A 71,502-nucleotide genomic window follows, 5' to 3' on the forward strand; every position below is an offset into this window, starting at 1 on the left:
CCTTATCTCAGCACAGGATGTCTCTCATATTCTGAATTTTATGCTCCTCTACAGCCCCTCTGCTTGGACCCTGCAAATTTCTGCAGATCTTGTACTCTCTGCTACTGAGTCATGCCTCTGTGCTGCCACTTTCGCTATTCTCATGACCTGGAATTTCCCTAAGACGCAACTCTAGCACCACCTGCTATGGGGAGCCCTCTCTGATCTCCCCACATGGGGCTCTGTGCATGATTTCTCTGCTAGGTTATGAGGTGGTCTTGTCTCATTCATCTCTATAAACCCAACCATTCCCTTAAGGCTTGCATGTGCCAGATCCTTGTCTAAGCACCAGGCATACAAATATGAATAAGCAGTTATTGCCTTCTGTCTCAAAAGTTGCTGGTCTCCTGAAAGATCATTTCAATAAATGTGGCAAATGTGATGGATAGGTTAGGAAAGGCATTTTTTAGGGTCTGATATCTTGAGTGACAATCAGAAGTTATCCAGGTTCAGAGAGATGAAAGAGGGGGAAGAGCACAAGGCTGAGCTCAGGGAGACAGGGTGTGCTTGGATGATGTGCAGCTAGTGTAGGGTGATGGTGCAGAGAGGTGGGGTGAGATGAAGACAGGGAGGCTGAGGACTTGAATTTACCTTGAAGGAAATGAGGAGCCACTAAAGGGCTTTCCATGAGCATGCAATAGGTGCTCAATAAATGTTTCCTTATCAACACACAATCCCTCTCCCCATTAGACTGAGAGCTCTTCCTGGGCAGGACTATTCCTTCTCTGTTTTCCATTGTTCTTTCCTGGAACATAGTGGGACCACGTATGATTCTGATCAATGAATAAATGAATGAACGAATGAGTGCAACCAAGATATGATAGTAACAAAACAAAATGGATCTTTTCATTCATTCAGAACTGCTTTTCACTCTCCTGGTTCCAGAGAGTGTTGAGGATTCAGACAGGCTCTGAGAAGGGTCTGGGTTCAGCCTCTGCTTAGCAGCAGAAGTGTGTGTTGGTGCCACCTGGTGGTCATAGTGCTCATATTATCAATTAGAAATCTCCCTCCGTTGTTGCTAACGCACCTGTCAGGCCAGGGAAGGGGAGAGGGAACCTAGAATGGGCAGAAATACTCTGCTCAATGGACATATCTACCTGCCAGCTCAGTGGTGCCTCTGTGAATGCCAACCCCAGGTCTGTCTGTCTTCCTCCTGCAAGACCTGAGTCCTGAGTCCCAACAACTTGAGCCCAAGGGAGTAACTAATATCAGACCATAGAACATAGATGCCCTTATCTGTGGCCTTTCTGTCCAGGGTGCTTTCCACAGGGACCCTCTTGTTCTCAGCAGATGAGGGAACCTGGGGTGAGGAAGCTGCAGAGAGGCAGGCAGTGATCAGCATCTCCTCAATGTCCTTCCCATCCTCTCCCTAAGAGAACCATGATTCTGTTCAGGGCAGCAACGTACCCAGCAAAAGTTCTTACTTCTCCAGACTTTCTTATAGTCACGGGTCCTGTGTTGCACAGATTTGGCCAATGGGGTGTAGGCAGACTGTGGAGGGGTTCCAGGGAAGCCACGCTCCTCCAGCATGACAAGAGATGACTCAACTGTCTTCTGCCTTTACCTTTTCTCTCCCTCCGCCTTCCTCCTGCCTGAAAGGTGGGCAAGGCATCTGCAGGTGGCTCCACCATCTTTTCTCCATGAGGATGAGCACCACATGCTATGGATAGTGGAACAAGAAGCTGGAAGGCATCCAATTTTTTTATTACTTTTTAAAGCAGCGCCAGAGCCATCTGGGGCTTCTGGACACATCCAGGCAGGGGCCCCTGTTGAAGTCCTTCTCTAGGGCCAAAGTTACTTCTCCATCTTCTTCCTGCTCATCTTCTCCCTGACCTATTGCTTGTTTGTTACAAGAGGATAAGAAAACCCCACTTATGAAGAAATTATATTTACATTTCTGTTAGATGCAGTCACTTGCATCCTAACATATATGTGCCTAATCTTTTTGCTTTTGGCTAGTGAGCCCAGACTAAACCTGTATTTGGCATAAAGAACCAGAGAGTACAGGATTGGGGGGTTTCTGGAGAAAGCCAGGATAGGTACTTTTCCTAGGAGACAGGGAGCCTCTGTCCAAACTGAATTCCTTCTTACTATGTGATCTAGAGCAAGTTGTTTGCTTCCTATCACATTGTAGGCACTTAAATATCTATATCTATGGATATAGATATAGATATAGATATACACACACACATATATATTTACATTTACATATTTTTGTTAAAAATAGGTATATATGTGTATAACACATACATGTGTGTTAAATTACATATATATGTACAACTTATATATGTATACACATAAGTTATTTATTTAGTATTATGCATTTGCAATTGAAGAAGGGATGGAAGTAGAGGGAGACTCATGTCCACACCAGCCTGACCGTGTTATGCCCATGTGGCCGGGAACCAGGGAAGAGGGCAGATCAATGGTTAAGACACAGACTGGAGCCAGGCTTACCGGGTTCAAATCCCAGTTCCAACAACTAGTTATTTCATCTCTTTGTGTCTCAGTTTCCCCCATTTATAAATGCGAATAATCATGCTATCTCATGGAATCATTAGGAGGGTTCAGTGACTGATATTTGTAAAGCGCTCAGAATAGTAACTGACACAAGGTAAACCAACCTGTTTGCTAATTAAAGGCAGATCAGCCAATTGGCCTTGTCCAAGGTGCTGATGCTCCTAAAGCCTTGGTCTTCCTGGAACTCCAGGGCTTGTGTGGCCGGGATGTGGCCTCATACTCTCAGCTGTTTCAATGAAGCCACACACTCTTTGTGCTGTGTTGTCCTTCCAATTCCAAAACTCAATGGCAAGGGCTCCACAATGTAACTGTGGAGCCCAGATCCCCTAATCTTTTCTCTGACACTCCCTGGTTTGGCTCTGCAGTCCATTTGACAGGCCAGAGCTGCAATGCTCTCCTTATGTGAGTGGGTATGCCTCGAATGCCAGCCCTACCCTGTCCCTTCTCCCCATGATAGGGGATTGTTACCACCAAGTGACTGCAGATGTGGGTCAGGGGTCAAAGGCGACTACAGGGAGGCAGTTTGGTTGCCGTGGTGCAAGAAAAGAGGTTTAGCAGGGTCCTGGGAATGGCTCGAGGTGGGCGGCAGGCAGGTGCCCTGTTGCTGGGCTGACTGTGACCAGGCACTACTGCTGTGTTAGGCCTCTCTTCTTCTGACTCCTTGTCTTCCCCTCCTGGGCTGGGGTCTGGATTGCAGCCTAGAGCTGCAGGGGTGTGTGGAGTGCTCCCCACCTAACAACTATCCTCTGCTGCAGAGGTGGTGGCTTTGTGGCTCCTGGGCATTCCAGGCTGTAACCCTTGCTGGGCCTTCTCTGGGGACAGGGTGGTCCTCCTTGATGTACTGCAGCCCAACCCTTACCCTCATGCCCTGCCAGTCTGACCCGGCCCAGCTTTCCCCAGGCCTGAGGCTGGCAGAGCCGGTAGCTGATAAGCAGGACACCAGGACCCAGACAATTGTCAGCTCTTTGAGGAGTCTGCCTCTTGTCTCTTCCCTTTCCAGGTCATAGCCAAGACTAGGGCCAGCCTAGAGTAATATCTCCCATGCCAGTGGTCTATTGGGGGCTGACAGCTGATGGCTTACAGGGAAGCTGGGTCCTGCAGGAGGCAAGGTCTGTGGAGCCTGGGATTTCCAGAAGCTTGAACTTCCTGCCCAGGTGGTTGCATGCATTCAGGCCCAGGGAAACTTGGATTTGGCTACCCAGACCCAAATTCAAGGACATCATCCTAAGGAAGGCACCATCCTAAGAAGGGGATCCAAGAGGATGATGAAACAGACACTGATTTGGCTTCATGAAAACACAGTGGTAGCTGGGATGCCTTTGAAATGGGCAGAGGTGATGAGAGGAGGAAATATACATTCATCCTATAGCTGACATGAACCAAATATACAAAACAATGAACTGCATAGGTGGTACTATTCAGAATACATTATTAACATTTAATTCTCCCCATGACCCTAGCAGGGGTCACTACTGTCTTTCCCATTTATCGATGATAAACAGAGGCAAAGGGAAGTTATGTGGCTTGCCCAGGGATTCACACTGTGAAGTGATGGAACCAGGGCTTGAATCCAGATACTGCAGCCCCAGAGAGTTGCTCTAAGTGTACATCACCTTGTTTCACCTTCCTGAAAACTCACCTGTGGGAATCTTATTCTCACTCTTCAGAAACAAGAAAGCCTTCGGAAGTTTTACATAACTTGTACAAGATTTCACAGCAGTCAGTGGTAAAGCTGAAACTCAAACCCAGGTCTAGTCCAACTCCAGACCCTTCACTCTTTCCACCTAACCAGAGGTCTGCAAACCAGAGACCTCAGGCCAAATCCAACCCACCACCTGATACTTATAAATAAGGTTACTTTCATGCTACAACAGCAGCTGAGAAGTAGCGACAGAGACCTTTACAGAAATAGTTTACCAAACCCTGCACTAAACTTATAGGATGAACAAAAGGCAGCAACTCCCAGCTTTATCTGTCACTGTCTGCCTGACAAAGTAGCCATTTACATCTTCATATGAATTAGCCCATCAACTTCATGCCAGCTCCCTGAGCGTATCTCATAGAGTCAGAAACAGAAAGGACTTTAGAGAATCACCCGATCCAACATTCTCATTTCACAGCTGGGAGAGCCAAGGCTTAGCAATGACTTTTCCAACATGACTCAATCATCACGTCAGAGGAGTTGGTCTCAAGTGGACACTGGGGGGCCAAACTTTTCCAGAGCATTGATCCCTAACAGCATTGATCCCTCCAGTCCTGTTTGAGACTGTGTGATGAAGCAGTGTTCCCAGTCCCCTGCAACAAGCTCCCGTTAGGTGACCAAGTCCTTATAGCCCTGCAGTCTCTTCCCACAGTTCTGTGGTACCCATCAGGACTTGTCTGGTCCCCACTCTACCTTATTTCCATAGGGCAGTGAATATAATGTGAAGAGCATTGACCCAGGCATGAGGGGACCTGACTTTGCCCTTCGGTAGCTGCGTGACCTTAGGCGGGTCACTTCTTAGCTCCAGCCTCAGTTGTCTCATCTGTCCAGTGGACACGGTGTTCCTGTTGCTGCCTATCTTGCAGGCTCATTGTCAGGGGATAAAATGAGGTATTTGCTGTGGGATGATTGATATGAAAAGTCAAGCCAGGCCCAGTGGCCCACACCTGTAATCCCAGCTACTCAGGAAGCTAAGGCAGGAGGTTTGCTTGAGGTCAGGAGTTTGAGACCAGCCTGGGCAATCTAGCGAATCACTGTTTCTACCAAAAATAAAATTTGCCAACTGTGGTGGCATGCACTTGTAATCCCATCTACTCAGGAGGCTGAGGTGGGAGGATCACTCTGAGCCCAGGAGGAGCTGTCATCTCACCACTGCACTCCAGCCTGGGTGACAGAGTGAGACCCTGTCTCAGAAACAAACAGACAAAAAAACAAAGTCAACATAATGCAGGGTGACTGAGATTCAGAAATAAGATCTATTGTCTTCCTTATTTAGTTTGGGCTGAAGGGCAGAGACCGATTCCATGTATCATCAGAAGAGAGAGGCCCCCAAAAGTAATATATACTTGTGGGTTTTAAATATTTGAAAATTTGATGAATGTATGGATCCTCTTTCCCCAAAATTGAGCACAAATTCATTCAAACGAAAGCTTGAATTTAATCTCAGAAGATTCTGAAAAATTTTGAAACCCATTCATGAACACTTAGTTCTGACCACTCCCGATCCACTGTACAGAGGAACAAATTGAGCCCCAGATAGAGACTACGTGTATCAGTGCCTTTGGGGAGGAGATAAAAATGAAGTTATCCAATCTCCAGAAGTCGGATGGGGTGCAATTAAATTAGGGAAAATTCAGAAGCCCACCAAGTGCCTAAGGTGAGGCTTATCTGTGCTCCTCCGACTTCTCCTACTGTGTTGCCAGCCTAGGGGACAGGGTGGAAGCCTGGACCACCAGATTCTCCATCACCCCCACAAAACAGCTGCCCTTTCCCTCTCTGGACCAGCCTCCCTCCCCTCCTCCCACAGGACCACTGCTTACCAGATCTCGTCAGGCACAAGGGAATGCCAGAAGTGCAGCTGCCTTCTGTTTGATTCACTATAATAAAGCCCAACTCCAATTCTGGGTTGAAACAAAATGATCAGAATGATAATAGCCTCTCTGGGATATCTGCCCAACTCTAATTTGTGAGGCCAAACCACTCCTACCCCAGGGTCCATGACATGAATGTATTTGCATCTCCCAGTGCTGCTGTACAAGGCTGGCTTATGACTGTCAAAAAAAAAGAAAAAAGAAAAAAAACAACCCTAGGAACTCCAAATGGAAGGAATCTTAGAAGTTGTTCAACCTCCCTCCCCCCAATTCCACCTGACATTGCATCCCCAGGAGACACTGCCTGCTATCTGCTTGCATATCTCCAGAGCTGGAGTTAACACTTCCAGCAACAGCCCATTCTCTGTTCTGGTCGAATCTTGCAAGCTGTCTTCCTGGACTTCCTACCATTGGCACCATTTCAGCACTTGGGCCCACCACACACTCTCTGACAGCCTTTAGATATTTGAAGACATTGACTGAACAGTTATTTGACAACACCTCTTTTATATTGGTATCACTATCTGCTTGCTGGCTGGCATTAAAAATAATTACCTATAAGTTCACATCTTCTCCAAACAATGACAATACTCAGTTTACATCTTCCCCAAACAAAGACTTAGATCTTCTAAGGGTCTAAATATGAATGTATCCCTCTCCCCAGAAAAATTCACACACGCACCAAATTGTGTATTTAATTCAATCCAACAGGAGGTTCTGAGCTCCTTGAAGCTCAGCCTTAGAAATGAAAACTAAACTAAACTAAACCTGGTATCACTTGGTGCCCTCTTTTTATTTAAAAATATATGTTAATCTCAAAGCTAAGATTACAGATTTAACTCCTTCCAATCTCCTTTTCCATAGGTTATAAAAAGAGTTATTTGATTAAAAGGTGGGTCACTATGACCAGATGCTCTTCTTTACCAGTTGGAAGCTGATCATAGACACACCCACCTCCCTTACATAATTTGTAGCATTCCACCTTCATGGAAGAAAGCATTCAGAACTCTACTACCAGATACACAGCCCAGGAAACATTCTTTATTATTCTGTACACTTACATTCCACGAGGAGAACAACTTTTAAAATAAATCCAAATCATACACAGAAATCTGCATGACATTGGAACAGTCCATGACACAGAGAGGACACAACTGAAACAGTCTTTATTTACACGGAAGTAGAGAGACAGAGGGATGAGGGCAGGCACCCCAAAAGTGACGTCACATTCACCAATGTTTCAGTGGCTTCTGAGACCACAGCAGAGCTGTGGATCCTGGGACTCACAGGGTATGACAACGTGTTACCCTCCAAAGCCTCAAAACAAACGGGTTGGATTAAAAACAAATACCAAGTGTTTCTGGCATCAGTTGAAAAATATCTGAGAAAGAGGAACTATTGAATGTTCAGAAAAATCAAAGTTCTGGAGGCTAGAAATCTGACATTTCTCTGATAGAGAGATCACTGGTCATCAGTTCATTTTGGAAAATTCTTACAGTTAAGTAATGTGTTTCCTTCATTGTAAATTTAACAGGAGAGCATCATTATGGATATATGCAGGGTTTTCTTTAATGGAATGGGAACTTTGATGATCTGATATAACCCCTGATTTTAAAGACAAAGAATCTTGAAGCCCCAAAAGATGAAGCCACTATCCCCAGGCCACCCAGCTAGTCAGCTGCAGACCCAAGTCTGTAAAACTATATGCTGTGCTCTTTCCACCACACTACACACCTTCTCTGTTTTTCTCTCTTCTGTGGCTTTCGAAGGAAATAAACAAATAAAGTGAGTTCAATGGGCTTCTTTACTAAGAAATGATTTCTTTGGTAAGAATGCTTCAGTCTCACATTAGCGAGGCTGGAAAACAGATCATATAGCAGGAGCTGGCTCCCATCTGAGTGGTAACTCCCTTTGAGAATTAAGGCAGCTTCGGGGATTTCTGTTCAGCAGGATATCTGGCAAGAGTTGGTAGCTCTCCTTCTCCCTTGTCTCGTTTTCATCTAGAATGAAGGCTAAAAGGTGGGTGCTAAATAACTAGACATTGAGTAGATGTAAATGTGATGTTCTCAAACTGATATTTTACATTTCATGAAAAATAATAATTCTTTAAAAACCTGACAAAATATCAAAAGTGTCAAGTGTCATATACAGTACACAGCACCCTTGTCCCGGGTGACCTCTGCTATTAAGAACAAGCTACAAAAAGGAAGTCAAAGATGACTTAACATAAAGACTATACTCTCTCTCCATTACATGTGGGTGGAAAGGTAAACCCAAATGGTCTCCAAGCACCTCCCCGAGAACTCCCAAGGGCTTTCTGGTACCCCCCACCCTCCCAGGGGACCCAGGCTTGGAGCCAGGTTCCCACTCCAGATTCAGGAGCCAACTTCCGCTGCAAGGCAGCACCATTGCGTTGGTTTGGTGTTGGTTCAGCTAGCACCACATCTCCGATTCACCCCAGGACAAATGTCTGGAGGCAGAAGGGGCCACATGTAGATGGCAAAGAGGAAATGGCAGGCTCTCTCGGAAGCATGCCCCTGCTCTAATGCACAAGGCTTTGCTGACTGTTTGCTCTCATTTCAACCAAGTAGACTCAGCTTTTCACATCCAACTGTTCCAAAGAGTGATTATTTCCATCAAAAGAGAGCAGCTAAATAATTTCCTCTCTGGAAACCAGCTAGAGGAAAATAAATTGCATTCTCTAGCCCCTTCCCATCCTCCAACACATTGTTCTTTTGCTAAGAAATTTTCCTTTGTTGTTTGAATGAGTCTTTTAAAAATGACAGCCCTGGGTGGGGTGAACCATATTGTGCAGGGAATTTCAAAATAATCTGGGCTGAGAGACAGGGGATGTGAATTGAAGGTCCAACTCAATCTCTTAGTTGCTAAAAAACCTTGAGCAAGAGTGACTAAAATGCTAGGCCTTGGTTTTCTCACCTGGGAAATGGGGAGATAGAAGCTATAGCCCTGCAGTCCTCACCGGGCAGATGGCAGGTAATGTGCATAAAAGTGCTTTATTACAAAAAAAAAAAAAAAAAAGAAAGAAAAGAAAAGAAAAATGGTAACACCTAGGAAGAAGTTACCTTTTATGGGAGGATTCAAAGTTACTAATGGGGCCCAGACCCCGACCTGATTTTTCTCCTTCATTCTTAAGCCTCACTGTTCACAGGGCTCCAAGACACCTGCCACCTGGGCTGTCTCAGGCATTCAGCTGATGTTTTTATACGGAAAGATTCAAAGTCTTCCGATTTTCCCTCTTTTCTCTATAGAATGACCTGAGGACCCCGACTCAGCAAGGAAACCTCAGGACCCTGGGAGACAAAACCATCTCCCTGCCCCACCCTGGTCCCCTCATAATCCTCTTCGTGCAGGAACCACCAGGCTCAATGACACCCCAATTTGTGGCAAAGCACCTTCTTGAAGTTCGAGTGCAGCGGCTTCTTTATTTTTTCCCAAGATCCTGCAACAGGAGCTCCCACAGTCAGAATAAGAATCCCTCCAACAAGGGTGTAAGAGACTCTAACCATAAACAGAAACCCCTCGCAAAGATGCCAACAATTTAGCAAACTAGGAATCATTTCTCTCACGGAACTAAAACTAACCACCACCAGAGGGCACCAAGTGCAAGTTTGTATCAGAAGTCGATCCAAGTAGAAACCTAGACATTCTCTGAAACCACCAAACTGTCCCATCCACTCTCGAAATTCTCCCCTCCACTTGAGAGAGTATTTCTGGGCTGCTCGTCTCACTCTGCCTCCAAGGTGCCACATCTAGTACATGAGAGTTTTTGCAGCCAACTCTGCATTTCTCAAGACCCCCGGTCCACTCCAGGTGAGATTCCCGGAGGGAGGCTGTGCAGGTGTCCAAGAACAATAAATTAACACAACAGCCTGTCAGGCTCCCTTTGGGCACCCACCTGGCCTTGTGAGGACAGCACGGTGAAGACACATATGCGGCCTCACTTGGTCCCTGCCCCCGTTTCCCCAGGCAGGTCTCAGGAAGTGCAGATGGGTTTCTGGGCTCCGTGTCTTTCAGAGCAAGAGCAGCATGAAGCCTCAGTAGATGTGGCTTGCCACGTGGCCTCCGCAGCTTGTCTGATGTAGGTACCTCCTAGAACCTGCTCACTATGGTTCATTTACCCTCTTCCTTCTGGCCCCCATAGCTCTGGGCCATCTGACCACCAAAAGCTGGAGGAATGTTCCAGAACACACACATCAAGCTCAGATTGGCCAGAGTGAAAATTAACTATGAATGTTTCTACTCAAAATCCCTTAAAGCATCTATCCACTGACTTCATTTTAGGGACAAATAAATCTAACTCCCAGGCTGAGGCTCAGACATGAGAGGGCTGTCTAGGGTGGGCAAGAGGAGGGTCTATGTACCTTCCCCAACCACCCCACTAAACTCAGCCGGATTTTGTTTGATTTTTGCTTTTGTTTTTGTTTTTGTTTTGGGGGGGGGTATCTGATCAAAAGCCCATCCTCTCTCTGATTTGGTGGACTAAGAACTTCTGTGTCCAAAGTCTAGGCAAATGTGGTGGGGGTTTCCAACCTCATGAACCTAGCTTCGGCAGGATCCTAAAGTGGGAGAGACTTCCCCCAAAACAACGGGGACGGAACAGAAGTCATTTTCCTCTTTGCTCCTCTCCTCTGAGCTAACAGCCCCCAGGCCAGATGCACAGAAGGTGAACCAAAACTACAGTCACGAAATCATTTGTAATTGGGAAAAGAAGAGAGGATCAGAAAGGACAACTTCCAGGGGAGGAATCCCAAGATGGTGTCCGGGGTGGGAACGAAGCGGAAGCTTGTGACCTGGACATTGGCATGGGGGTTCCTCCTCCTCCTCCAGGCAGGCTCAGATGGCCAGCCAATGTTGCAACTGCAGAGAAAGATGGCGAGGACTTGATGACATGGTGGGGAGCGAAAGGAGCAAGGGCCAGCTGGCGGGGGCAGCAGGAGGTAGAGAGGAGGCAGAAAAACACCCCCTTCCTTCACGGACCTCAGGGAACATGTAAGTTGATTCCCTAATTGTCACAGAGGCCCAGAAAGGGCAGCAGAACCTCCCCAAAGTCACACGGCAAGCCTGAGGCCATGGGCTCGCGGGGAGCCTCCCTGTCCCCCATCCCGATGTTTCCAAGGGGAAAAGGCAGCTCACACTGGGTTTCTGGGTTTTCTGGCTGTGAGGTCCAGCCTTGGGCAGTGCACAGCAGGGAACAGCCAGGGCCTGCCCTTGTGATCTCCACCCCAGGGGTCTAGGCTGCACCCACCTGGAATTGTCTGACGTCCCTCTGAGCCACCAGGTGGTGCTCGTTCTCTGGCGTGATGCCATAGGCCAGTCTCTGAAAGGAAGAGAAGGGGAGGAGGGAGGCCTCAGCTTGGCCCAGGGACACCCTTCTGGCAGCCTGGCTGCACCCCCAGATGAGGGCCACCTGCTTTTGATCCTGCAGCCCCACATGGATAGCATTCGGGGTCTGTACAAGACACCTCCAGCCTTGTTTGTGGAGCTGGTCCATTGAGTCATTCATCCAGCCACTGTTTCTTGAGCTGCCTACTGTGGTCAGACATGGGTCTAGGCCTGTGGATCCAGACTTGAAGGAGACCCACGCAGTCTCTACTTCGAGGGAGCTTACCGCCCATGTAAGGGACTGGCAATGAACAAACACACACATCGTCTTAGACCCAGAATGGAGAAAGTGCAGCAGGGAGAGTGTGGAAGGAAGCCTCTGGCCCTGCAGGGAATCAAGGAAGCCCTTCTGCAGTGGAGGCACTTGTGGGGTCTCAAGCCATGTGTTCTGAACCAACCCTTGATCACTGATAGCGGGAAGCCTCTCCACTCCCAAAGTGTGGAGAATAGAAGGCTCAGGTCCCAGTTGCCATGTCTAGAATGAGGTCACTGAACACTGATCCTCCCAGTGACCCGGAACAAGAGGTCCCCAGACTTAGGGATCTCACAGACAGGAAACATATCACAAAGAATGAGGGTGGGGACTGTCTGTCTGGCACTCCCTTCCTTGAGTTTCCGCGTGGCTCCCAAGGATGCCTTCCATCCTCATTTTGTTTTCCTGCCCTTCATTAGAATGTGAACTCCATAAGGGCAGGAATTTTTGTCTAGTGCCTCGAATACTGCCCAGCAAATATCTGCGTCCCAATAAATACCTTCCAAGTGAGTGGATAAAGGAATGAAGGAATGAAATCATCTTTGTTTTGTAAGGTAAGGATATGAGGAAAAGATGATCACTATTAGTTTATGAAAGAAAGGGTATTTTAATCAAATAGGAATGACAATTTCAGAACAAAGGGCAGTTTCCTAAATATTTATATAAATGTGTGTGTGTGTATATATATATGCATATACATACACATGTACATATATACATATGTATAAATATTGACATATATGCAGAATGCATAGAAAGAAAATATAGTTCAGAAATCTCTGGTTTAGGCTGACCAGATTATTAGGTTCTGGAAAGAGGCAGGTGAAAACCAGAAGGAGCAGATCACAGTGGCTTTGATGGGGAGAGCTGGGACATCTTGGGAAATGACAAAGCTTAGACAGAGGCATGAGAGTGAGCTGGGTTCAGGCAGTCTGTCTAATCAATCCTTAGTGAACTCCAGGGCTGAGCTCGCCCCCAAGTAACATGTACTGAACACCTCCTGCATGCCAGACACTGTGCTAACTACTTCCTTTTTGTTTTGGGGTGTGTAATATTATCCTCAAGATACAGATGTGGAAACTGAGACTCATGGGGGAAAATAACCTGGCCAATGAGGTGGGTCCGTTTGACACTAGTGTCTGTGTCCTTCTGTCTCCCTTCCCCCACCCCAACAGGAATGAGAGTCCTCCCGTCTTCCCCCTCAGCCCCCTCCCACCCTGCTCCCCTGGGGAGGACCAGAGCTTACCTCCCAAAGAGAGCCCTGCGTGCTGAGGAACTTATAGATGACGTAGATGGGCACCAGGACCATGGAGGACAGGGCGATGCCCCACCCCACCCAGTTGGCCCAGGGCGGGAAGATGTAGTCGTCGTAGGTGAGTGGCTTGAAGTTGATGATGCTGACAACAACCACGAACTAGAGATGGGCAGGGGAGGGAGAGAAAGCAAGACAGGACAGAAGAGAGACAAGAAAGGAAAGAGAGAAGGAGGTGGAAGAAAGGTGGGAGAGAAATGAAGAGCAGTGAGCATCACAGCAAAGGGAGGAAATAAGGAAGGAGGGAAAAAGAGAAAGAGATGGAGAAATAAGAAAGGATTCAAGGAGCAAGTAATAATCAGAAGGAGGCAGATACGACAGGGAGCAAGAAAAGAGGAAGAACAGAAGGTGACTTTGGAGAAGGCATAACAGCCCCCGGGGACCTGGCCCCAGCTGGAGAACCCCCTAGTAAGGTGGATGTCTACCACGTTATCCACAGGACCAAGCATCCCAAGTGACCCCTCTGCATGACCAGGGCCTCTGGATCCCAGAGCCTCCTCCCCTAAGAAGCAAATGTCATCACCCAGCTCCATCCTGGACACAGCCCCCTCCCCACATGCAGGGCTTCCCTGCAGACACTACACACCAGGAGGAAGGCAGGACTGACGAACTTCCAGCACAGTCTCCAGTATAGACCCGGCCTGAATCCCATCATCTGCTGGATGTCGTTGCTGAACCTGTCCACTCCTGTGCACACACAGGGCAGGCCTGTTACCATGGCCCCCACGACAGCCAGGGCCAGGTCCTCCCATGAGGTTCTGGCCCCAGGTGGAGAGCAGGGCAGTGAGGCGAGATGCTGACATCCTGGAACTCGGGAGACTCAGGGATGGGCACTTTGTAATGCAGAATGAGGGAGAGGACAAACTCTAGGACAGTATCCCCTTTCATGTGCCACCCCAATTCACCTGTCAGAGGGAAACCTGGGCTCAAAGAGGTGAGGGGATTTGCCCCAAATTCCAGAGCCAGTTGGCCTGACTCCAAAGCCCAGCTCTTTCCTCTTGGTTGCTCTTGCTCTGAAAATAACAACAACTATGCATACAGCACATTCCCTGACTTCAGTCTGATAGGAGAGCCCAGACTCTTCCATTGAATCTCTTTCTGAGTGGCAGCAGAGTAAGAACAGGACTAACATGTTGGTGTGACACTTGGGGGGAAAAACAAACAATTAACACATTTAAGGGTTTGTAAAATATTATCTCAGTTCCGTTCCAGAATAAGTTTGCCAGAAAAAATACAAGATACCCAGTTAAGTTTGAATTTCACATAAATAATGAAAAAAATTAGTGTAAGTATGTCCGATGCAATATTTGAGCTATACGTATACTAAATAATTATTTGTTATTTATCTGAAATTCAGGTTTAACTAGGCAACCTGTGTTGTGTTTGCTAAATCTGGCAACCCCTGGTAGGATGAATTATATGACTTGGGGGTCAGCATTTTCCTAAGGGTTCCTCTTTTAGGAGTTGATGCTCAGGGACCTTTGCAGCCTCCTATTAAGGGCAGGTTCATCCAAAGATGAGCCGAGGATTGAGATTTGTTCCCAATAAGTGACTTGCTGGACTCTGGAATTTTAGGTGGCTGTCCTGGAAATGGAAGGCCTCTCTGCACCTCCAGGTGCAGGATTCTAGGAGGACTGGGAGCTGAGGCTTTTCCACACACTCACATACCATAAAACCAGGAAACTCCGATGGCTTCCATGAGGACAGCAAAAAGGATGGAGGTGCCCGCAGCAAAGGTGTCCAGGAGGGTCAGCACATAAATTCCACCCTGGTGCAGGGAGAGAAGAAGCCAAGAGGCCCTCTTTGGTCAAATGTGGGAACTGATTGTTGTGACTGTCAACTCTTACCTGCCCCCTGTCCCACTTGCTCGGAGCCCTATTTGAAAACCCAGGGCATAGGGTTGTGGTGCTGTTGTATTGACATTACAGTCACCTCAGTTTCAGCCAATAAAGAGTTAGATGGGTTCCAAAGGGACTTTTGCTGCCCCTCAAGTCAATAAGCAATTAACAGGGCTGAATGGAATCCTCAGCATCAGAGATGGAAGAAGACTACTGGGCCTAACCCTAGTGGGTCAGGCCGCTGAATTAAGGATGCTGGATCCTGCATTGTTCTCCCTGAGCTCAGCCCCAGTTCTAAGGCTAGGAATGTTTGACTTTATTGAAATGCAGCCTCAGAGGCCCCCAGGTGACCCAGAGCCCAGCCCCTACTCACCTTGGTTATGCAGAACAGGGCGAGAAGGAAGGTGCTGAAGGTGACGCCAAACGTGAACAGTTTCCGGTGTCGCTTCAGGACCTGGAAGTCGTCTGCCAGGCCCGTGATGATAGCCTCCATGCCTCCCATCTGGAGGGAACCAGGAGGGGTGGGGTGCAGGAATTAGGGTCTCCCTGGACCTCAGTCTCAGGCCCCAGGGTTCCTAGGGCCTCCTGCAGCCCAAGACTCATGTAGGCTACCTTGCCTGTCTCGAGAAATCAGCACGTCCTGTCTTCCCCATCCTCTCGTCCCATTTCTGTCCTGTTCTCAGGCAAACTCAGAACTCAGAAACTATGTGGGAGAGGGTGAGGGTTAAGTCAATGCCTGTCTCCCCTACTCAACAGCTACCTGTCTGCTGCCACCCACTCAGCCTGAGTGGGTACAGATAAGCTGATAGTGGAGTGAAAGCAGTAAAACACCAAAACCCATGTCATACGTTTACATGTCAATAAGTGTCTCTGGAAACAACTCCTGCAGAAACGCTTCTAGTGATGGGAACTTCAGGCAGCAGTTTTTGATAAGGATTTTTGGCTGCCTTTCTAATGATCAAGCAAAGTGGTCACTTCAAACTCCAGACTCTTAGAGTCTGAAAGGGTCTCATATCCCACTGCTATGGGCAGATTGCTTCCTTATGAGGACAATGTGAGGGCAGACAAGCAGCATGCAAGCTACCACTCTCCTCTCCTCTCCCCTCCTCTTGGCAGACACTGTTAATCAAAACCAGTATTCTTCATTATAAGCCCAGAAACAGCCTCAAAATCCTTCTCAACACCCTGCTCCTGGCACATCTGCTGATTGAAAGCAAAAGGCAGTGGGAGGGAAACCAAGTGCCAGCCCTTCCATAAGATTTTTTGCAAACGTCCAGGCATGAGGTACTAAGGGTAGACATAGATTTAAAAAGACATCAGTAAATCCAATCTTACATTTGGATAAAATAAAAAGGGTGTAAGAAACTACTGGGTTCAAAATGTTTTTGTTTGTTTGTTTGGGTTTTGAGGTGTTTTTTAGAAACCAGGTCTCACTCTACGCAGATTGAAGTGCAGTGGTATGATCATAGTTCACTGCAGCCTCCAACTTCTGGGCTCATGTGATCCTCCCACCTCAGCCTCCAGAGTAGCTAGGACTACAAGCATACAACACCATGCTCAGCTAATTTTTTTAATTTTTTATAGAGATGGGGGGTCTTTCTGTGTTGTCCAGTCTGGTCTTGACATCCTGGCCTCAAGCAATCCTCCCACCTCGGCCTTCCACAGCCCTGGGATCATAGGCTGGAGGCCACCATGCCTGGCCTGTTGATTATTGATAATAAAATATAATGAGAAAGTGCTTGTTTAGAGAACAAGATTCTATCTGTGTTGCCTCTGAATCATTTCCCCGCCTGCAAGAGGACAGTGTGGGGCTGGCTTATCTGAAGTCTCTTCTTATTTGGATTTCCAAGATGTCAGAGGGGTTCCTATGGTTCTTGGCTTTGGCCTAAGTCTTATCTTTTTGAGTGAGGGCTCACTTTTTTTGTCTGCATTTAAATAGGGCCTTCTGGAAACAAGTGTTAACCTGGTGTTTGAATAGTGGGAACTTCAGGCCCAGCACTGTGTGTTGGGGAAGGGGATCAGGCCCAGTGGGATGGGGGATAAGTATCCTGAGCAGGGTCACTCACTGAGCTGTCAAGGCCCAGGGCCAGGAGCATGACGAAAAACACAACAGCCCAGAATGTAGATCCAGACAGGGTAGAAATGGCCTCTGGATACAGGATGAACACTAAGCCAGCTCCTGTAAGAAACATCAAGGACCTCATCAATGGCTGAAACCATTGGTCTGAGCTGCACATGATAGGGGAGTACCTGGGGGCCCAATTGTTCGGTCATGTGTGGGCGGACAGAACACAGGTCTAGAGATAACAGATGAAGTCAGCATGAACTTACAGCTCACCTGTGCATTGGAGAAGTTGACCCCCAACAGTCAGTCTGGAGAGCAGTTCCCTGCCTGGACAGCTACAGGCTACATGCTGCAAACCCCACCTCCTATACTCTGTAAGGGATCCACTCTTACTCACAAAAGCTTAGGGTCCTCGGAGTGCATTAGAGGTAGCCCTTCCCCAGGTCTCAGCTTCTTTGTGGCCATAAGGATATGGGAAGCTGCAGGGAAGGACACAAGCTCCAGAGCTGGATTGATTGGGGTGTGAATACTATTGCACAATTGCTCACTAGCTGGGTGACGCCGGGCAATGTATTTAGCTTGCGTCTCAGTCTTCCCATTTGTAAAGTGAGTCTATTGACACTCGCCTGGCAGCCTTGTGAGAACTAAGTGGAGGTATGTCAAGTAGCTTAGCCAAGGGCTGGTACAGAGAGGACATTCCAAAATCCGTTCCTTCCACCCTGACTCAGAGGAAGGTTCTGCTACATGCATGGGGCCTGTGACTGCCTGAAATTCCCACTAATAACCTCAAGGGAAAGTCAATCACATGGGTGGTTTGGACACCTCCATGGACAGCCTAGTGGTCCTACAGCCACAGAAGAGCCATGCAGCCAAGAATAAGGTGAGCTTCTCAGCTCCCTCCTCAGTGGGCTGGGGCCCAGGTGGGCTGCCCACCCACCTTCTGTGGCCACATCCTCAATGTTGACCTTGTGTTCATGGGCCATGTAACCAAGGATGGAGAAGATGGCGAACCCAGAGACAAAGCTGGTGATGCAGTTGATGCTGCTGGTCAGCAGGGCATCCCTGGGGGAAGAAGCACAGTGAGGTCAAGTCCCTTGACATCCTCAACTCTGTGCTTTGACTGCTGGACTGGCTATAGACCTGCAGCCTGGCCCCCGCCTCAAAGGCCATCCCCCCTTCAGCTGCTCCTGCTGCCACATGGATACGGGGCCTCACCATCACTGGTGCAGGAAGTAGGCTAACTGCTTACAGATGCAACAGCCTGATACCAGAGTCTATTCCTGCCAGGGAATTGAGTCACCAGCCTCCTTCAACAAACCTTCCATGGCTGCTCCCCAGTGCCTCCCAACTCCTCATCCTGTCATTCAAGAGCTGTGCTAAGAAGACCCAACCTTCCTTATATATTTACCTTCCATGACTCCCAAGGTGTACTCTGAACAAACCATAAATTGGTCCATAGATAGACCACTTTCTTGCATTTGCCTGTGTTGTCCCCCTTCTCCCCCAGTGCAGGACAGCATGTCCACTCCACGTCTGCCTAGCATAATCCTAACTATCCTCCAAGGCTCATCTCAAATTCACCTCCATGCACTGGCTTGTCTTCTATTAGGGGGCTGATCACCCCATTTCCTTACCTCCCTATAGCCTGTACCGCTGGTATGAATTCATTGGACTCTGTCATGTACCAAAGACACTGTGATTCTGCCTTAAGCCTTGGATGGAGTGTAATGGAAGTGGACCCAAATTTGTGCCTGTGCCTGAAGTCCCCACAGCACTGAGCCAGCAGGAGGTAGCATTGAGTGCTTCCTGAACTGAGCTAGACCATGGTCTTCTGGGTCTCAGTCTCCCCTGTAGTCTCACCTCTGACCCTGCCAGGCCCTCAGCAGCTGGGATATTCCACCCCTGCCTGGGCATCTGATGGACAGAGTCCATACTGAAATCTTCACAGTTCTCCTCTGTCATGACTACCCATCTCTCAGTGCTGGTAACCTCAATTTTCCCAGTTCCACACCTCACATTTGTTTGAGAGGCATCCTGAAATGAAATGTGGTCATCAGGACCCTCAGAGGCCATGTCGCAGTTTATAGAATGCTCAAAATGTTCACAAGAAGAAAATTTGGCTTGCTCAGGGAGAGTTGGCTTTCAGACCAGAGCCCTCTCTGCCATCCCCACAAGAGTCAATCCCCAGGATTTAGAGCTTCTCGGAATTCTGAGAAGAATCTTACCTGTAACAGTTGTTGTCAAATTTGTTGTAACTGGCAAATGCAATCAACACTCCAAATCCAGCCCCCAAGGAAAAAAATATCTGAGTTGCGGCATCAATCCATACCTGAAACCAGCAGACAAAAGCCATCAGCCTCTGCTTCCTACACCACTGCAACACCTCACTGCTCTGGAAGGGCTGAGAAACCCTGGGGATGCTCTGAGACCAGAGGAAACATGATCTGAACCAGAGAAGGGCAGCCCTGGCAACTCCCTCCCCTGCATCCTGTACAAAACAACTGCAGAGAGAGGCTGGGCCTCTCTAGCATCCCCCAGCCTTGGGTAGTCGTGAGTGAGCTCACCCTGTAGGAACTCATTCACTCAATTTCATGCCCTGATTTTCAAAGAAAGTTAACAAAATGAAAAGCTCTAGGCTAGAGTGTGAATGGGGCAAGAACAGAGGGTTATGGCCATCTTAGGAGTTACGGAGATGGCACTTTCAGAAAGCGAGGACCATTCCTAGTAGGCTTCTACAAGCCATAGACAATGGTGACTCCTTGGGGGCCAATGGGGCTTACTTATTCCATCTGTTGGGTGATAAAAGCACATGGCTGGAGGCCTGAAGATCTGAATTCCTTTCCAACTTCTCTGCCTCATGTTCTAGCCCTGGTCAAGTTCACTTCTCTCTGTCTGTTTCCTCATCTGTATAATGGGGATAATTATACCTCACCCACTCAGACTAAGAGTTGCAATTCAGATTTTTTTTTTTTAAGCAGGGTCTCACTCTGTCACCCAGGCTGGAGTGCAGTGGCATGATCTTGGCTCACTGCAACCTCCACCCCCTGGGTTCAAGCATCCTGAGTAGCTGGGATTACAAGTGCATGCCACCATGCCCTGCTAATTTTTGTATTTTTAGTAGAGACGGGGTTTCCCCATGTTGGCCAGGCTGGTCTTGAACTCCTGACCTCAAGTGATCCACCCGCCTCAGCCTCCCAAAGTGCTGGGATTACAGGCGTGAGCCACCGCGCCCAGCCTTGCAACTCAGATTTCAGAGATGTCTGTCATCCCCCGACCGGTGTTAGTCCAGGCTTCCCCAGCTGTGCAAACAGAGGGCAGCATGATCTGATGGGGGAAGACAGATCTGCTCCTTGAGACTGCACTGAGGGCTTAGCTTCTACACATCTGAAAGGTTTGGCATAAACAGTCACAGAACAAATAGAAGTCTGACTTATTTTGCAATTTACAAGGCTGATTCATGTCTTATGCTCTGTTATCTTTCTGGCTGCTACTATGAAAATAGGTTTTCTCTTGGTTACCGGTCTATAACATTGCAGTGTGTTGGAGCATTACAACTATGGAGATGTACATTGGGATGCATCCCTCTTCATCCTGTGCTGCTGGGGCCTGCCAGGATTATTATGGGTTCAAATAAAGAAACCCTGGAGAATTGTAAGATAGCATGTTGAGGTGTTCTCACTGAGGGACCCTGCAAGAGGAGGCTGGAAGTAATCTCAGCAGTTATCTGAAGATGCTCAAGGTACTGAGTACCTCTGTGATTGTCTCTGCTCCCACCCTCACTCCTGTGCACTGGACTCCACTACCAAATTCACCCACTTTCACCAGAGTTTGGGCCTCTGGACAGGGGGAGTGGTTGGATGAGGGTGTTGGGGAAGAGAGTTGGCAGGGCCTCCCTGGTGGCTAAGACTATCCTTGTGCTGACATCACAGGATGGTGGCAAAGACCAAGTCTGGGGATCCGAGAGTAGAAAGAGGGCAGGGGATGGCTGGGGTGGGCTAGGGAGCTGTGGGCACAGGACAAGAGCAAGGTCCCAGGACATCATGTCCGCTTCACAGGGAATTTCTCTCCTCAAAAAGAGTAGTCTGTGAAGACCACCAGATGGAACCACAGAATCCCAGGCCTCCAGACATGGGTGGGCTTATGGAGACTGTCAGGTGCAAATCCGCATTGGTCAGATGGGGAAGCTGCACCTCAGACAGGGAAGGATCCTGTCCAAGGCTACACTGCACATTTGTGGCAGAGCTGGGACCAGATTCTCCATCATCACCTTCTCCTGAAAACCCTCCCACAAGCCTGGCCCAAGGCTTGGTGGTCACTGAGCACTGACCGTGGCCTCTTTCAAGCGGTAGAAGTCGATGTGCAGGTAGGCATTGATGCCGTTGGAGGCTCCGGGCAGCGTGACGCCATGGACCAGGAGCACGAACAGCACGAAGTAAGGCAGCGTGGCTGTGATCCACACCACCTGGGCAATGGATAAGTTCAGGTGAGAGCCTCGCTCTGGCCCCAGTCCTGTGGCGGGCTGGTGGGGCACAGAGCCCTTTCCCAGGGAGCCAGTCATGCTCTTTCCCACTTCCTTTACCCAAAGCACATGCTACAAGTTCCAGCTCTAGGCAAGGCCCTGAGCCAGAATCCAGGGCTAGACCAGCAAACGGACACAGGTCACACCCTAGAGAAGCTCAGAACCCAGGGTGAGAGTCAGCCGCAGTGGGGATAGCACTATGATGGAAGCCAAGGGCAAAGACTAGGTCCTCATAGCACCAGATGCCTCCTCATCTACAAAGCCACCTCTCCTGACTCCTTCAAGGAAAGACTCCTGACTCCATAAAATGAAGAACTTTCCCTTATATAGAGCTCTCTAAAGGAAAAGAGCCTAGAGAGGTGGTGAGGTACCTGTCATTGAAGTTGTGCGAGTGTTGCTAGGAATACAGGCATTGGCAAAGGATTGCTTAGGTCAAGGTGTGGTTCATGGACCAGGCAGAACTAAGTACACCCACCTTCGTGCTCTCCCCTTTCCCCATCAGTCCTGTGTCCATCACACCATTGCTACTGGTTGCTGCATGCACCTATCTGACTGGCAGGATATTTAGAAATTTCTCTCTCTCTCTCTCTCTGTATCTATCTATCTGTCTATCTATCTATCTGTCTATCTCTCTCTCTCTCTCTCTCTCTCTCTGTCTCTCTCTCTCTCTCCTCTCTTTCTCTCTCTCCCCATCCTCCCTCCCTCTTCTTGCTCTCCCCTCCCTCGTCTCCTTCTCCTCCACTCTCTGCCTTTTGTTTATCTCTTCCTCTTTTTCTTTACCCTGCTTTAAGCATATTTTCTTTCCTAAGCATATTGCCCAGGGAGGGATGTGGCTGGGCAGAAAGCAGAACCTCTGACCATTCTTTACCTTAGTGGGAACAGATGTGGGACACAGACAACGTACCTTATTCAGAAACACACAAAGGAAGAGATTACTCCAGACTAAAAAGAAACGCCCCATCCCCTTGTCCAGGTTGGAGGAACAGAAAAGAAAGGTAGAGACAGGGATGGGAGTGTTATATGTGTTTCCTTGCTATTCCTTCTCACCCTTGGCTACACATTCAAATACCATGGGGGAAGTTATAGGTAAAAATGTTAAAGCTTAGATCCTACTCTTGGAGTTTCTGACTTAGTTGGTCGGGGTGGGCCCAAAATGAGTATTTTTTTTAAAGCTCCGCAGATGATAAAATTGTGCAGCCAAGGTGAGAAATCACCACTTCAGGCAGAGGCATCTATGGGTAGCCTTGCTGAAAGAAGGCTGTGCCCCAGGTGAAAAATCAGGCTAAGGTCAAGGTAGTCAGACTCAAGGAGGACGCAGCTGAAACATGAGAAGGCCTATAACTTAAATGCCCAATGGTTCCACCCCCCAAATCCCTGGAACTACATAGCCCCAGGAACCTTCATGTATCCCTAAGGAGAAAGTGGAAACCTCAAAACATGAAAGTTCTTTGCCAGGCTAAAAAGATATGGGCTCTAAACAAAAAATGGAGATATAGAAAATAAAGCCATATGTTTTTCATACTTATGTTTAAGGATGGGGATTTATCCTCTTTCTTTACTTGTCTTTCCCACTAGATCATGAGCCCCTTAGAAATAAAATCCTATATTTTTCAAACCTGAATCCCCAGAACCTGGTGCATGTGAGTCCAAATAAATGTTTATTGTATGAATGATTGGACTGGCAGTGGTGTAGATGAATGATTGGATTGTTAGGTAAATGGATGGATGAATGGATGGCTGGATTATGATTGGGTAGCTGGTTAAAAGGATGGAAAGGTGATTAGGTGGGTGGAGGGTTGAGTAGATGGATGGACGGATGGACGAATGAGTGGGTAAGTGATAAATCAGAAAGTTAGTGGACGACTAAGTCAAAGAATAAATGCATGAACAAGTGAGTGAATGAGTAACTGGGTCAGCATGGGAGCGAAAAAATGCATAGTGGTAGTCACATCTTCGGGGCTCAGAAGGAATCAGGAAAGCCTCCTCTGTTTCATGTTATCCACTTGTTTCTCCATCACTCCCTTGTTCTAAGAAGGTCTTTGTGGAAATGGGATTTCCACTTGTTTTCTTTCATGGAGGCAAGAACAGGAAGGACAATTTGCATAACAAATAAGGAGGGAAACATGCCCTGGAAAGTGAAGCTGTTGCATCTGGGTGACCTCACGTTAATCAATCTTGTATTCAGTCTCCTGATCTGGGACAAATAGGTGTAAGCCCTTGGCAAAAGGCACAAGGAGCTCTCACATCTCTTTGAGACTGGTCCTAACTGCTCTGGTCTCCTAAAACTCATGTCAATAGCTGCAGCCCTGCTACAATGCCCAGCCCAGCAAACCAGGTGAGACTACATTCTTCCCATCAGAAAACAGTATCTTGACCTCTGACTCCAGGGAATCTCCCATGGGGCCTGGAGGTGGTCCTGCATTGGCCATGTTTGTTTGTCATGGATTCAGTTTCCCTAAGGAATACATCAGGCCATGACTGAGCTGAGACCCTGACTATAGTTCAAGCATCAAGAAAGCAGGGAACTTGTTTTGTCTGTGCCCATGTGTTCAAAGCTAAACCATCTGAGTCTTGTTGAAGATTCTCAGAATTGGCAGTGGATGTTACTTCAGCTGCCTAAGATCTTGTGTTGAAAGAAGGATTCCTGGATCTTTGGCCAACAGTTCACTCATGCTCAAATGTGCCCTGAATGCACAATGGGTAAACAGAAGAAAGGCTTGGGCTCTGTCATCTCCACCCCAGGCTTCTCAGCTCTCAGAATTTCAACTTGCAACACAGCTCTGGCCACGAGAGCCTAGACTTGGTCCAATTTTGAGCACAACATCAAGAAAGCAATGAGCAGCCCACCAAACACCGCATGTTCTCTCTCATAGGTGGGAATTGAACAATGAGAACTCATGGACACAGGAAGGGGAACATCACACTCCAGGGACTGTTGTGGGGTGGGGGGAGGGGGGAGGGACAGCATTAGGAGATACACCTAATGCTAAATGACGAGTTAATGGGTGCAGGAAATCAACATGGCACATGGATACATATGTAACAAACCTGCACATTGTGCACATGTACCCTAAAACCCTAAAGTATAATAAAAAAAAAAAAGAAAAGAAAAAAGCAAACAAACAAACAAAAATCTTACCATATGACCAAATGAAAAAAAAAAAAAAAGAAAGCAATGAGCAGCCCATTGGTCTTGGCAAATGTCCTTAGTCCCTAAAGGAGGTCACTGCTTTCTATAACTTTAAATCCATACCTACTGGTATTTCTATGGATAATTTGTGTGGTTCCAGGGTACCAAATCCAAGCCAATGGCTCACAATCAAAATGAGGACCTTGGCTCCATAAAAGAAAGAACTTTCAAATTGATAGAACTCTCTCAAGGGAAAGAGCTGCCCAGGAAGGTGGTGAGGTGCTTGTCACTGAAGTTGTGCAAGCCTTGCTATGAATCCAGGCATCGTGAAAAGGGCTGCCTCGATCAAGGTGAGGTCCATAGACCAGCAGCATCAGCATCACCTAGGTACTTGTCAGAAATGCAAATTCTCACCTCATCCCCACTGAATCAGACTCTCTCAAAGAGGGACCCAGGAATCTGAGTTTTAGCAAGCCATTTCGGTGATTCTTACACCCATGAGAGTTTGAAAAACACTGCCCATGACCTGCTCTAGGGTTGACTTGAAAACAGAGATGATAAATGTCCTCACTTTACCACTATAAATCTGCATTAATTTACCCTTGACTGATTTAGAATTTGTGATTTTAAAAAGGGAGATTTATGGGGTGTGGGGTATGCACTGATGTTACTGAAGAAAACACCAAGCTACAAATATTTTAGTCTATGCCGCACTCATGTGTGAATGATGCTGTTCATTATAATTGAGTCCAATCAAGTCACTAAAGCAAGCCAGGACCAGCACAACCTTCACTTGCCAAGACCGGAGGTATGAACATTTGCAATTCATTTGAGGCCAGCTCTGAGGCTATGGAAGCCTGCTAATAAAGGCTCAATGTCCTGTTCCAGGTACAGTCTAGAAAGAAATAAGCAACACTCTTGGTTTCTCATAAGCCAGTTTATAAAAACAATTAAAGACAGGGCACAGTAATGTCCTAAGTGAAGCTCCCCATTCTAAAAATCTCCTGTGGCATGCCTGTTTAGTGGTCAGAACACTGAGGGACTTATGCAAAATGTGGGCTGTGGTTTCGGATGACACATGCAGAGGGGACTCATATTCCTCTCTCATTGTGTTTCTACATGGGGGCTTTCCTAGTGTAACACTCTGGTTTGCCCCTCATTACCTTCTCTGAAGGTGCATTTTAGAAAGAACTGAGCATGCTCAGCCCCACTCCTCCCAGTCTCTTTCACATCAGCCTGCCTGCAGACAACATATACTCCACTCTAGTCAGAAGTTAAACTAGGTGGGGCAGGCTCTACCCTCTTTGGTGATGGCATGGGGGAACTCAATCTTGGGTGCAATATTAGAAGTTTGTGGTGGTCCTATGCCAAGGCCAGAAGTAGTATAAAGCTCATACATCTGCAGTTCACAGAGGTGAGCCCTGTCTCCCCTAAGGGTCTCTGTCTGTGCCTGCAGAGGCCAGGAGAACTCTGCTCCTGGTACCCAGGAAAGGCACAGAGAGTGCTAGACAAGGCTGGCCTGGGGCTTCCACATCTCTACAGCTTTGCTCATGTAGCTCCTTCTGCTAAGAATCCCTTCCCTCCACCCCACCTCTACCTGTGCCTGACCTTGTAGACTCAGCTTGAATGCTACCTTCTTTACGGTCTTTGGAGACACTTTCGGTTGAAAGAGCTTCCTTTCTCCACTAATGCAGCATCTCACACTTTTTGACCACGATTAATGCTAAGAAATACCTTCAATATCAAGACAAACTACATGTAAATTTAGAGATTGCTGTAACTGAAACAAAAATTCCAAGAGACAGCTCTTACTTTACTATGTGCAATGATCTCTTATTATCTAGACTTTTTCATTTTTAAAAAGTGTATGTGATGACCCATTAAGCTGATTTAATTACAGTTTTGAAACCCACAGTTTGTATTTCTATTGAAATGTAATTCGACTACTGGATGTGAAATTATCTTCAAGGTAAAGTTAAACTTAAAAAATAGCAAGATATATAATAGTGCACATAGTTTGTGACCACTGGTTTTTATTAAATGGGGACACACACATATGTCTCTGGATAGAGACCCAAGAAGCTAGTGACCACTGGTTGATCCATAACCTGCCTGTAATACACATAGACTAAAGCAATTGAAGAAGGAAACTGTCTTATTCTTGCATCACTAGTACTAGCATCAAGCCTGGTACATATTAGGTCTCCTATGTTGGTATTTTGAACTAAATTCAAAAGAATACTTAATGAAGTTCCCCAAACTTATATACCCACCCATCCTTCAATCACCCAATAAATATTTACTGAAGACCTACTAGGTGCCAGGCATCAGAATGGGTGTGGTCCTATCATGGTTTTACTCAACCCTAGACTTTCTCCAAGCCCTGGTCTGCATTTTATTTGAGTGCTTTCTTAGGGTAGATACTGTGTCCCCAACATGCTGATAGAAAGTTCTCTCTCCACTTATTGACGGATTTCATCTCTACTGGCTGCTGCTCCCCTGCTACTTTCTTTGCTCTCAATGGCATGAGCAAGAACTCTAAGAGTATCAGAGATAACTCTGGTGCACCCCCCCTTTCCAAAATCAGTTGCCTAATGAGGATTCTCCCAAATTGACACCCACCTGATTAAGGTAGACTGTTGCACTGTGGCCCCCAATGAACTCACACCTGTGTGTAATCCCCTCCCTTATGGACATTGAGTTTTACCTCAACACTTGTTTTGGCCATTGGGACAACAGCAAGAATGATGCAAGCAGTGACTGGAAGAGCTACTTGTACATCACTGGGGCTTGTCTGCTTGGGACATGTTCTTGGAACTCAGCTGCCATGCTGTGAGAAGCCCAAGCACCATAGAAAGGCTATATGGAAACATCCCAAGATGCTCTGATTGGCAGCTCCAACTTAGCTCCAAGCTAGTGCCAAATGCTAGCAATGTGTATGCACCATCTAGAATATTCCAGCCCAGTGAAGCCATGTAGTCCAGGGAATATCACATGGAGCAGAAGAACCACCCAGCTGATCCCAGTCAACCCATTGAATTGTGAGAGACAATAAAATGGTTGTTATTTTGAGTCATACATTTTGGGGTGGTTTGTTGCACAGCATTAGCTCACCAGAACACTGGAAAGAAAATTTCCCATCCACATCCTCTTTAATAGAGTCAAGCTTCTAAATAGACCCTGTAGAGTCCAAATGGGGTTGTTGTTCCCATGATGTTCCTTGGGCTAAAAATCAACAGGAGCCATTTCCTGAATATTCCCCACCCATGAGAGGCTGACTATAGGGGGACAGTGTCACCCAAGTTAAGAATGCCAACTCTGGACTGGCCCTCATGGGTCATCTAAACCTATGCTCTTCTCTCCAAGGCACCTGGAACCCTGGGGGCACTTATTTCTGTATCCAAGGAAACACAAAATCCAGCATACATCTGAATATCTTCTAAAGCATCTTTTTTTCTCAAAAATTCAGAGGGGGATTTATTGATTTTATGGTCATATTCCAGAGTAGGATGCAACATTTGCATGAAGATTTAGGTCAAGATTCAAGATTTATCAAGGGCATGTTGATAGTATCTCTAGACTTTGTCCTGAGGCCCTTGGGGGTATCCCAGTCCCTGGTCTCTGCTATTAGGGAGGTTTTGGCAGGAAAATATGAGGAACTCTGATCCACTTATACCCCTTCAACTTATTGTTGCAGAAACACAGATTTGGGGAAGGGAAAGGAAAGGAAGGGAAGGGATTTGTCCAAGTCAGTGGCAGAACAGGGGCTTGAACCCAGGCCTTGCACTTCCAGCTCCATCTTTTTTGTCCACCAGCTACATAATTATTGCTAGAAATAATCACACCCCCCAAGGTTGATCACCCAACTGAAAGAGAAACAAAGAGATATTACCTTTCCTGATGTCTTCACCCCTTTCCAGAGGCTAAAATACAAGACGATGACGACGACCATCAGACAGAGCAAGAGCTGCCACTGGGGAAGGCCGATGTCATGAATCCCGCTGCTCTCGTGAAGGTGCAGGACACCACGCCTGCCGAGAGGAGAGGGGAGGGGACCAGGGTAAATGTCATCAGGGAGGACGACAGAGGCTGTGACCACAGACCAGTCCCTGCAAATGCATGCTGATGGAGACAGGACCAGGCCACTCTCCCCTAACTCAGGGGCCCTAGCCACTGCCATACACCACATGGTCCTGACCTGGTCAGCCATGGCCTGTGCCCAGGACCACTCTGTCCTAGAAGAGGCAAATCATCTGGGGAGATTCCAGGCTCATGGCTGCTTTTAAAAGACAAAAATCTCTTAAGTGCCTATTGCTCGCCTGGCCTTGGAGTAATAAATAGGGAAGGTTCCTGTCCTCACAGAACTCACATGTAAAGAGCAGTTCTCAGCAGGAGGGAAGACTGTTTTGCCCCCGACCCCCACCCCAGAGGATATTTGGCAATGTCTGAGACGTTTTTGATTGTCATGACTTGAGGAGAGGTGGTTCTACTGGCATAGAGACTATGGGTGCTGCTAAACATACTGCAATGTACAGGACAGTCTCCAATAACAAAAAATGATCCTGCCCAAAAGGTCCATATTGCTGAATCTGAGAATACCTGGTCTAGAGACTGAGACAAGAGTGAACATTTCTCCTATTGGGGAATAGCTACTAAAGCTAAAGATATGCTTATCCTGTGCCATAGGTATTGACTCAATAGAATATCATACACATGTTCACCAAAAGACATGCTCTAGAATGTTTATGGCAGCATTATTCATAATAACCCCAAATCGCAAAGTACTCAAACATCCATCAACAGTGGAATGGATAAATTAGAATATATTTATAAAGTGGAGTTTTTTGTTTTTGTTTTTTTTTTTTTTTGAGACAGGTTCTCACTCTGTTGCCCAGGCTGGAGTGCAGTGGCACCATCATGGCTCACCACAGGCTCAGCCTCCCCAGGCTCAGGTGGTCCTCCCACCTCAGCCTCCCAAGTAGCTGGGAATATAGGTATACAACACCATGCCTGGCTAATTTTTGTATTCTTTTGGTAGAGACTGTGTTTTGCCATGTTGCCCAGACTGTTCTTGAACTCCTGGGCTCAAGTGATCCAACTGCTCCAGCCTCTCAAAGTGCTGAGATTACAGGTGTGAGCCACTGCACCTGGCCTAAGTGGAGTATTATACAGCAATTACCTCCAGAGGGATGGCTCTAGCACACTCTAGCACACACTGCTGAGAGAAAGAAGTCAAAGCCAGAAGAGCACTTCCGTCTGACTCCAGTCATATAAAATTCAACAACAGGCAAAACTGACCTAAAGGATTAGAAGTCAGGAGAGGTGTATCCTGGGATGGGGGTGAGGGGGTTACTGACTGGGAGAGGACATTCATCATGCTCTTTCCTGAGCTGGGTGAGGTTACTGGCTGCGTTCAACAGGTAACATTTTCTGAGCTGTTGCTTGATGATAGTCACTCCTTTGTAATATGTTAGCTATCAATAAAGTGTTTGGGTTTTTTTTTCTTTTGTTTTGTTTCTTTTTCTTTTTTTTTTTTTGGGACAGAGTTTCACTATTGTTGCCCACTTTCAACTCTTCCAGTTCCTGTGGCTCTGGACTCAGTTGCTAGGAGAGCCTGCCTGTCCCTGCAAGGTCAGGGCTAACTGTATACAAGGGTCTCCCAGGATGAGGAGGTGAATTAACCATTCCTGGTCCCCAGTGCTAAGCCCAGAACCAGCAGTTAGACCTGTTAGCTCATGAGAGATCATTGGATTAGAAAAAGATAAATGCTCCCAGCCTTTCTTGCTAAACCCAACAATCCCTCTACTATAGAAAATGAGATCCCAGGATCACCCCAAGGAGGACGAGTAAGGAAAGAGGGTCAGTCTCCCATACACTCTCAATCTTTCTCTTAGCAACTCCTCCCCTCACTTGTGGCAAATTTCTAACCCTTTTGCCCAGATCTTTCATACTGCCCAGGGCACCACACATTTTCCCATATGGAAACTTCCCTGTCTCATTCTATAGGTGTTTGTGCTCAGCTAGAGGTCCATTCAGAAAGCAGCTGCTTAATAGATTTATATAGCCAGGCATGGTGGCTCATGCCTATAATTCCAGCACTTTGGGAGGCCAAGGCAGGCAGATCACCTGAGGTCAGGAGTTCGAGACTGGCCTGGCCAACATGGCGAAACCCTTTCTCTACTAAAAATACAAAAATTAGCTGGATGTGGTAGTGCATGCCTGTAATCACAGCTACTTGGGAGACTGAAGCAGGAGAATTGCTTGAACTTGGGAGATGGAGATTGCAGTGAGCGGAGATCTTGTCACTGCACTCCAGCCTGGGCAACAGAGCGAGACTCCATCTCAAAAACAAAAACAAAACAAACTAAATTTACGCTAAAGTGTTAGAGGCAAACAGCATAATATACTGTCCTTCCCTGGAAGGTGGCTTTAATTCCAAAACACACACTAATGGCAGGTGGCTTTAATTCCAAAACACACATTAATGGCAGACACACATCTGCCAGAGGCAGATGACAGCCCTTGCTGGACTCATCCCGAAGGATGCAGGAAGATTCCAGGCTTGTAAGGAAAACATATACCCTGAGTCTGGATACTTACTTAGCTTACCCTTGGGTAGGAATTAAAATTTGTTTCCAGGCAGGTGAAAGAAAGGCTGAAGACCACTAGCGATGCTGTTTCATTCACTCTTTTATCATTTATCCACTCAAAATAGATGTATGTTATTTGAAAGAATATGAAGGAAAACAAAAATGTGGCACAGAAATTGTCTGAGCTCTGGGGTCAGACAGACCTGGCTTCCCATCCTAGCCCTTACCACCAGCTCCTGTGTGACCCGAATCCTTTCATCAATTCCACAAACTCTCTCTGCACCTCTACTCTGAATCAGGCAGTGTGCCGGTGGCTGGTGGCATGGCTGTGGAGAAGCAGGTGATGGCTCCAGCCCCCTGGGGCTCACAGGCAAGGGGACAGTAGTGCGTGTAAGCATTCCCCATCACCGAGTCTTTTCCTTTTCAGTGAAAGGGCTGTGATGAGGGCTGAGTTACAGAATATCAGATAATAATACCCTGAACCTAGGAAATGCTCAATAAATCGTAATTATAATGATCGTTATGTTTGAGTCCTTGGCTTCAAGGAGCAGCAGGTGTCAGCAAGAGAGTCAGAGGTACCCAGAAAACTCAGTAGAGGGGGTTGGCTGGGAAGACTCCGCTGTGAAGGTGGCAGGTGCCTTCTCTGCTGGCCAGAAAGCTGACAGGAGGTACACAGGTATAGGGGAGAGAGCAATGGGGAGAGGGGATGTGAGCATGCGTGAATGAATGAGCAGAGTGGGTGGGTCATCAAGGTCTACCCAGACCAATGCCCCCTCCCCAGAATCCCTCCCATCCCTGCAGCTCCCAGGCCAGCTGTTGCGGCCTTAAACTCTCACCCTGCATCATCTTCCCCATGCAATCAGTTGCCGTGTCTGGTCCCGCTAATCCTGTCTGTTGGTTGCTCCCTCCATCCCCACCCCCACTGTCCCCATCCCAGGCCAGACCCACATTCTGTCTGTGACGGTTAATATTGAGTGTCAACTTGATTGGATTGAAGGATGCAAAGTACTGTTCCTGGGTGTGTCTGGGAGTGTGTTGCCAAAGGAGATTAACATTTAAGTCAGTGAACTCGGAAAGGCAGGCCCACCCTCAATCTGGGTGGGCACCATCTAGTCAGCTGCCAGTGAAGCCAGAACAAAAGCAGGCAGAAGAACATGGAAAGACTAGACTGGTTTAGTCTTCTGGCCTACATCTTTCTCCCATGCTGGATGCTTGCTACCCTCGAACACCGAATTCCAAGTTCTTCAGCTTTGGGACTTGGACTGGCTTCCTTGCTCCTTAGCTTGCAGACAGCCTATTGTGGGACATCACTTTGTGATCGTGTGAGTCGATACTCCTTAATAAACTCATATGAGATCTATATCATTAGTCTGTCCCTCGAGAGAACCGTGACTAATACACTGTCCTTCCAGAGCTATTGTAAATGACTCCCACCCTCTCCCAAACCCAGTCTCTCTGCCTCCTGTCAGCCCCCTTAAATCCACTGTCTGTGCCACTGCAGAACCATCCATCCAAAGTGCTGTTCTAACCTTGCCACTCTCCTGCCTCCAAAGCCTCAGAGGCTTCTTAGTACCTAAAACAGTGGTTCTCACTGGAGGCAACTTTGCCTCTGCCTTCCAGAGACATTTGGCATGTCTAGAGAGATATTTTTGGTTGTTACATCTGGAGAGGAGGGAGATGCTGCTGGTATCTAGAGGGTAGAGGCCAGGGATGCTGCTAAACATCACAGATACACAAGACAGTGTGCACCCCTGCCCCCCAACAAAGAATCATCCAACCGAAAAAGTCGAAAGCATTGAGGTCCAGAGGATAACAATGTAAGTCTCTCAGAATCTGAGGCCTTCCACAGTCCATCCTGTGCCAAGTTCATCCCTGGCCTTGCCACACCCTGCCTTTCACCCCAGCAGCAGCAAGCTACTTGTCAGTCCCCAGTTATAAGGTGCATCCATGGCTCTGGGCCTTGGGACCTTCTGTTCCTTCAGCCGGAACACAGGTCCGAGCTCAATTTGTCTGCCTGGCTAACTTCTCACCCTGTTAGTCCTAACTCAAAACGATCCCCTGACTTAGACCCCTCTGCTAAGTCCTAAGAGCGAGAGAGAAAGAAGAGGAAAGGGTGGCAGAGCATACACATATTTAAAAAGACAGAGGACCAGGCTGGGTGTGGTGGTTCATGCCTACAATCCCAGCGTGTTGGGAGGCCAAGGCGTGTGGATCACTTGAGATCAGGAGTTCGAGATCAGTCTGGTCAACATGGTGAAACCGCCTCTCTGCTAAAAATACAAAAATTAGCCGGGAGTGGTGGCACATGCCTGAAGTGCCAGCTACTTGGGAGGCTGAGGCAGGAGAATCGCTTGAACCTGGGAGGCGGAGATTGCAATAGCCAAGATTGAGCCACTGCCCTCCAGCCTGGGCGACAGAGTGAGAATCTGCTTCAAAAAAAAAAAGGATAGAGAACCAGAGGCATGTACTGACCCTACCTGATGTTTAATTCCACTTCTTCCTGTGCCTTTATGGGACAGGTGTTGAATTGTGTCAATTGTCATTTGGTTGACTTGACTATCCAAATAATGGGAATAAAAAGGCATGGAACCAATCATCATTGCCCTGAAACTTGCCAAAATGCCTCTGGTGTCCAATCTCTTGGTTGAAATGCCCCCCAACAGGCCCAGCGGATGTCCCATGCATTCAAAGTCCACTTTCAGGGTTGTGGAGGTTGTCTAGGTATTTCATCAGTGAAAAGATCTGGACTCCCAAGCTTATACCCAAGAAAATCAATGAGAATCCGGCTTCCTTTCCCCAGCAGGCCCAAGCCTTGGGGTTTAGTACAAGAAACTTACATCAGTTTTAGTTTTCCAGAAGTTTAATGAAAATGAATCATTGCTAAGTGTACTGTCCAGGCTTTCCGAAGTCTACACACCAAAAAAGCTCAATTTCTCACTTGATATTTAGCACAGATGATTGATACTAGGCTGGAGGGAGACTTTTCTTCCTCACCAGGGACCGGCATGGGGTGGAAGTTTTCTATTGCCAGGCACATGTTCACCAAAGGTGGCCTTTTACAGATAAAGTTACAGAGCTGCAGAGTTTCTTTTAGCTGTGGGGCTGCTTGGCTTCAGGCCTGGAGCCTGGGGAGAATAGCAGTTTTGTTCCCTTGAATGCTATGCTCAGTCCATCAGCCTAAATGAGTATAGGATGGTAACAAAATTGGCCAGGAGGTTGGCAGAAAGAGAAAAAATTTTCTATTTCCTCAGGATTGGCACTAGGAGTCCCACTCACTGGGTCCCCAAACTGAGTTGAGGGGATGTTTTCCAAGCAGAAACATTTAGACAAAAGGGCAGCATGCCATTAAAAAAAAAAAGTCCAGAGGCAGCTGATGACAGTGCTGTGCATTACAAAGCACAGAGGCAGGCTACAGGTAAGAAAGGGTGGCATGAGAAGAACTCCTATCTACTTGCAGAGGCCCCTGCACTCCCAGCTCTGCCACTTACCTAAAACCTGAGCTTCCACTCTCTTATCTGTAAAATGGAAATGATTTCCACCTCCATGAACTGTGAAGATTAAATGGGATTTGGATGTGAGGAGATCCTCAGTGCTTGGCTGATGGTAGCAATGAAGGTTTGCATGGTTAGTAGAGGGAAGGTTAAGGAGAGGAAAAAAAGAAGGAAGATCTGTAGGGCAGAAGGCTCCTAAAATAAGCCCTGTAGGCTGGGCGAGGTGGCTCACATCTGTAATCCCATCACTTTGGGAGGCAGAGGTGGGTGGATCACCTGAGCCCAGGAGTTCAAGACCAGCCTGTGCAACACGATGAAATCCCATCTCTACAAAAAATATAAAAGCTAGCCAGGCGTGGTGGTACATGCTTGTAGTCCCAGCTACTTGGGATGCTGAGGTGGGAGGATTACTTGAGCCTGGGAGGTCAAGGCTGCATTGAGTCGAGACTGTGCCACTGGGTGACAGAGCAAGACCCCGTCTTTTTTAAAACAAACAAACAAACAAAAACCAACTCTGCATTCAGTTCTACCTGCATCCCCCAACCATTTCAGCCTGAGGATGCCATCTTTTCCCACCACTCTCTCCTTACAGCTGAGCCTGGGGGAAGCTTAGGGCTGTAATTAAAGTAAGTAGGGTCTCAAAACCTATCTCACCTCTCCCTCCAGCTGGGTGTCTCTGCTGGGGCCGATATACTAGCCATGAAGACATCAGTGGAGGAAACAAATGCTAACTGGACTAGAGACAAAGCTATCGTTTCCCATTTTAATTTGTAAAACAAGGGTTGCCAAGAGCAAAAAGAAAAATCACGCTTTTTCCTTTATGGGAGGATGAGGGGGAGAGCGTGCAACCAATCACATGTGTCGGCAGCACTCTGCTCCACTATATTTACCACCTTCCCCTCCAAACCAAGTTCACAAGACAGAAAGGCCTAAAACCCCCACCTTCAAGCTCTCTGATGGTTCGGGAATTTTCTGAGGCCATACTCCTCCTCAGAAGAGTGAAGGAGGCCCTAGATTTTCCATGACATGAGACTATAAAGATGTCGGCCAGACTCCAGCAGGAGTCCTACTCCAAGACAGAAGAGCGCAGTGTGTAAACAAGGGCATCCAACATTGGTTGGATGTTAGAATTGCAGGAGGGGCTATTGATGGAAATTTCTGTGCCCTGGTTGTACCCAGACCAATGAAATCAGAATCTCTGGATGTAGAATCCAGGCATCCATGCTCTCCAGGTGATTCTGATGTGCAGTCAAGGTTTAGAACCCTGGGCTAAGAGCTTGGGCTTTGGAGATAGACTACCTGGGTCCAAACCGACTTTTAATGCCACTTCTAAACTCTATGACCTCAGACAAGTCACTTACTGATTTGTGCCTCTTTTCCCATTCATAAAAATAATTTTAGACCACAGTGGTCAGGATTAAAATGTAGTATAGAAAGGGTGCTTTGAACTATGTCTGGAATACAATCCAAGCTGAGTAAATGTGATGTGTGACCATGACAATATTTCTGCATAATAACAAACATGTGTAATGGGTTGAGGCCAATATAACACAAAGGTTAAGGGTGCATGCTGTGAAGTTTCCCTGCCAGGCAGGGCTGGGGTTAGAGTGAGGAGAAGTAAGCTCCTACGGTGCAAAATGGGAGATGCTCATTCTCAGGGTCCTGCAAATGCACACTGGCTGGGTCCAAATCTTGGCTCTGTGCAGTAATAGTTGTGTCGTTGTGGACTTTACTGTCTCAACTGTGAAATGAAGCCTCCCCAAGAGTGTGACGAGGATAAAAGTTACAAAAACCTCATTAGGTGGGTGAGGCTTAAATCAAAATAATACATACAAGGAAGTTAGCAGAAAACCTCATACACATGGTAAGAGGTTAGCTATTAATGTGATAGTGAGGAAGACAGGTTTCTTATAGCAGATGCTGACGTTCAGCTACAGCAGTGATTCAGATCCTCTGGAAGGGCTGGAGAGGTATTTGAGAATTTGATGACAACTATAGACCCTCTCCAAGAAAAATTCTAAAACACATAATTTTTACATATGCCTGTTAGAAGTCCTTGGGAATCATGAATGGAAACAGGTGGATGCAGGTACAGGACCCTTAGCAAATTCTCTGCAGTGAACCATTGAGGATATTTCCTGGATCCTGAGAACACTGACTCCCCTGAGCCCCAGGAGGCAGGAGACTTTCCAGAGGTCTCTTTCAACCAAACTAAATCCCCCTGGCCCTGCTGCACCAAGATGGCAGGGAAAGCACTGGTCCCAGGATAACCCCAATCTCCAGATAATCAGGACTCATTCCCAGGTTCTGGGCTTGGGGAATCCACAGGACTGAAGGAGAGGAGCCCTAAAGTTTTGTTGTTTGTGAATGTTTTTTTTTCACACTTTTTTGCACTGCCCAATACAGTAGCAACTGGCCACATATGTCTATTTAAAGGTAAATAAAATTAAATTAGTAATATAGCTCATCAGTCACACTAGCCACATTTCAACTGCTCAGTAACCACCTGTGGCAAGGGGGTACTCTGGTGGATTGCACAGATATAGACCATTTCTATCATGGTGGGAAGTTTTATTGGGAAATCTTGCACTAGGCCAGGAATCAGCACACCACGGCCCCCAGGCCAAATCTGAGCTATGGACTGTTTAGGTATGACCTGTGAGCTAAGAATGGTTTTACTTTTTAGAGGTAAAATAAAACAAAGAACATGCAACGGGAACATATGTGGCCTGCAAATTCTGCAATATTTACTCTACGATCTTAAGCAGAAAAGTTTGGGGACCTCTGCTCTAGACCATGAGTGCCCTGAGTGTGGAGTTCAGGTGGAATCTATCCTGTCTGCCCCACAAGTTGTAACAGGTACTTTCTGCTTACCTGCTAGCATGTTTGTGTAGGGATTGATAAAATGGAATTGACCTATGCCTGAGGGATGAAGACAATGGATGCTACATTGTGAACAGAGTGCTATGCAAACATTTTAAATCAGGTGGCTGAAAACAAGTCAGTCATCACCCTCCTTAAGGACATAAATGGATGAAGTAGAGGCTGAGAGGATTCAGGGAAGCCACAAATTAAATAATGATGGTTACGAGCTCACACCCAACAGAATGGCTATTATTTAAAAAATCAAAAAATAACAGATGCTGGCAAGGCTACCGAGAAGAGGGAATGCTTACACACTGTTGGTGGGAATGTAAATTAGTTAAGCCCATGTGGAAAGCAGTTTGGAGATTTCTCTAAGAACTAAAAATAGAACTACCACTCAACCCAGCAATCCCATTACTGGGCATCTACCCAAAGGAAGATGAATCATTCTACCAAAAAGACACCTGAGTGTGGATGTTCATTGCAGCACTACTCAAAATAGCAAAGACATGTCATCAACCTACGTGCCCATCAATGATGGATTGGATAAAGAAAATGTGGTGGCTGGGTGCGATGGCTCATGCCTATAATCCCAGCACTTTGGGAGGCCGAGGCAGGTGGATCACCTGAGGTCAGGAGTTTGAGATCAGCCTAGCCAACATGGTGAAACCCTGTCTCTACTAAAAATTCAAAAATTAGCCAGGTGTGGTGGTGGGTGCCTGTAATCCCAGCTACTCAGGAGGCTGAGGCAGGAGAATCACTTGAACCTGGGACACAGGTTGCAGGGAGCCGAGATCACACCACCGCACTCCAGCCTGAGTGACAGAGAGAGACTCCATCTCAAAAAAAAAAAAAAAAAAAGGAAAAGGAAAATAAAATGTGGTACATATATACCATGGAATATTATGCAGCCACAAAAAGAACAAAATCATGTCCTTTGCAGGGACATGGATGTAGCTGGAGGCCATTATCCTAAGTAAATTAATCCAGGAACAGAAAACCAAATACTGCATGTTCTTACTTATAAGCGGAAGCTAAATATTGCGTACACATGGACATAAAGACAGGAACAGTAGACACTGGGGACAACAAGAGTGAGGAGTGAGGGAGAGAGGGGGACAAGAGTTGAAAAAGTACCTATAGGGTACTATGCTCATTACCTGGGTGGCAGGTTCAATCACACCCCAAACCTCAGCTCATGCAATGTACCCATGTAACAACCAGCTTGTGTACCCCCGAATCTAAAATGAAAGTTGAAATAAATAATAATAATAACAACAACAATAATAGTAATGAATTAAGACTACAGAATAAAATAAATCTCCAGGAGCCCATACTGATATAAATGAATAACTGAAAAAATAAATAAACAGGGGAGAAGGGACAATTCTTCCTTAAAGAAGAATTCCAACTAATCTAGAAGGAATGATAGGCTGGGGGTGGTGGCTCACGCCTGTAATCCCAGCACTTTGGGAGGCCAAAATGGGTGGATCACCTGAGGCCAGGAGTTCAAGACCAGCCTGGCCAACATGGTGAAACCCCATCTCTATTAAAAATACAAAAATTAGCCAGGCGTGGTGGTGCACACTTGTAATCCCAGCTACTCAGGAGGCTGAGGTAGGAGAATCATTTAAATGTGGGAAGTGGAGGTTGCAGTGAGCCAAGATGGCACCACTGCACTCCAGCCTGGGCAACAGACCGAGACTCTGTCTCAAAAAACAATAAAATAAAATAAAATAGAAGAAATGATGGAAATAGGAAATTATAACTAGATAAACATTATGGTAATAGTCCTTACTTGCAAGAATCATCAACGAATGCTAAGAAATGTGGACAAAAGTATGATGAGAATCAAGACATTTGCATAAACTCAGTCTATGTCCTTAAAAGACACATTACTTAAAAAAGGAAAATAACTTTCTCTACACAGGAGGAAGCTGGCAGTCTCCACCTTAACCAAGTGTACAAGGTTAACATCACAAGTAACAAGACATTGACAGCATGTCTCCCCACCCCCTGATGGAATGCACTGAGGAGGGCACAGCATCATTTCTAGGGTAATCTTGCCAAAATGCATAACCACAGTTTAATTATGAGAAAACAACAAACAAACTCAAATCAATATTTCACAAAGTAACTGGCCATACTTTTCAAGTGTCAAGGTCATGAAAATCAAGGAAGAGCAAAGATTGGAGAAGATTAAAGAAACATGGCAACTAAATACCTGAAAAGAACATGAGTGGGAAAATTGGTGAAATTCAAGTAAGGTCTGCAGCTTGTTAGCTAACAGTGTTATCAATGTTAATTTTCTGGTTTCAAACTCGTACCATGTTTATGTAAGTTGTCAACATTAGGGGAAACTGGGTGATGGGTATATGCACTATTTTTACCACTTTTAATGTATAACGGTATTTCAACATAAAAGTTTCTTTTTTTAAATGATATTCTGTCTTGCACCAACGGCCAGTGCTTCTCGTGCACACATGGTCCAAATAATTTCTCAGAGCTGCATACAGCTGGCCTGCTTCCCGCTTCTTGAATTTTCTCCAAGCTCTGATTACGTTCCCCCATGGGAACTCCAGAAGGACAGCAGCCCAGGGTGAGTCAGACTACAGCTTCAGGGTCAAATCAAGTTGGGTTCAACCTGCAGCTCATCACCTGCCCTGGAGCCCCAGCTCTTCCCTTTTCTGACATCATCAGTTCCTATGTCACCTCCTCAGAGAGGCCTTCCCTGACTACCCACGCAACCGTTCTTTTCCCTCCATGATTAATTTTTTCCACATACCTGGTTTCAGTTCTTTAAGAGCAGTTACACACCCCAGAAAATGTTGCATTCCCTGAAGGGCACACACACACTCTAAAACATTCTCACACCCTTACCTGTTTATTTGTGTATTATCTTGCCTGCCTCCACTTCCCTGCCCCAGAACGCAAGCTCCTCCAACTACCTCGACCGTGGCTGTGTCCTCAGCCCCTCACCCAGCATCAGGCCAGTGGCTGCTCAGTAAACATTAATATCCTGACGGCATGTGTCTCCTTGGTCTGTGACTTTCCTTAGAGTTTGGCTCAGGTCATACCAAGCACTGGCCTCAACAGGCCCAGCACAAGGGGTCTGTGACTTACTCATAAAACTCGGCTGCTGGCGTGAACTTGTACTTGGAGTACTTGGTGTGGTTGCCAAGCACGGAGCCATTGAGGAGCTTGGGGTCAGTACAGTTGGGGCTGTTCCAGGTGTGGCCACAGTCGGTCCAGGGCAGGTTGAGGGTGAAGGAGGAGAAGAGGTAGTAGAGTGACCAGGCGATGATGACGTTGTAGTAGAAGCCAACGTACAGGGCGATCAGGATGACAGCATAGCCAACGCCTGGGCGGGGACAGGGGGTAAGGCAGGAGTCTCCCAGGCCCAGCCCCACAGCCACCTCTCCTTGGGTGTGGCTCCACCACTGCACTCCCATTCCCTCTGCCTCTCGTTTCCTGCAGGACAGCGGTCCCCAACCTTTTCAGCACTAGGGACCAGTTGCATGGAAGACAATCTTTCCACAGATTTTGGGGTGGGGGTAGTTTCAAGATGAAACCGTTCCACCTCAGGTCATCAGGCGTTAGTTAGGTTCTCACAAGGAGCACACAACCTAGATCCCTCTCATGCGCAGTTCACAGTAGGGGTTGCGCTCATATGAGAATCTAGTGCCACGGCTGATCTGACAGGAGGCGGAGCTCAGGCGGTCATGCGAGCGATGGGGAGCAGCTGTAAATACAGATGAAGCTTCACTTACCCACTGCTCACCTTCTGCTGTGTGGGCCAGTTCCTAACAGGCCACCGACTGCACGGTTATTGGTCCGTGGCCCGGGGATTGAGGAAACGCGCTCTAGCAGATTGCCAGAGTCCATAGGCCCCTGCCATCTCTTTGCCCGAGAGCTCTCTCTTTCCACTGGAGCTCCCCTGCTCACTCACCACCTTCTTGCCCCCAGTGGGCAGCCATGTTAGGAGCTGGATTGTGAGTATCCAGCTCCCTCATCCCCTGGGCAGGATAACACTGAAGGGTGTTCACAGTCTCCCCTGATGGGACTGAGCTCCCTGCCCAGGGTGGCACTGACTTGGTGCACACCCTTTATGGCTGCCTCCCCTTCCCTATCCCCAGTTGCTGCTTCCTAAGGATCACTTCCCACACTAACTCCTTACACTTACATCCTTGTCTCTGAACTGCTTCTGGGGAAACCCAAGCAAGCACTCCCTGATTGGAACTTCAGCCCTGTGTGCTTTTTGTGTCCTACTCTCAACCACCTGCTTCGGGTGCCAGTATCGTGTTCCTCAATGTATCACAAGCTCCTTTAGGGGTAGTTCTATAGCTTTTTTCTAGGGTAGATGTATTGTTTACCTGCCCAACATTGCTTTTTAAGGAATTAGCCTTAAGATATGATTAGCCTGTGAGGTGTGGGTGAGGCTACTCCCCACTCTTCCTCCATCATGAGATGTATGCCTGGCCAATCAGAGCACTGCTTCCTCACAGCCACAGTGATTGGTTAGTAGATGGGCATATGACTCAAGTTAAACCAATGAGAATCTTCTCTGGGACCTTTAAGGAAGCTATGACTCTATAAGGGTTTTTGTTTGTTTACTCGTTTGCTTTTGGTAAAATTTAAACTTGGTAAAATTTAAGCCTGGGGTTGCTGATGGCCATCTTTGCAGGTACTTGAGAAGAATTTACCTGAGACTGATGCCAACAGAAAACAACAGATCTGAAACACAAAAAGAGTGACAGATTCCAGACAACATTATTTGGGCATCTGGATCTATCTATACCTGAAGCCAATCCTTGGACTTTACTGTAACTGAAGTCAATTCTCTTTTATACTGAAGCCAGTTTGAGTTGAATTTCTGACAATTAACAACAAAAAAAGTAACAAATGCACATGTCTCATAAGACTCTTGCACCAGCTGTATCTCCCACAGGACTGAGTACACAGGAGGTACTTAGGAGACACATGCCAGCTGAGAAGAGGCTCATGGGAGTCACACTGGCCCTCGTTGCCATCTGTGCCCAGTTCTCCAACCAGTGCTTGGGAGAGACTAACTCTTCCTCCATGCCCTTCTCCCAGCTGTATAGGGGCCAAGAAATAGCAGTTGCTCTGGCTACTTTCTGCAGATGTGTTCTTAGTCCCAAATGCCAGTAGGCTTCATGTTATATTTCAGCTGCAATCAACTAGTTGTGGCTATTGTACTAAGGATTTTGAATCAGCTTTCTGGCTGGGCTCAAAAAGATCCATGATCAACTTCTAATGTCTGCCATGGGAGCAAAACGAGAGAGTAGTGGTGTATGTGCTGGGTACTTCTGATACTTATGTAAAAATTTCCCATACAGGAAACAGACTCTCTGGTCACTCAGCAGGTAAGCTGGATTAGAACCCGGGTTTCCAGAATTTCTATGCTAATGCTATTCCCAACACACTGAATGCTCTCCATGTAACTTGGAATGGGGGACACTGTTGACCTTGTCAATACTTGTGAATCCCACATGACAGGAAGTCTACCTTAGATCTCACCACTGGAGCAGATTCCCCAAGGGCAACAGGGAAGCCTTTATGAACAACTGTGAAACTTCCTCCCACCCCTTCTTTACCTTTGAAGAATGGGCAGATTTTCCACACGGTGGCAGCCCCCTCCCGGTTGTACTGTCCCAGAGCCAGCTCCATGTAGAACAGGGGCATCCCCGCGATGATAAGGAACAGTGTGTACGGGATCAAGAAGGCACCTGGAGGACACAGGGGCAGAGTGTGACCTGACAGACCCCTGCCCCTCCCAGTCTTGGATCCATGTCTGCAAGAGCTGCAAAGATCCCGGGCATCTGCTCAGCTGGCTGTTTCCAAAGGTGACGCACAGCAATCAATACTGATCATCATAATATTAAGAATATTTGTGGTAGTAATAATCATAACCATAATAGTGAGGTTCTGTGGTCAAATTAGTAAAATCTAGGTTAAGCAAAGCAAAATAGGTTTGCTTCTTGCAGGCTTCTCCTAGTCTTTGATACACAAGTGCATGCTGTGATGTGCCAGGAGGGGGATCACAGGTGTAGCCTTTACTAGATTTATTTAAACACTGAACTTCTTCTTTTATGAATCATCACTCTGGGAATGCCAATCTAACCCAAACCCTTCCTTTTACAGGCAAGAAAATTGAGACCAGAGAAAAAGAGACAGTGCCTAAATTTACATGACGGAGTTTCTAATTTTGTTGGTATCCTATCACATAGGGTTGCATGTGGCTTTCCCAAACATGATCTCACTGGATTCTTCTTAGAGTTTCACAACAGCCTGCAAACATAATAACCAGTCAGGGTCATTACGTACCCCCAGGGCAAGCTGAGGGGCAGAGAAGGGAGTCTAATGGCTCCTGTTGGTGCTGCTGGTAGGTGATGGAAGCCGGATTCACATTCCGGCCTTGCGACCCACTAGGTCCCCACTGTTACAGGCGGCTGAAGCAAAGGGGCAGAGGTTCAAGTCTCTGACCAGGGAAGTTACCCACTCAGAACATCACAGAAACTTGATGGGGTCCCTGGGCACCAGGCAGCAATTCATTCCTGGGAGAATTCCTGGTGGACTTAGACTCGTCTGAGTTGTGGAGACAATTCTCAGTACACCCTGGCAGCCTGGGATGTGCTTAGTGGGTTCTGACTCTGCGAGGCGACTCACTGGGACACATGTCATATGAGCCCCAGCTTGCAAGCGTGCCCAAAGCAAAACACCAGCTCCTTTCCACACACAGCTGGAGGTGGCCAGGCCAGATCTAAACTCCTATTACCACTGGCCTTTAGCTAAGGTGTTGTAACCCTGGAAACCAAATACTCTCTGACCTACCCACATCAAGAAAACAGGAAATACTTTAACAATGGTAACATTAGCAATATTAACAATAGACACCAGCAGCTCACACTTGCTCGTCCCCTTCTGAGCTCCAAGCACTTCCTTTTTTTTTTTTTTAATTTTTTTTTTTATTATTGTACTTTAAGTTTTAGGGTACATGTGCACAACGTGCAGGTTTGTTACTTATGTATCCATGTGCCATGTTGGTGTGCTGCACCCATTAACTCGTCATTTAGCATTAGGTATATCTCCTAATGCTATCCCTCCCCCTCCCCCCACCCCACAACAGTCCCCGGAGTGTGATGTTCCCCTTCCTGTGTCCGTGTGTTCTCATTGTTCAATTCCCACCTATGAGTGAGACCATGCAGTGTTTGGTTTTTTGTCCTTGCGATAGTTTGCTGAGAATGATGACTCAATCCTCACCACAAAGATCAAAGATCATTATTATTTCCATTTTACAGATGTGGAAACTAAGTTTTCAAGATAGCAAAGAACTGTGGCAAAGTCACATGATACCTAGGGTCAAACTCACTCAGCTACTCAGACTATCAGTCTCCACTTGTTTCTCAGGGCGCCTCTCCTAAGTAGGAAGCATGAAGTGTTTGCCCTAATGCTGACAGACCCAGTCCCTTGTGAGTAGAAGATGAATCAGTGGTGGGGGGCAGGGCAGAAAGGGGGAAAAGGTAAAACTACTGGGAAATGAACATCTCCTGTGTATCAAGCAGGACCTGGGCTTGATCCCACTTACACTACCCAGAAACCCTCTGATATAGCAACTGCTATACCCATTTTTCAGATGAGGAAACTGAGGGTTGGAGAAATTAAGTGACCTGACTGACCTTATCCTGCTGGTAAGTTGTGGATCTAGGATTTGGGTCCAGGTCTGCCTGGCTCAAAAGCTCCAGAGCTGTTTCCAACATGCCCCACAGATTCCAGAACATTCCAGCCTAGATGAAGAACATGAGCCTGAATCGGATCAGAGGGTAGGTTGTTCTGAAATGGGGGATCTGGGACCAGCTAAGCCATCTGGTCTATTGGTCATAGGCTGGCCCAATGCTACAGCCACTGCTCCAGGCTGGAAGTCTCTGGAGTGGCCACGTGCCATTTCTCCCCTTCCTCATTTCTTCCTTTCATTCTCTTCGTTTCTCCCTCTCCCACATAGAGAAGGCTGGTTTGCCACCTGACTCATGTCCCTATGCACATTGCTGACAGTAATGGTGGTGCTGGTGTGCTGATGTAGATGGAGGTAGGCAGTGGGGTTGGTGAAAGTAACAAGTACCGTTTGTTGAGCACCTGTTATATGCCAAGCTGCACACAAGTTTTTACATAATTATTTATTTAAAACCACCCCTGAGAGAGAATTACCACAATCCCTTTTACAGATGAGGAAACTGAGGCTTAGAAAGGTTAAGTTGCTTGTCCAGCTAGCAAGTATGAAGCTTGGCTTCAAACCTGAATCTGTCTCAGCCCCACTCTGCCTTGTGGCCAACTGCTACTCCCCTTAAGGATCTAGAGCCAGGGCAAGAGGCAGTTAGACAGGTGTATTAAACTGTTTAATAGGGCCAGGCACAGTGGCTCATGCCTGCAGTCCCAGCACTTAGGGAGGCCGAGGCAGGAGGCTTACTTGAGCCCAGGAACTCAAGAACAGCCTGGGCATCAGAGTTTGAGGCTCGGTGAGTTATGATCATGCCACTGCCCTACAGCCTGGGTGACAGAGTGAGATGCTGACTCAAAAAAAGATTTAGAGAGAGAAAGAGAGAAGAAAACAAAACCAACAAATAAACAAAAACTCTTTGATAAGCCTGAAGATGGAAGTCAGTGGCCCAAGGGAACATGGGGAAGGAAAAAGCCAGGAGTCACTGCTCAGACCGAGTCACTGCTCAGACCTCGCCACTGTGGGTTGCCCCTGGCGACTCAATACTCTGCTGCATGGCCAAGGAAGGGGAAAAGCAACATCAGCCAGTTAACCAGGTGTCTCACTTTGGCCAGTTTCCTCAACTCTAAACCTCTGGGTGGCACTGCCAACACATAGGTAAACTGCCCAGTTCAGAGTTATTCTTCCTCTACTGGCTGGGAGGCACAGCAACGTGAGAAAAGGAGGGAAGATGATGGGTCTGCATGTGCCTGCGGCTCTTCTCTGTGAGCGCATTTGATGTGGGCCAGCCAAAGCTTCATTCAGGTGGAAACGGATTAAGAAGACCAAAGAGTGGTGAAATGGCTAAGTAGGAATGAAAAAACAGCCAGCTACCCGTGGCCAGTGCCTTATTCTAAAAGAGGACAGCTAGCTTGCCCAAGGCCTCTTGCAGAAGGAAACCTGGGAGAGTTTCCTTCTCCTCTTGCAGAAGTAAACTCTTCAGGTTGAAGAGTCAGGAAGGAGCTCCAGGGATGAGTGAAGTCAACTGAAGTTGCCTCTTTTATAAACAGCTCTGCAGTGGTTCTCTGGAAACCGAGGCTGGTTGCAACCCCCCTAAAAATTACTGCTCTGCAAGGCTTGTAACTGGCATGCTCGTGTGGTCCTGCTCCATCTCTATGTGTGGCAGTGCCAGCTGCAACCAGCCTCACACAGGGTCCGAGAGTCTCAGAACTGCAAGGCCAGAATCTTATCTTGGAATGCCCTGGCTGCATGGGTGCTGGGCTGGTGAGGGCAGACCTGGAAAAACACAGGCAGGGCGTGCCTCATGATGGGCTCAGTGCCCAGTGCCTGGGAGTCTCCAAAAACCACATGCATGCACACAAATGCACACCCGTGCATACTCATGCAAATGGACACACACTTTTGCATGTCGACACACTCACACAACCACATGAGAAAAAGAACTGTCAATCATGAAAGAAACTCTGAGCAGTGGCCTTTGGATGAATTTGGTAAGAAAAGCAGTAGTCCCATCACCTCTGGCCCAACCACACTGCCTCCCATCCCACTGTTAGAGAGAAACTTCTGGGTACAGAAGGGCTCTGGAAGCCTCTGTGCAAATGCCAAGTACCCAGGAAGGGAAGCCCCGGGGTCATTAGGTTTAGAGTGGGATGTGCTGGAGCAGCCCCCAGCAGGTGAGGAGGACCCCAGGTAGAGGGCTGGAAAGCCTGGAGGAGGGGTTCAGTGAGGGGTGCAGTGGTCAAGATCTGCTGGGCATCTCGGGGGAGGTGGAGGGAGTGTGGTCAAAGAGGAGCTTCAAGAAGGAGAGAGGGTCCCTTGGCACCTAGTTTGTTGAGGACAGGATTCCTCAAACTGTGAATTCTGGCCACACCCTGATATATGCAAGAAGTGCCAATCCACAGAATAGTTCCCTTGATACACACAGCTCAGCTACAGGCTGTCACTGCTGGTGTCATGCACCAGAGCCCCCAAGAAAACCTTGGTCCACGCTTAGGGAAGCTAGATTTGTCCCCCTTCTCCAATACCCCAAGGGTGCCCTAACAGCACAGTAGGCATTGGGATGCAGGAGAAGGTGAAACTTTAGTCAGCAGACAGGGCTGCCCACACTTCAACACATTTAAAGGTGACAAATCAACAACTGTTAAATAAAACATGTTCTGGCTTTCTACTTTGACAAAGAGACCTTTGTAATAGTTCTATTATAAAGTTCAAGGTCGGAATTCTCAGCTCTTGGAGCTCCAGGCTGGAATGTGGAGGTACAGGGGAAGACCCGTTTGCCCTGCCCCTACTTCCTCCCAGCTCAATCTAGCCGTGTCAGGGCTCTTGCACATAGGTGTCCAAGCTATGTCCACCTGCCTTGCAGACACCCCCACCTCCCAGAGCACAGCCCACACCACAGAAGAGGGAACCCAGCAACAGGTTCATGTAGACCCAGAAGGGTGCCTGAGGCCGTTTGGACAGGGAATTCCACCGTCTGGGTATTGGAGGGCGGTGGGGTATTCGGATGGGGAGTGTGCTGGGTGGGCAGGCACACTTGGCTCCCATGAGATGGAAAGGGGGCAGGGTTGTGCTCTCTGAAGCATGGAGGTAGGGCAGGCCTTCATGCCTGGACCTAAAGATAATCCTGTCCCTCAGTCCTGCTATGTATAGCTATGTGACCTTGTCTAAATGTACTTTCTCTGAGCCTTAGCTCCCCCTTTGTAAATGCGATAATAATACCTTTGTCACTGGTTTGCTGTGAGAATTAGAGATGACAGAGGCCAGGCACTTAGTGGGTGCTCTGTAAATGGGACTCATGTCTTTTCATTATACTCAAGAGCAGATGTGAAGCAGCTCTGTCCACTGGAAACAGGAAGTAAAGGCTGTCTTGTGTGGTGGAGGGTGGCTGGGCCCTTTGTGGAGCATAGCACGAACGCTGGCTGGAAGCCACACACAGGACTCTGCGGCAGTGCTCTGGGATCCTCATGTCCCTGTCCCAAGTGGGGGTGGCTACTCTACTCTTGTGTGCAAACAAGAGTGCTGACCATGAGCAAATGCAGGACGAAGGATGCCCCCAGGCCACAACCAGCCCCGTTACCTAGAAAGAATGCCCGGTAGTGCTGCATGAAAGATGGCATGAAGGTAGTGGGAGGGGGATGCATGCAGTGGAGAGATTTAGGGAATGGAAGCACCATCCAGAGCGGGGGACAGGATATGCCAGGTCAAACCTTAGCTGACCCTAGAAGAGTTCTGAAGCTGAGATGGCCCCTCAGACATTTCCTACTCAGGAACCTCCATGTGTTTGGCTCTCTAGAAGCTTCTGAACCCTGTCCTCTTGGGCCTTCTATGGAGATGTCATGGGATAGGCATGTTTGGCCACCATGATTGAATGGAGTATGATGTAATACTAATAGGCTGAGTGGGAAAGCCCAGCAAGACCTGTCTGTTCAGATTCTTCTGGGTCTCCCTGTGCAGCATTCCTTCCCCCAGGGCCTGGGGCAGGACTCCTTCTGAAATGGGGGTTTTATGACTCACAATTAGAAAGGTGGGTCAGAGAATTTCGTTACTGCCAGCTCCAAGAAAGAAAGGCCAGGGAAAAATCCTGCCTTGGAGAGACAAGGGAGCAGATGGAAGGAGGGCAGGAGAAGGTCAAAGAGAGAGAGGTTCTGTTTCCTGAGGCCTAAAGTGCCCCAGTGTTACAACAAGGGCTATTGGTATTTTGAGCCAGGAACAATAAATCAATAGATAGACAGATGGATAGATAGACAGATAGGTATCATAATAGTACACAGAGCTATGGTAAGACCTCAGCTGGAGGGACCCAAGGTGAAGGTGAGGGAGTGCCTTGGTCTGCTTAGCATTGCTATAACAGAATACCTGAGGCTAGGGAATTTATAAAGAAAAGAGGTTTTTATGTCTCATCATTCTGGTGGCTGGAAAGTTCAAGGTTGGGCAGCTGCATCTGGTGAGGGCCTCTGGCTGCTTCCACTCATGGCAAAAAAGGAAAGGGGAGCAGGGGTACAGAGATCACATGGCAAGAGGGGAACCAAGAGAGTGGGGTGAGAACTCACTTACCCTCTCCAAAGGACATTAATCTATTTATAAGGGATCCACTCTCATGACCCAAACACCTCTCACTAGGCCCCTCCTCCCAACACTCCCACACTGGGGTTCAAACTTCAACAGGAGTTTTAGTGGAGACAAACAAACCATATCTAAACCATAGCAGAAAATGTAATAAAGTGTTCCTCTGAGTTCTGTGAACCACTCTAGCAAATTAATCAAACCCAAGCAAGGGGTAGGGGGAACCCTGATTTATAGACAGTGGGTCAGAAGCACAGTAAAACAACCTGGGGCTCATTATAGGAACATGAAGTGGGGGGCATTCTTGTGGAAATGCCTCAACCTGTGGGATCTGATGCTATCTCCAGGTAGACAGCACAGGAATTGAATTGAATCAGAGGCACTCAGCTGGTGTCTGCTGCAGACTTGATTACTTGCCTGATGTGCTGGGAGAAACCCCCAAACATGTGGTCACAGACGTCTTCTGTGTTGATTGTTGTTGTTGAGTGAAAGACCTGGAAACAGGCCCACTGAGGGAACACACCCACTCCCCTGATGGATTAAACCCAGCTGCTCTAAGTAGAAAAATGGGGGTGGAATTCAGGGAAACTGGCGCCGGGCTACCCCTCCTCATGTGGTAATTCTCCATCTGCTGGTCACTTTGGAGGATCTGGACTTGATTTTCCCTAATAAAGCTGTGGCTTTAGTAAAATCTCTGTGAAGATTCTAGTTTCCATTTCCTCCATCTTGGTCTCTTTAAGAGAAACACATCAGAGAGTGTTTGGGTTGCTCAGAACTACATCACAGAGGGAAATATGACCCACAAATAACGGAGCAGGACCTCACCTCCCTCACTTGGGATTAATACCTCCAATAGTGGAATCGAAAATGACAAACTTTTAGGAGATCTGCAGCAGATCATGAGCCCCTTAAAAGCAAGGATTTTCTTTTGCTCATCTCCATATTCCTGGCATATGATAGGCATTTAGTAAATTTTTTTTGGCTAAATAATGGATCTCAGCAGTGACTCACATGAAGGATGCAGCTAATGAAAGCCCCGGGGCCTTTTCCACTTGTGCTGTGGCCTAATCCTTACTTAGGCAGTTAGGTTTGGGACTGCAGGGCAGGATATAATATTTATCCCTATTAAATCCCAATCTTGTCAGGAACAGCCCCTTTCAGATCCTTTTGACAAGCTTGGAGTAACAAGCCAAACCATGCCAGTGGCCTCAGATCAGAGTCCCAGATGAGCACCACATTCCTGCCAAGGGGTGTACAGACTTGTCAGCTGAGTGCCACACCAGCTGGCTGGCTCATTGTGCATCTGAGCTGACAATCAGTGTCTGGCTTGGCAAGCCCGGGGTGTAGATGGCCTCCTGCAGCCAGGCCAGATGTAAGAGCACTGAGTTTGGAGACTCCTGACCTCTGTAGCAGCCACTACTTCATACTTGATGTTAAGGATCCCAGATATTTTGGCCACAAGGGCTCCCAAAGGGCTGGGGGTCCCTAAGACTCTGAGCTTCCTTGGGGAGAGGAGAGAGTCTGCTGGGGACGCAGAACCACAGAAGGTCATGGGACCCCATGCAGGAATTATAAACCCCATTTTCCAGGTGAGGATCTATTTTGAGATAAGGTTAGGCTGTCAGGAAATGGAGCAAAGCCCAACCCCTGATTCCTGAATCTATCATGCTTGGGCTCCAGACCCAAGTGGGGCTACTTTCCAGCCTTATTTCCTTTTTTCCTTTTATCAATTTCATCTCAGGATGAATTCTGCTACTTCCAAAATCAGGATCCTGCCCCACTCCTAATTCTAGCATGCAGTTAATATCATTGAACAATAACAAAATACTAATGACTACATTTATGGAGCCCCTATTATGTGACATCATTTCAAGGAGTTTACATATATTGTCTCTGATGCCATCTCACCCTGCAAGAAGGTGCTGTGGTTATTCTCCTCTTCTGTGTAAGGAAACTGAAGCTCAGATCAGCAAAGGTGAGTGATTTGTCTATCGTTACCTTTCTAGCAAAAGTTAGACTCAGACCCTGAACCTAAAGACTACATTTCTCTACAATGCACAGCTCTAAGCTGACCTCAGGACAGGACTCGAACAGAAGCAGCCATGTGCAAAGGTTAATTCACAGTGGCCACTTCCCTGGAAGAAAGGCAAACATGAGCACCCAGTCAATCTTCCTGCCCTTCCCCAGGGACCAGCACAGACCAGGAGCACAGGTGCAAAGGGAAACTCTAGAATCACCGCCTGGTACTGCCTCCTCATGGAGACCAGCTGTTTGAGAAGGTTCTGAACAAAGCTCCGGAATTTCCGAGAGTGGCTTTCCCCTCCCAAAGCCTCCCGCAGCCCGTGCATCCCAGCAGCTGGCCATGGGGAAGATGTTCAGACAGGCTGATCTTTTCCAGTAATTCATTCAGAAAACATTAGCCAGGGGCCTAAACCATTGCCACCTTCATCATTTCAAAACATCCTCCATTCTCAGCCAGCATGAACAGTCAGAATTGCAGAGGTTACAGTGTTAATACTGGCACCAGAAGAGCACACTGAGGGCTGTTAAATAACAGGCCAGGTGAGTCCTGGCTTCAGTGTAACCCTGAGCCACGGTATTGGAAAGGAATAAATCTTGTGGTGTTATCCCAGGTCACGTTCACCTGTGGCTGGGAACTTGAGGCTCAGAGAGGGGCTGTACTATGCCTGAGGTCACACAGTGAGAGGCAGAGCTCAGATTCAAATTCCAGTCTTCCAGCTGCTTCTGCAACTGCAAAGACCCACCTTCCTGACCACTCGCTCATCTCTGGGGCTAATTTGGGAATTACTGGATGAGAATTGATCCACAAAAATACAGAGAAGCCAGGAGGCCTCCGCAGAGATAAAGCCCAGAGGGGGCTAGCTGAGCACGTCTGAAGGGATGAGGGGTAAGTGAGAGAAGGAGTTACCTCGTAGTCTGAGATGGAGGGCTGCACTGCTCCCTGACACCAACTGTGAACATCCTAACTAGAAATGGAAATTCACTGGTATAATATCCCCACCCCTTAGCCTGGCATTCAAGGCCTCTGCAGCCTGGCCCCAACTTGCCCCTGCACCCTTATCTCTCCCAGCTTGCCCTGCAGCCAGCCTGCACTCCTGTTCTCTGAGATGATTCCATGTACATTCCTGCCCCAGGCGCACAGCTGGAGATCTCCTCCCTTCTCACCGCTTGTCTGCACCCTCCCCATCCAGAGCAGCTGAGCTTCAGCCACAGCCCACCTCCTCCCAGCCCTTCCTAAGCAGCCCTTCCTCAGGCCTTTAGAGCATTTGTCTAAAGCACTTGTCTCTCCATCCATTTTATACATCATCATAATGACATTAACAAAAATCGGCAGCCACCTTTCCTAAGGCCACAATCCATGCCAGGCTCGCCATGAGTTATTATATTTGGTCCCCACAACAGTGTTCTGAGCTGAACACCATTATTTCCATTTGACAAGTGAGGAAACTGAGGCTTGGAGACTTGCCAAAGCCATACAGCTAGAAACTGGAACCCAGGACTCCCACAGCTAAGACCGCTAATGAATAGGCTGCCCCTGCCCCACTGCTGTATGTGGCTTCACTTTATTAGTTACCAGTGAGTGTTTCTGAATACGGTTGGAGGTCTCTGAGGGCTTGGAGCATTTCATTAACTTATTCAACGGCAGTTTCTTGGGCACCTTCTACCACATTCCTGTGATCTAGGCCTTATCTTGGGCACTAGAAATACAGAGATTAAAAAGTCACAGTCTCTGCCCTCATTGTGCCTTTTCCTGTTTGGGAGACAGACCCACAAAGAGACAAACCACCAAACAACTTGGAGTGAGCTGTGTTTTGAGCTAGCAAGCCCGGGAGAAGGAGCCCTCAGCCAACTTCACCTAAAGACTGGAACTCGTGACAAGTTTGCTCCATTTTGCATCCTAAGAACCTGGTATAGTACCCCGCATACAACAGGTGCTCTTTATTTGCATTGCTGGCAATGACTAAAGAGCACACAGTGTCAATGAAAGCCCTGGAATATCCATCTAGCTGACTTGTCAAATTGGCCATCTGGATGCTTTTAGTTTCAACAAACACATAGAGCAATGGGAAGAACTTGTAGCAGCATGACAATAAAGACTCGGGTGATTAAAGCTCCTGGCAGGCAGAAGTGGTGGTTCATGCCTCTTGGTGACCGTGACCCCTGCAGAGCCTAGCATTGTGCCTCACACCAAGAGGAACCAGAAAAATATTACTGATTAATGACAGAGCCTTCCACTGTCTAGAGACAAGCAGTCTGGGGCGGTCACTGAGGACAGGCGGGATGGCGGGTCTTAAGGTCTCCCATTCATCATCTCCCTGCCTGTTAAAAAATATAGAGAATCTGCATTTTCTCCCTTTCTGGGCCCAAACAGCCATGCTTAAACCTGCCCAGTAACGCTTGAGAGGCTACAGCTGCCAAAGGTGGGAAAGTTTCACCGCTGGATTAGCTTCTCCTTTTCTCACATTTCTCTCTCTGCCCATGACCATCCCAGGGCCAGACACAAACATTGAGCCTGCAGAGTCACAAGTTGTTCCCCCAGGGATCAGGCCCTAGACCTCAGATGCTCCTGAAGCTCAGGACTGCTGTCCCAGCTATCTGGCCTCAGAGTATCTGACAGTGACAGACCCATCTCAGGAGGTGTCAGGGAGACTGTGGACGCAAACCTCCATCTGTCAGCTCCAACCTTGGGTTAACTTTCTCGTTGGAAGAGCTAACTGCTTTCTTACTCAGCATCCTCTGCTCAGAGCCACCTGTGCTCTATGGTGATCCCTCTCCTTTTTTTTGAGACAGAGTCTTGCTCTGTCACCCATGGTCCAGGCTGGAGTGCAGTGGTGTGATCTCGGCTCATTGCAACCTTCACATCCCGAGTTCAAGTGATTCTCCTGCCTCAGCCTCCTGAGTAGCTGGGATTACAGGCGTGCACCACTACGCCCAGCTAAGTTTTTGTATTTTTAGTAGAGACGAGGTCTCACCATGTTGCCCAGGCTAGTCTTGAACTCCTGAGCTCAGGCAATCTGCCCACTTTGTCCTCCCAAAGTGCTAGGATTATAGGCATGAGCCACCATGCCTGGCCCCACTCCTTTTTTGCAAACACCAAGTATTGCCCATCCCAAAGCAAGTGTCCAGAGTACACATAGAAGCAAAGAGTTGTAAGTCCTAGAGCCTGTGAACAGGTCATGAGCTTTCTCTCTACCCAGCTCCAAATTCTTGCCCTTCCTCCCTCTGACCTCCCCTAAGTCCAGAGTCACAGCTACCACCAAGCAGTGCAGCCCAGTGGAGAGAGAGAGGCTTTCAGAGCTGGGTCCCCCTTCTCCAATTTCTTCCTCAAAAGGTCTATTTTCCCACACTCTTTGCAGGGTACTTCTGCATCCCAGCAAAAGTGGCAGGACTGGGCACCCCAGGAGCAAAGCCCCTCAGGAAGGAGCTAGGGCATGGGAGCCAGCACCCTGACTCCCAGGCCACTTCCCTGGCCTGGGGTTCTGTGCTATTCTTCCTGGATTGGCTGTAGGTGATCTCTAGGCTCTCATTCTCAGGAAGGTGGCCAATTGGACCACCCAGCAGAAGGGGGAGAGAGTGCGGCTGTTCCACTGGAGTCTTCTTCAGGCCCCTCTCCCACTCCTCCCTGCAGTGCGGCTAGAACTTGAGGAGGTAGAGGTTTCACCCCAATCATCTAGGCCTCCTGCCTTGAGGACCAGGCCAGTTCTTGGCACCTACTCGCCTGATCCACCTGGGCTGTGCTCCCTGAGAATGGCATTCTTTCTGATACTGGCTTCTTCTTGTGTGTTTCTATCCCCAAGACCACAGGGCCTCCCCAGGTGCCTTCAGAAAACCGAAGTATTCCCACTGCTCCTGACCCAAAGGTTCCTGCCCCCAGGCTCAAAGTGCTAGATTTAGGGTCACTGTGGGCCTTGTTGTCAAATCCCACCCACTTCTGGTGCCCCTTCAAGAGCTCCTGGAACCTCCACCTCCCTTCCAGCAGACCATCAAAAGGTCAGGCTCCCCTACCCAGTCTGGCACCCCAGATTCTGTCCTTTCCATCCATGCCCCTATCATGACTTTAGGGTCATGCCTCCATTTCACTCTTTCGCTGTTTTGCTTCCAGGGTGCCCAATCCTGACACTTCCGCTGGAATGAGCTCGAGGTACTCTGCAAAGAGCCCGGGAAAATGAGCTTCCAGAGGACTCCAATCCTTTTTTTTTTTTTTTTCCTGTTAGCCCTATCCAGTTCTTTCTGCGCCCCGGATTTGCCCCTGTCTCCTCGCCTCCCTTCCGTGTGTATTCCAGCTCCTGTCCCAGCCACCGCTGCAGACCGCGGACCTCCCAAATTCAAATTCCCAGCCCAACCCCGCACTCACCGCCGCCGTTCTTGTAGCAGAGGTAGGGGAAGCGCCACACGTTGGCCAGGTCCACTGCGAAGCCGACTACGGACAGCAGGAAGTCGATCTTCTTGCCCCAGGTCTCCCGGGGCTGCGCGTCGCCGTCGCGGGGCGCCAGCAGGCACTGGACGCCGTTGCGCTCCTTCACCACCAGCAGCTCCGCAGTTTTGCGCGCCCGAAGGGGCTGCTCTGGACCCGCGTCCGCCGCGCTGTTCTCGGGCTGCACCTGCGGGTTCATCCGCGCCAGAAGCATGGATGCGCCTGGCGAGAGGAACTTTAGCAGTCCTGGGGGCACGCCGAGGCTCTGCTTGGATAAAGGGAAAAGAGGTGGTTACCTGGCCGTTCCTCCCTACTTGCAACTCCCAAGACCACCCGGGAGCGCCTTAGACACTGGGATGAGCGCGCGCTGAGCGGACGCAGGGTTCCCAGAAAAGGGCGCGCGTCCGCTGGAAAAATTTGGAAACAGAGGTTGGGGCACGCCGGAACTCAAGAGTTGGAGACCTCTTCTGACAGCCCTCTGGGTGCGGCTGAAGACCCTGCAGCACTTTTCCTCGTTCACCCACTCTCGCCTGCCCCAAATGGCTGGGATTGAACTCACCGAGACTGAGGGCAGCGTGCCGACCCCCTCCCCAGCTCGGATCCGCGACACTTCAACAGCCCCAGGAGCCTTCCCGAACACTTAACGTCACTGCACTACAAACTCGCTGGCCCTGTGCTGGCGCGTCTCGGCCCGGGCCTCCCGGGCAGACCTAGCCCGGTCCCGCGCTCAGGGCGCACTCACGTGTCCGGCGGCGAGGGGATCCCTGGTGCCTTGCGCCCTGCCGGCCCCCGACCGCCGCCGCCTTGGCAGGCTCTGGGGCGCGGGCTGGGGCTGGACTCCGCCGTGTGGCGTTCGGGCGGGGCCGGGGAAGAGCTGGAGGCGCGGGGCGGCCGGCAGGGCGCGGGCTGACTGGTTCTGGCCGTGCCTGGCGGGGGCCGGGCTGGTAATGTAGCCTGCGCCCCAGGTAACGCGCCGATTGCATTAACCCAGCGCCCGGCCCGCTCCGTCTGGAGCCTGTTAGCGCTAATGGAGACTGACAGCGCGGCCGGGGATGGGCAGGGGCGGGAGCATGGCGCGGGCTCCCAGGGATCTGGGGGACCCAGGCGCGCACTCCCTTTCTATCCTGCGCCGAGCACCGCTCGCCGCTCCCAAGGACACCAGGCCTCTGATCTCCCACCACGGGGAGCGAGTGACAGACTCTCCACAACCGGGGTCTGCGTCGCGTCAGAGAGGAGGCCAAAAAAGGACTGGGGAAGCAGCGACCAGTGCAGCACCAGCTCTGTCTTCCGCAGCAGGCCACTTAAACTATCTGGTCAGAGTTTCTTTATCAACGAAATGGGAATGTGCGGCTCAGGGCCCCGTGCTGCAAATAGGCGGCCAGCGGACTGCTGGGCAGTTTTGTTTGAGCGGCTTAGCATGTTGACAGGTCACAGCCCAGCACTTACTCCTGCACCTCTGTTATTTATGGGCACGATAGCAGGGCATTTGAGGTTGTGACCCGTGTTCTATGAGGCTGAGAACTACTATTTATTCATTCAATTATTCATTCATTCACATCTTCACACATTTGTTCTTCCATATGCCCGCTGTGTGCCAGGCACTGTTCCGGGCTCTTGGATTACACTGACGCAACGTAACTCGGAGATTCCTGACCTCATGGAGTTTACATTCTGCCGGCGGAGACAGAGGAAACGGGAAACATAATAAATACACACGTCATATGATGGGTGAGGGAATGGGGGACAGTGGGGCTGCAGTTTGCATACCGAGTCAGGGAATTTGAGAAGGTAACAATTAGACAAGTAAAGGAGTGAGCCATTTGGGCCTGAGAGTCGTTTTCTCATTCATTCATTCATCTATTGATTAATGTATTAATCCCTTTAGCAGATGCTGATCACCTGCTGTTTGCATGAACAGTGCTGGCTAGAGAGGAGATAGCCCCTGCCTTCAAGGAGCTCCCAGACCAGTGTGTAGAGTCTATCACAACCCATTGTGGTCAAGATGTATTGTGACCACAGATGTGTGGAAGTAGGGTAGAGCTGAATCAGCAAGGGAAGCATCCTGTTGATCCAAGGAGGCTTCAGAGAGGTGGCCGTGCTAAGTGGGATGAGTGGGGCTTGGATCAGCCCAGCCACACTGACCTTTCCATTCTGTAAACATCCTAAGCTCAAACCCACCCGAAGACCTTTACACTTGCTATTTTCTCTGCCTGAGTTGTTCAAGTCTCAGTCCAGAGGTCCCTTCCTGACCACTCAAATCGAAAATACACCCTCACCCTATTTATTCGTTTGTTACATCACTATCCGAATTTGTCCTAGTTGTTTAATTTCATGTCTCCTCTTGGGTGGTATGTGAGCTCCATGAGCACAGGTACCTTGTCTGTCTTTTACAGCACGTGTTCTGGCACCTGGAACATACTAGAGCATCAACCAGCATGTGAAGTGAATGAGTTAATGAATGAAAGAATGGTGGTGCGTGGGGGTGTTTAGAGCATCTGTACCAGAGGGACAATCATGACAAATGTCCTCTGGGCAGGATGCAGAGGGGAGAGGAAGGGAAACCTAGAGGGGTGTGTGTTCCCCTGCCTTCTGGGGAAGAAGACAGAAGGTAGGTGAGGGAAAAGATTGAGCAGAGGTTTGAGGACAAGAGCTCAGAACTGTAGGTTTCCACACATGAAAGGTGTTTATCTCCTTTGATCTATTGGACCATCATGACAATCCTGTAAGGAAAGCAGGAAGAGAATCATCTTTCCATGTATCCGGTCAGGAAACTGTGGCTCTGTGGGCTAAAGGGACTTGTCCAAGGTCCCACAGATTGGAAGTCACAGAGTGGAAATGAGAATCCAAGTCTCCTGGCCTCCAGCCTCTGCTCCCTCCACCAAGTCATGGTGGAGACACTCAGAATCTCTCTAGTAGTCATGGTGTCCTCCTGTCCTCTACCCCACACCCCATCCAACTAGTTTTCAAGTGCTGAGAATCCTACCTCTGAAATACCCTGCAAAGCAACAGCAGAGGACCCTCATCAACCCTCACTGCAGCAGCCTCCTAGCTGGTCACTCCATGTTCAGTATCTTTCCACCTGCATGATCATCACCAGCTGCCAGAGGTCTACCTAGAACTCAAGTGTGACCACCTCACTCCTCTGCCTGAAACTCCTCTGAAACACACCAACACATAAATGTGATTTAACTCTGGATTTGAGGTAATTTTATTTTCTTCTCTATACTTCTCCGTATATGCCAACTTTTCCACAATGAGCATTTGATACTTATGCAGTCAGAAAAAGATAACCCACAATTTTAAAAAAATCCTCCAACCTTTCCAAGATAATGCCTAAACACTTTGAGGAGTACAGACAAGACTCTGGCTATTTAACCACACCTCCTGCTATTCTAATTCTCTCCTCATTTTTCCTACAAATCCTTTATCACCTCCAAAATATGCTTTATTCTCCAGTAGTATGAGAGATACTAAACTACTACTAGTGGTTCCCTGAATATCTTGTGCTTTTTTACACTTTTGGATTTTTTAATATGCTGTTTCCATCATTCTTTTTTCCACCTGGAGAACTCCTACTCATCCTCCAAAACCTCCAGTCACCCTCACTGTGAAGCCTTCCCTGAAAACCACCTCCTACAACAGAGTCAAACTCCTCTTTTATACTGCTGTGTTTATTTGCCTGTACAGTTATTTGTGAGACCTCCCTACCAGCATCAAGGACAGTGCCTGATGTATTCTGTTACTTAAATGGTGCTCCAGAAACATGTACAATACAGAACTAGAAGAGATCTCTTTCTTTTGTTGGGTTTGGTGTCTGTGATTGGTTTCGTTTTGTATTGGATTCCTCAAGAAACAACTGGGAACAAAGATTAGAATACAAGTAATTTATTTAGGAGATAATCCTGGAATCACTCACTGGGGAGAGGAGAAGTGAGAAAGCAAAGGGAAAGAAACGAAGAGAAAGTAGATTAAGGAGCACTTGCTGCTGGGGAAACTGGTGCTCAGCCCTGGTGGGGGCCTCGGGAGACTGCATAGAGCATGCCTCAGGGTTGTCTCACTTGAGGGGCAAGAAAACTAGAGCATTTATCCGGGAAGGCTGCCCCCAGAGTGTTAACTTCCCAGCAAGTCCAGCCTGTCTGATGAGAGTGATGAGCCTGTCCTGCTGCCAGAGAAAGGCTACCAGCAGAGCCCCAGGTACTGGCAGCAGGAAGCCATTGGGTTGGGTCTGCATTGGCAGGAACAGTGGATGATAAGGGATGTGGGCATGGAGCTGGGAAGTGTTTGCTACAAGGGTGGAGGGAGGCATTTCCTCCTAATGCGCACGCCATCGGGGGGCCAATCAGCAAGTCTGGGAGTTCCATCTGTGGTTTCAGAGACTACCGGGGGTCAGCAGTGAGGACACTAGGCTAGGACTGGGCTGAAAGGGAAGGCGTCTCTCTCCATCTCTGGCCCAAACTCCCTGCCATGGGGCCATGTGGCTTCTCTAGGAGCCCTTCTTCCTGCCCAGCCAGGTGGCCTGAGGCAAGTTGTGCATGGGAGGCTGGAGCATTATCAGAGCTAATGTGATCTCTGGGGAGGCATCACTTCCACTTACCATGGCACTTGGTGACACAGGCCATGGGATGAAAGGCAATGGCTGATGCTGTGAGTCCATCTCTGGCCATCTACCTGCAGACACTGGGGCCCTGACACACAACAGCTGGGCTGGGACACATTTAGAATCCAAGGGCCTATGTCCGCTGAGGACGCTATCAGAACCTACACCTCCATGGCACCAATGAGGAGACTAAGGAAAAAAAGGAGGAGAGGTTTGCCTACATATTTGTTTCCTCCCTCCCTCCCTCCCTCCTTTCTTTCCTTCCTTCCTTCATTCTTTCTTTTCTTTCTCTTTCTCTTTTCTTTCTTCCTTTTTTCTTTCTCTCTTCCTGCCTTTCTTTCTCTCTCCTTTCCTACCTTCCTTCCTTCCTTTCCTTCTTTCCCTCCCTCACTTCCTTCCTTCCTCTTCCTCCCTCCCTTCCTCTCTCCCTCCCTTCCTTCCTTCCTTCCTTTCTTTTCTTTTTTCTTTCTGTCTGTCTTTTTCCTTCTTTCTCTTTTCTTTCCTTTCTTCCTTTTTTCTTTATCCCTTCCTCCCTTTCTTTCTCTCTCCTTTCCTACCTTCCTTCCTTCCTTTCCTTCTCTCCCTGATTTCTTTCCTTCCTCTTTTTTCCCTCCCTCCCTTCCTTCCTTGCTTCCTTCTTCCTTCCTTCCTTCTTTCCTTCCTTCCTTCCTTCTTTCCTTCCTTCCTTCCTTCTTCCTTTTCATTCTGTCTTTCTTTCTTGATCAGGGGACAACAGGCCTACGTTACACTGCAACGGACCTGCCCTGAATTCATTCATCATTGGTATAAGTTGTGCTGGATTTACAAATAGCATAAGACCTCCATGAACTGAAATCCGCCTCCTTCAGGACACCTCCCACTAAAGTGCCCTGGGGATACTTGAGACTTCTGACCTGTGTGGTGTGGCTTAGTCCTTAGAGTTTTCTCTTAATTCCTAGCCCAGCTGACCAAATTCAGGCACTGGCGTTAAAGAGCATCTGTTGCCTGCTGACTTCACATTCACATCCTCTCCCTGGGCTGCTCCCCTGAACTTCATGTGCCTTTATCAAACTGCAGACTGGACATCACTACCTGGGTAATCAAAAGCACCTGGAAGTCACCATGTCCAAAGTAGGATCCTTGGCCTCCCCTTCCTGACCCACACCACAACTGCTTCCCCACAGTCTCCCTACCAAGGTGATGGCATCTTCTTCCTTCTAGTTCCTTGGGCCACAAACCTTGGAGTCAGCCTTGACTCCTCTTTCTCTTGACCTTCATCCAATCCTACTGCAAATGACTGGTTCCAAATCACATCACACCTCCCCACCTCATGGTGGCGTCCCTGTTCCAAGCCATGTCACCTCTTGCCTGGATTAATGTCATAGCCTCCGAATGGCCTTCCTGACTTCTCCCCTTATTCTATGAAGTTTAAGTTCCACATAGCAGCTAGAAACACCTTTTGGAAACAAGTTCAGAGTCTATCACTGTCTCTCCCCAATGGCTTTTATCTCCTTCAGAATAAAATCCAAAGTCTAATCCTAGCACTTTGGAAGGCTGAGGTGGGAGGAGGGCTTGAACCCAGGTGTTCCAAACCAGCCTGGGCAACATAGTGAGACCCTGTCTCTACAAAATTTTTTTAAAAAAATATTAGCCGAGGATGGTGGGGTGCACCTGTAGTCCCAGCTACTCAGGAGGGTGAGGTGGGAGGATTGCTTGAATCCAGGAGGAGGAGGCTGCAGTGGGCTGTGGTCATGCTACTGTACTCCAGCCTAAGTGACAGAGTGAGACCTTGTCTCAAAAACAAACAAAACCCAAAGTCCTTCCGTGGGTGACATGTATGAATGGATAAATGCATTCTTTGGTGGACTTGACAATGCAAGCCCAGCTGAGCCCTGCAGTCCCCATGGGAAGCCAGATCAGACAGGGACAGAGGTACTGGGGGGAGAAGAGAATAGGAGTGATCAGTGGTGTGGCAGAAAAGCACTGGGCTGTGAGACAGCACCCTGGGTCCTGACTCGGGCTCTGCTATTTTCAGGCTGTGCAGTAATGGCCAAGTCCATTAGCAAGATGCTGATGGACCATAGAAAGAAGAAGGAGGCAGAGCACGTGTCGAAGAGCCAGGGAAGGAGAAAGGGAAGGAGGTGCCCAGGGCAAAGGGACTTAGTCTCCCAGGAGGAGAACTTGCCCTCCCCTACATGAGACCCCAGATACATCCTTTGGCCTTAAGATAGTCATGTGAGTTATGGAGAGAGAAGACTTACAGCTGGTTTAGGTTTCTCTCTAAGACAGAGGGAGGTTTGGCCAGCTGACCGGGCTGCCATCCTGCACAGGGGCTCTATCCACCCGAGAATATCAGAGCTGGACAGAATCTCAGAAACCTTACATCCAGTTGTCACTCTGTTAGAACACCAGGTATTCCTTAGATAATCCGATGAGACATGGACTTTCCTCTCAGAAATATGCACACACACACACACACACACAGCATTTTTAAATTTAGTGTGAAATTTCTCGTACTTAAGAAAAAAGTGTACACAGTACATCTTTCCATGTATTTGTCTTCTTTAATGTACACAGCATTTTAAATAGATTTTGGGGCAGATTTGCAAATCCTGCAGGAAATTCATCTCGGAATCTCTTAAAATAAAACATGTATTATCTTTTTCACAGTTCAAATAATAATAATAATATGAACATATAAGAACCCATCTTCCCCTCTGGGTTAAGAAATAGAATATCCCATACCTGACAAGCCCACATGCACCCCACGCCCCCTAAACACATTCACCCCTATTCCCTGCTCCAAAATAAACACTATCCTGAGTTTGGCAATCACCACTTCTTTGTTTTTTCTTTATAATATTACCATCTATGAATATATTTCTAAACAATACATTGTTAGTTTATTCTTCTTCAAACTTTATGTAAAAGGAATCACACTATAGATATTGTTCTGTGACTTATTTGGCCCAATATGTTTCTGAGATTCATCCTTGCTGATGGGGTTCGCTGTAGTTCACTCATTTTCATTGTTGTTTATATTCATTCTATTGTATGAATAATAACAATTTATTTATTCATCCAACTGTGAAGGACATTTGGATTGTTTCCAATTTTTTTTTTTTTTTGGATTTTGAACAATGCTGTCTATAAATGCTTTAAGATGTCACCTACACAAATGTGCAAGAGTTTTCCTAGGGTTTATTCTTAGGAGTGAATTGCTGGTTTGTAGAGTATGTGTTTATTTAGCTTTATCAAGTAATGCCAAACCATTCTCTAAAGTGTTTGTACCAATTGAAACTCCCTCTAGCACCGTGTCAATTCTTGACATCTAATTTCTCCACATCCTCCCTAACCCTTGGTATTACCTAGGCTTTTAACTTTTGCCAAACTTTTGGGTGTGAAATGGTATCTCACTGTAGTTTTCATTTGCACCTCCCTGACTTCTAATGATGTTCAACATCTTCTCACAAATACATATGGGTCATTTGTGTCTCTTTTTCTTCTGTGAGATGATGATACATATTGTTTGTGCAATTTTCTATTGGCTTGTTAATCTTTTTCTTATTAATTCACAGTACTTAATAATATATCCTGGGTACTAATCTTTGAAATGTTGCCAACATCTTTTCTTGGCTGCATTGTAAGGCTTTTTGCTCTGTTGGGTGACTTTGATAAGTAGAGGTTATTAGCTTCAATGTAATTTAATGTAGCAATCTTTTCTTTTGGTTTCTATATTTATGTCCGGTTTAAGAAATCTGTCCCTAGCTGATATTTTCCAAAGTTATATTTTAAAATTTGACAGTTTTGTCCTTAATATTGATGCCCACCTGGAGTTGATTTTTGTATAGGGTGTGAGGTAGGGATTCCACTTCATTATTTTTCATTTGAATAACAGATAACAAATTGTCCTGACCCAGTCCTTAAGTAGTTACATCTTCTCTGCTGTAATCATCAGAGAATTCTCTATCATAAACCAAGTTTCCTTGTACAGTTGGGTTTTTTTCTGGACTCTCTATTCTGTTCTGTTGGTCTATTTATCTGTGCCCAAGAATTACCACACAGTCTTAATTAACATTGTTTTATAATACACTTTCCTATCTGGTGGAGCAAGATTCTCGAGCTCCTTTTCTTTGGAAATGTCTTGGCCATGCTCTTCATTACAAATTTCTGAACGACCTTGCAGAGTTCCACTAAACACCCCACTGGAATTTCAATTGTTATTGCATTAAATCTATAGATCAATTTGAGGGAGAACTGACATCATCACAGTGTTTAGTCTTCCCATCCAAGAACACAGTACATGTTTCCACGTATTTGTCTTCTCTAATGTACACAGCATTTTAAATAGAGTTTGGGGAGAATTTGCAAACTCCTGCATGAAATCCATCTCAGAGTCTCTTAAAATTATTGCCCTCTAGTGTCTGAGCTCTTTTCTTTTTGCTCAGAAAACAATTCCCAATGGCTTCACCAGGAATATATTTGGACTAAAGTGATTTTTACAGCTATCTTCCCACTTCTTTCTTACTTGTCTCACTGGCCCTCTGATGTCTATTCTTGGGAAACAGCAAATTAAGCTTTTGTGGAGCCTGGAGAGGCAGAATGGTATCCAGGCTAAAAGCATGAACTTAGGAGCCACTAACCTGAATTTTAATCCTGACTCCACTGTGGACTACGTGTGAAATCCTGGCCAAGTTCCCCTACTTCTCTGTGTCTCAGTTCTTTTCCTTCTTTCCTTCTTTCCTTCCTTCCTTCCTTCCTTCCTTCCTTCCTTCCTTCCTTCCTTCCTTCTTTCCTTCCTTTCTTCTCTTTCTTTTTCTTTCTCTCTCTTCTTTCTTTCTTTCTCTTTCTCTTTCTCTCTCTCTTTCTTTCTCTCTCTCCCTCCCTCCCTCTGTTTCTTCTTCTTCCTTTCTCTCTCTCTGGTTCTTTCTCTTTCTTTTTTCTCTTTCTTTCTTCTTTCTTTCTTTCTTTCTTTCTTTTGTCTCTTTCCTTTTTCTCTCTCTACCCTACCTCCTCTCTCCCTCTCTCTCTCGCTCCCTCTTTCCCTCCTTCCCTCCCTTCCTTCCTTCCTTCCTTCCTTCCTTCCCTTCCTTCCTGCCTTTTGGTATAGATGGGGTATTGTTATATTGCCCAGGCTGGTCTCATACTCCTGGGTTCAAGCAATCCACCTGTCTCAGCCTCTTGAAATGCTTGGATTACTGGCATGAGCCACCAGGCCTGGCCTCAGTTTCTTCATCTGTGAAATGGGTAAGATCATGATGAGGATAAGGGCACTTAGCTCATAGAATTGCTGAGAGAATTAAACAAATAAATACATGTAAAGCACCTAGACAGTGCCTGGTATCACATACATGTTACTTCTTATTGTTGTTGTTATCAAAACATTTAATTTCTCTATGTCTGTGGGAGGCAGGGATCTTCTCCAGAATTTTAATTTAGATTTATCTGACTTCAAATTACAAGACTGGGATAAAATAGCAAATATGGGTTGGTATAACTATTACAACTGTGGCCTTTGGACTTAAAAAATAAAAACTGGGTTGAAAGCCTAGCTTCATTACTTGCTGGCTGGGTGACTTTTGGCTTCTGAGCCTTAGCGTTCCCAACTATAATATGGGGATGATAACACCTGTGAAGATAATTAGTGGGTAGCACTGTATGAAGGGTCACATTTCTTAAGGCTCTACAATGCAGTGGCAGTTGAGTCCTCAAAGGTCACTGTTTCTTCCTAGTGGCCTTTTACCTCTTTTCCACTTTTCCAGCTCATGCCTCTGGCAGATTTGTCAAAAGTGCAGATTCCTGGGCCGCACCTCAGAAATTTGAATTCAGTGGGTCTGCAGTGGGAGCCAGGAATCTACATGTTTGTGGCATGTTTATTCTTGTTTAAAAAAAATTACTTGAGCTTTCAGATAGTTGAACATGGGGAGGTTCCTGGAGGGTTGTGCACCAGGGAGAGCATGGAAGCTCCAATCCCCTTCCCCCAAACACCACCCTACTCATCTATTCATCTATATCCTTTGCAATATCCTCTATAATAAAATGGTAAACGTGAAATCAAAACAGAATCTATTCAGTAAAGTAATGCCCAAAGCAAAGAAATCATATAGCCAGCACCCACGATGGCTCCCCAGTGATCTGCACTTCCCAATGCCCTCCCACACCATGTCAGGGATGGCTCTGTGTGAGCAGTGGAATGTGGTAGGAATAATGCTCTGGGACTTTCCAAGTGAGGTAAGTAAAAGAAGCCTTGCAGCTCTGCCCACGACTCTCTCTTGGAACCTTCAGTCTCCATGTGTGAAGTCCAACTTCCCTGAGGTTGCCACGCTGGAGAGATTGCAGAGAGAGAGGCTCTGAGACCACAGGAAGAGAAAGAAATGTCCAGCCGGCCCCCAGCCATTTTAGCTTCAGCCAACCAAGTTATCCCAGTTGAGACCCTTGACCTCATGGAACATCAACAAGTCATTCCCTTTAAACCCTGCCCCAAATGAAGACTCATGAGTAAAACAAATAATTGTTGCTCTTTAAAAAAATAACAACTCCAGTATTAGTGACGTGTTTCATAACCTTTGTCCCAAGTTGAGAGTGGCTGTGGCAATTTGTGGGCAATTCAGCTTTGCCCAATTTGAATGCCTTTCTTCCCTCAGACTGGTGTGTCCTCCTTTTGCTCTGACTGCTTGGCAAAAAACACAGCCATTTCCTGCCTGGGCTGTCTATTCCATGAAGGCATGAATGGGTCCCTTCTGAGATATGGAAGGTAGAAAAGCTGCTTCACATTCACTGTCTAGGGGACCATCTAGGAGGTAGCAGGAGCATCCATCAATCCCCCAGAGCAGAGGCGTGGAAGGTTGAAGGGACAGGGGTGTGAACTGCACCCTCTTCAAGGGAATCATGAGGCCTTGGCTCAGGGTTGTCTGCAATGAAGCCAAGGCCTGGAGGATGCACCTAGTCTGGGCTGGTCCTGCTCTGCATTTGTGCCCAGGATCCTGAATGTACTAAGTTGTTTAGTGATGGTGGTACATGCAGTAGTTCACCCTCTGTGGACTACATACAGAGAACACCTGCCCAAAACATGTTCTTAAGAAGTCTGTCTCCTCCTCTGTATTCTCAGCCCTCAAAATGAAATCTGGGTGGTCTTTGGGTAAGGACAGGGGAACTAAGAGGTAGGGTGCAAGGTAACGATTTGCTATCCCTCTTTCTGGTAATACCACCACCCTCCCTTCCTAGTTTCCTAGGAGGCCCTTGATCTCTGGCTCCCTTAATGTGATCAGCAGGATCGGTGGCACTCAACTTCTGTACTGCCTGGGAGTTCAAATCCTGGCTTTCACTTATAAGCTTTGCTGCCTCAAGCTGATGCATGGCTGTTTTCTCACTTATAAAATGGGTCTTAGGGCCAGGTGTGGTAGTTCTCGCCTGTAATCCCAGCACTTTGGGAGGCCGAGGCAGGTGGATTGCCTAAGCCCAGAAGTTTGAGACCAGCCTAAGCAACATGGCAAGACCCTGTCTCTACAAAAAATACAATTACAAAAATTAGCCAGGCTTGGTGGTTCACACCTGTAGTACCAGCTACTCAGGAAGGCTGACATGAGAGGATCGCTTGAGCCTGGGAGGTCAAGGCTGCAGTGAGGCATGATCATGCCACTGCACTCCAGCCTGGGCAATAATAATAGTGATAATAAAATTGGGCTTATGATAGTATCTATCTCTTGGGGGAGTTGGAGGGCTTAAATACATCAGCGACTGCAAAGTGCATCAGCAGTTGATTAGCACGTACTATAAACACGATAGACATTTGCTATACACTTGGCAGGTCTATTCACTTCGCAAACTGGGTGTGGGCACTATGCTAAGTATCATTCCATACAAGACAATCATTATTCTCATTTTACAGATTGAAGACAATGCTGAAAGTGGTTAGACGTCCTGTCCTGGACTGCATGGCTAGAGCGGGACAGAGGGTAGGGTTTGAGCCCAGATCCCAGCAGGCTCCAGGGCATACGCTCTTCACCCCTGTTCTATCTCCGTGGCTCAGCGGTTGCCAGTTTGGGCCTCATTTGCCTCACTCCATCTCTCTGCTCGAGCTCCCTATTCTCAGCAGGGTTGCTCACTCTTTTTGGCTGGGAAACTTGAGGCCATGGCTGATGAGTTTCTGAACGCAGACACCGTGGTTTGTCAGCCACCATCTCCTCTGGCCCTTTCCCCTCAAGGAGCTAGAGTCCTTCCCTCTTCAAGGCTCACCTCCCACCTCAAGCCCTTAGATCCACCCCTCCCATTAGTTCTGGGATCTGCCCCAAGCCCCATTTTGTTTCTCTTCTATTTTTCTTCTCTGCCCCCTCTGCCTTTGTTCTGCCCATCTTCCAGGTCTTCAGCATCCGCTGCCAGTCTCCCCTCAGTGCTGTATGCCATGAGCTTTGCCCTTCCTCCCAGGTAGCTGGCAGAAGAACCCTCCACTTCTTTGCCCCACTTTGTACCCCCCTGCCTCACTTCCACTCCCAAAATTACACAGGGTAATAGCAGAGCAAGAGATCAGACCCGGCTCCGACATGTGGTCCCAGGGTCTTCCCACACCTATGTCCTCTCTATGGAACATTTCTCAGAGCAGGTAGTTGAACATTGCTCTGGCATCACTCTGAAGGAAGGAGGTGCACGAAAGATAGGTTTTGATGAGGAGGCTGGGAAGACTTGGAGGTCCAGATCGGGGCGGCAGTGAGGGGAGGGTCCAGGCTGGGAAGGATCCTTGGTGATAACAGAGGTGGGGAGAGGTCATCATGAGGCCACCCTGCCTGTTCCAAGGGCCACAGGAATCCTCACTGAGCCCTCCAGCACACGCACTTCTCTTGTAAGGGGACTGGCAGCTGGTCTACACTGCCCAAGTGTGGATGTGGGCCATGAAGCTGAAGCTGAAGTGCATGTCCTGGGGAGAGTCAGGTCAGGCAGTTGGTGGAGAGACTTACGCCTTAGGAGAAGACTGAGGGGCAGACCTGCTGGGCTCAGGAATGGACATGCAGTCGCCAGGGGGTGCTGCACATACATTCCATGTGGCCCAAGAGCAGGCCCAGAGCCACAAACACGCGCTTCAAGGAGTCAGGCCCCAGCTCAGTGTAGCCCAGGAGGCAGGTGGAACGGCTGTGTCTGGGAAGGCTGGGGGCTGCCCTCTGAGGAGTGTGTGTCTGCCCGCCCCTGCCTCTGGCTCAGGCTTTGGGAGAACCAGTCCGGGGAGCTGGAGAAAGGAATGGGGCTTGGTTTCAAAATTTTCCAATTTTGCTAATAGTGTCCCTCCCTTTTTTTTCTCCTTATCCTCCAGCCCACCTGTAACAAGACCTTTCGCCATGCCCCCATCCCTTAGAAGCCAGGATGGTTGGAGCTTGGAGGGACCTTGCAGATCTCTCCTGAAGTAGAGAAGTGCAGCCCCAAGGAAAAGGGGCAATGGCTCAGGGCTATGCAGGCCCTGATTTGAATTACTTTGAATCACAGAGGGGAAAGTTCCACTGCTTTTCATGCTTTTTTAGCCCTGATTACAGAAGGGGTGAGTCTCAATCTGGTGTTCATGTGTCTGTAACGACTCTCACTTACTAATCCCCAGTTCAACAGAGGGAAGCCAGGCTTTGGGTGAGAACTTTCAGGCCCAAACCACATCAAACTAGAATCTCCTATCAGTGCTTTATTTTCATTGCTTTATTTTTAGTTATCTATTTATGGCATGTGATGTTGGTTTTTTATTTATTATATGATGACAATATAAAGTTTATTTCATTACTTCTTACTGTCAATTTAAAAAATGTGGATTATTCCCAAGCATGTATCTACACTGTCACTATAGAGTATTTCTGCTCTCACTAGATACCTGCTCTGTAGTGTTCATAGATGCCAGATAGTGAAACTTAGATACACATTTGGGAATAATCCTCACTAAATACATACATAATACATATCTAATAGCACATATTAAATATATGGTGTACATACATATAATGCATAATTATATAACAATATGTATTTTTTATTAAATATAAATATATCATGTATTATTAAGAATAATCAATATACATACTATATACACACAAGCACACATACTCAATATATACATATACTGTATATGTACCTATGTATACACTATATGTATATATTATTACTTAAAATTACACATGCACATTTACATATAGCTAAAATATTGTGTATATTCCTAAAATTTTATACATGTAAACTATATATGAAAACATATATATAAATTTTTATATATAAAACATATATATTTGTATGAGACTTAACACACAGAAAATTGAAGTAATTATAACTGCACTTTTTACATAGTAAAAACTCCCATGAAACTACATCCAGGCCATTAAAAAAAGAAGAAAAAAAAATGACCAGAATCTGAGGAGTCCCCCGGTTGCCCCTCCCTGTCAACATCTCCCTCCTCCCCAAAGGTAACTACTATCTGGACCTTGAACCCCATAGATTTATTTTGCCTGTCTAAACCATTTTTATGCATCACTTTTGTGCATGTTTAAAGTTTATACATTTGGCCTTATTCCGCATGAATCCTCCTGCAAATATTCTTGAGGTTTTTCCATGTTGATACTTTTTAAAACAAATGTAT

At 47.4% G+C, this 71,502-nt stretch overlaps 1 protein-coding gene across 2 annotated transcripts; it reads right to left on the minus strand.

Annotated features, from left to right (window-relative positions):
- Positions 1 to 7,151: 7,151 nt before the first annotated feature.
- SLC6A2 (solute carrier family 6 member 2) lies at positions 7,152 to 57,171 on the minus strand. 2 transcript variants are annotated; one of them, XM_003263060.2, is made up of 15 exons: positions 57,072 to 57,171; positions 56,270 to 56,594; positions 43,214 to 43,345; positions 40,722 to 40,959; positions 28,545 to 28,683; positions 21,331 to 21,465; positions 19,229 to 19,332; positions 17,941 to 18,065; positions 17,005 to 17,117; positions 15,312 to 15,440; positions 14,769 to 14,868; positions 13,687 to 13,787; positions 13,035 to 13,202; positions 11,399 to 11,470; positions 9,543 to 11,010 (listed from the first exon to the last, which is right to left on the minus strand). In XM_003263060.2, the coding sequence occupies exons 2-15, from the start codon at positions 56,541 to 56,543 to the stop codon at positions 10,987 to 10,989; spliced, it is 1,854 nt and encodes a 617-aa protein (XP_003263108.1). In that variant the 5' UTR covers positions 56,544 to 56,594; positions 57,072 to 57,171; the 3' UTR covers positions 9,543 to 10,986. The 2 variants fall into 2 exon arrangements, with proteins under 2 accessions (XP_012360107.1, XP_003263108.1); XM_012504653.2 differs by lacking the exons at positions 9,543 to 11,010; positions 57,072 to 57,171 and adding an exon at positions 7,152 to 8,132 and having other exon boundaries at positions 56,270 to 56,588.
- Between the last annotated feature and the right edge of the window lie 14,331 nt (positions 57,172 to 71,502).

This window comes from Nomascus leucogenys, chromosome 2, assembly GCF_006542625.1.
Source record: "Nomascus leucogenys isolate Asia chromosome 2, Asia_NLE_v1, whole genome shotgun sequence".
In the NCBI taxonomy this organism is placed as follows: domain Eukaryota; kingdom Metazoa; phylum Chordata; class Mammalia; order Primates; family Hylobatidae; genus Nomascus; species Nomascus leucogenys.

What these genes read in the sequence shown, in the direction of transcription:
- SLC6A2 (XM_012504653.2), bottom strand. Translation starts at nt 56,543, where the DNA reads ATGCTTCTGGCGCGGATGAACCCGCAGGTGCAGCCCGAGAACAGCGCG. An exon ending in GGGTGAAGACATCAGGAAAG is followed by an intron (nt 21,466 to 28,544) that starts GTAATATCTCTT and finishes TCCATTGCCCAG; the next exon opens with GTGGTGTGGATCACAGCCAC. An exon ending in TGAGGATGTGGCCACAGAAG is followed by an intron (nt 17,118 to 17,940) that starts GTGGGTGGGCAG and finishes TGTTTCTTACAG; the next exon opens with GAGCTGGCTTAGTGTTCATC.